Source organism: Enhydra lutris, unplaced genomic scaffold (assembly GCF_002288905.1).
Source record: "Enhydra lutris kenyoni isolate GAN:26980312 unplaced genomic scaffold, ASM228890v2 scaffoldscaffold9, whole genome shotgun sequence".
In the NCBI taxonomy this organism is placed as follows: domain Eukaryota; kingdom Metazoa; phylum Chordata; class Mammalia; order Carnivora; family Mustelidae; genus Enhydra; species Enhydra lutris.
Genome location: NW_019154093.1, coordinates 30,224,338 through 30,285,572, shown reverse-complemented (window position 1 = coordinate 30,285,572; position 61,235 = coordinate 30,224,338). Strand labels below are relative to the sequence as shown.

Below are 61,235 nucleotides of genomic sequence, written 5' to 3'. Positions count from 1 at the left end.
AGAAAGAAAGAAAGAAAGAAAGAAAGAAAGAAAGAAAGAAAGAAAGAAAGAAAGAGAAAGAAATTCATGTATTGCATATACCTGACACACAGAAAGTACTCAATAAATGAAGCAACGCATCGATGGGAATGACCTTGACAGATACTGGTGACAACCAGGAGACAGCCAAGAGTAGCAAATAAAGTGAGGCCAGGGCAGATGGAGGAGGACCAGAAAATATTTCTGGAAACTTTAGGTTACGAAATTTTATCCTTTATCTATAAAAAATTAAAGAACCACTGAAAAACTTTTGAATAGAATGTATCTATCATAACATTTAATTTCTGATGTTTATTCTTTTAAAAACTTTTTTTCTTTTTAGAACTTTTAGGGTCATAGCAAAACTGAAAGGAAGGTATCAAGATTTCCCTTATACCTCTCACTCCCACACATGCATGGCCTTCTGTATCAACATCCCCCACAGAATGGTACATCTGTTACAACTGATGAAACTCCATTGACCAATTATAATCGCCCAAAGTGCACTGCTTACATTAAGGCTCCGCTCTTGGTGTTGTACATTCTAGAGGCTTAAACAAACGTATAGTGACATGTATCCACAGTTACAGTATCATGCAAAATATTTTCACTGCCTCGAAAATCCTCATTGTCCTCTGCCTATTCATCCCCCACTCCACCCCTAACTCCTGGCAGCCATGCATCTTTTTTTTTTCTTTTTCTTTTCTTTTTCTTTTTATTTATTTATTTTTATTTTTATTTATTTATTAGACACAGAGAGAGAGATCACAAGTAGGCAGAGAGGCAGGCAGGGGGTCGGTGGGGGGGGAAGCAGACCCCCTGCTGAGCAGAGCACCCCATCCCAGGAGCTGAGATCATAAACTGAGCCAGCCAGGATCCCCAAATCTTTTTATTCTTTCTGTAGTTTTGCCTTTTCCAAAATGTCAGATAGTTGGAATAATACAGTATATAGAATTTTTACACTGGCTTCTTTTACTTAGAGATATGCTTTCAAGGGGTACCTGGGTGGCATAGTCAGTTGGGCAGCTGGATGGTGCAGTCAGTTGGGCTCCTGACTCTTGGTTTTAGCCGGTGTTACGGTCTCAGGGTCCTGGGATCAAGCCCTGTGTCAGGCTCCACTAGGTGCAGGGTCTACTTGGGATTCTCCCCGTTCCATTAGCCCTTCCCACCTATGCTAGCACTCTATCTGAAAATGAATAAATACATCGTTAAAAAAAACTATTTTAGAAATATGCATATAAGATTCCTCTATGTTTCCTCATGGCTTTATAGCTCTCTTTTTTTAAACACTGCATAAAATGCCATTGTCTGGATATACCACAGTTTATACATTCACCTACTGAAGGATATCTTAATTGCTTCCAAGTTTTGGCAATTATGAATAAAGCTGCTATAACATCTATGTGCAGGTTTCTGTGTGGACGTAAGTTTTCAACTCCTTTGGCTAAATGAGTTGTAGCTGAATAATGAAGACCCCCAAAAGAAGCCTAGTTTACTACCCCAGCAAGGGGGAGGAAGATTTTCTCCTTGCCTGGCAATAGCCCAGCCAACGAGAAACTGCCATAAGTCAGCTAATGAGAAACCTTCACGACCCTGAACTCTCACTTGCCTCCAATGGACCTTTGTTCAAAGCATCCCCTCCCAGGTTCCTCCTTTTTCTCTATAAAGTAGCATTCATCTCTTTTATTCTCCTGATTTGATGATGGTTTGCCATAGCTTGCATGCCTCATATTGCAATTCCTCTGCTATTTCTGAAAAACCAAAAACAAAAACAAAAAAACACCCATTTTGCTAGTGAAGTAACTGACTGTTTTGTTTTCAAGGTCAACAACACCAAGGAGATTAAGTAGGATTTTGAATGAGATTTTGAATATGATATAATGGGTTTTTCTTTTTTTTGATGAAAGATTAATCAGAAGCAGTATTTAAAAAATGGATTGACAAACTTAGAGGGCCTAGAATCAAAAAGAAGGAAGAGGGGCGTCTGGGTGACTCAGTCATTAAGAGTCTGCCTTTGGCTCAGGTCATGATCCTGGGGTCCTGGGAACAAGCCCCATTTCGGGCTCCCTGCTCAGTAGGAAGGCTGCTTCCCCTCTTCCACTCCCCTTGGTTGTGTTCCCTCTCTCACTGCCTCTTTGTCAAGTGAATAAATAAAATCTTTAAAAAAGAAAAAGAAGGAAGAGGAGGAGAAAGGAGCCAGTAAAGCAAGGTAAATGGAAAATGATAAATACCTGAGATAGGGTAAGAATTTAGGATTGAAAAAATGAACAATTAAAAATATCAGTTGCTTACTAATTAGATAAAGGGATTCCTGAAGAATAAGGAGAAAACTAAAGTGTAGAGATGATTCTAAATTTTGAGCCTGTTAGAAGGGATATTGGTGGTGAAACTGAGAAAAGCCAACTTATCTTATGTTGTTTTTTTGAGAAGCAGACCCTCGTAGAGTCTGTTTTAGGTCCTAAACATAACATTCAAGATGAAATGTACTTGGCATAGAATAGGTTTTATTGAATGATAAGTCAAAGTTAATTGGATAGTAGGGTGTTAGACTGGTGAACCAAAGAGAGGACACAAGCAGAAGTACTTGAGAGACAAAAGCATGGACTTGGCAGTATTCCAGATATGCTAAATATCTACCAGGGACCCTGGCTGGCTCTGTGGGAGGGGCATATAACTCAATCTGGGGGTTGTAAATTCAAGCCCTACATTGGGTGTAGAGATTACTAAAAATAAATAAATAAACCTTAAAATAAAAATCTACCAGGGGGCGCCTGGGTGGCTCAGTGGGTTAAGCCTCCCTCTGCCTTTGGCTCCCGTCATGATCCCAGGGTCCTGGGATCAAGCCCCGCATCAGGCTCTCTGCTCAGCAGGGAGCCTGCTTCCCCCTCTCTCTCTTTGCCTGCTGCTCTGCCTACTTGTGATCTCTGTCTGTCGAATAAATAAAATCTTAAAAAAAAAATCTAACAGAGCTTTGATATTATGAACTTACCATGAGAGGAAAAAATTGCCCATCACAGTCAAATGAAAAAGAAAATATTTTGGAGGGTAACAGTCTTTAACCTCCTAATGTTTCTGTTCTAACCATGGAAAGGGGAGTCAGGTTCGTTTTTTTCTTTTTTGATTCCAAAATTTTATTTATTTATTTTTTTAAGTAATCTCTACACTCAATGTGAGGCTCAAATTCACACCCCCAAGACCAAGCATTGCATGCTCTACCCACTGAGCCAGGCAGGCACCCCCAGGATGGTTTCCTCTGGAAGTTTTGTGATGGGTGAAACGATCTGTTAACATAATAAGGTCTATGCTAGAAACAGGAATGGAAAGAGCCAATGTGCAGAGCCCTTAAATCCCAGAGGAATTTTGCTTTAGTCTTCACTGGTAATCTTTCCTAATGTTTCTATATAGCAATTTCCATATCAGATTGTGCTATTCATGTCCTTTGCTTCCTATAGAATTCCATATAATTTTTATGTGACAAAGAAATTTGTCACTGAAAACATACTTAGGATTGAGATTTAAGAATTTACTAAAACAAGACTATATAGTAATCATGTGATCAGAGACTATGTGTGCAAAGAAATAATGTATTTTACTGAGCCATAAGAAAATAGATTAAGAGGCAGTAGTAAGAAGGAAAAGTCATGGGGGGGTATTTGTTTGTATTTTTGGTAGAGAATGTGGGCAGTGACCTGAGAAAGTGAATTTTTAAGTGTACCATCAGTTCAAGAGTTAAAAATTCTCTATTGTTTTTTTACTTTTGTGGGAGACTCTTTTGTTCTTTTCAGTTTACACATCCTAAGAGAAAATGAAGGTAATCATTAGAATCATAAAAATAGATTTTGTAATGGGATTAATCAGCAAAGCATAAGCATTTTCAGACAGTTAATTGTTCAAATCTAGACGAAAAATGATACAAAGATCAGCAATATTCCTGCAGTCATCAGGAAAATAGCTAATTTAGTTGTAATTTCAATAAACTCAGTCTAGAAAGTCTTCCTTTCACATTCTGATTAGCTTTAGATTGTATTTTGAAAATCAAACTAGAACATTTTGAAAGTGAATCAAAATGGTAGTCAAAATGCAAAGCCAATGTCTTATTACCAGATAATATAGTAGCAGATATTCTGAAACTTATCCCAGGATTTTAGCCAATCCTTGACCCCAACCCCTTTGCTAAATTTCATCTCAGGATGAGGCTGAGAGATGGTGGTTGAGTTGTATATTATATATATCATCGGTATTATTTTAACTTAATTTTCTAAGCTCTATGTTTTTAGAGTTTTTAGATGGTCATGTATCCTATGAAGATACAACTCTGTTCCTCCAGTTTGGCTTGGATTTTTAATTTATTATTTTATTTTATTTTTAAAAAGATTTTATTTGTTCATTTGAGAGAGAGAGAGAGAGCACAAGAGGCAGAGGGAGAGGGAGAAACAGATTCCCTGCTGAGCTGGAGATCATGACCTGAGCGGACAGACATTTAACCATCTGAGCCACCCAGGTGCCCCACTGGCCTGGATTTTTAATTGTTCTTATACTAGTTACAAAACATTCGGGGCGCCTCGCTGGCTCAGTGGGTTAAAGCCTCTGCCTTCCGCTCCGGGTCCTGGGATCCAGCCCCACATCGGGCTCTCTGCTCAGCAGGGAGCCTGCTTCCTCTCTCCCTGCCTGCCTCTCTGACTACTTGTAATCTCTATCAAATAAATAAAATCTTAAAAACAAAAACAAAAACATTGTGTACCAAGTACTGTTTTGGGGGGAATATCTTTTTTTTTTTTTTTTAAGATTTTATTTATTTTACAGAGAGAGAGAGAGATGACAAGTAGGCAGCGAGGCAGGCAGAGAGAGAGGAAGAAGCAGGCTCCTCACTGAGCAGAGAGCCCGATGCGGGGTTCGATCCCAGGACCCTGAGATCAGGACCTGAGCCGAAGGCAGAGGATTTAACCCACTGAGCCACCCAGGCGCCGTTTTGGGGGGAATATCTTAATCAAAACCCTTGTCCTAATACAGTAACTAGTACAAGCTTCTATTTTAACAATTATCAAACAGTACTTTAACTGTTTATCTTTTCCCCTAGTAAACATAAAATGTTTAATTACTGGGTTCTCATCTCTTCATTTTTTGAGTCTGTCGGGTCTCACCTGATGTTGGTTACACAATAAATGCTTGATAAATATTTCTATGGAGGGAAAGAGAGAGAAAAGAAAAAAGGGAAGGATAAAGGGAGGAAAGAGAGAAAAGAGAGAAGTCAACTTAAAAGAGGAAGTTTAAAAATTGAACTAGTAAAATTCAAATTTCCTATCATTTAAATCTTTAATTAAGCACAAACATTTTTTTTTAAAACATAAATATTTTAATTTGCAAGAACCATAGTAGGGGTGCCAGTGACTCTTGATCTCCTGGCTGTAGGTTCAAACCCCACCTTGGGTATAGAGATTACTTTAAATAAAATCTTAAAAAAAAAAAAGTAAAAATAGCACAGTAATGCCAAAAAATTGGCTTAAGAAAAATTTTAACTGTAGTTACACTACCAAAATATTATTGTAAAAAATTTCATGTCTTCCCATTCCAAAATGATACTTCACATAATACCTTATCCTGTGCTTCTCAAAGTGTGGGGTCTGGACTAGCAATCTCAGCATCATTTGGAAGCTCGTAACATATGTAAATTTTCCTGCCCCACCCTAAATTTTCATAATCAGAAATGAGGGTGGGTCCCATTCTTGGTGTCTGAAAAAAGCTTCCAGATAACTCTGATGGTCCCTAAAATTTGAGAAACACTGCATAACGCAATTCTTCAAAATTAGTGCTACAGTGAATGAGGCCGCACCAAATCCGAATGTTTTTACGTTAGAGAAAATGGCTTAAACTTTCACTAAAGAAAGTAAATGTGCTGCCCAGGATAAAAGATATCCCCACTACAGAATTTTTAGAATATACAGAAATTCAAAAAGAAAAATCCAACTTCTCCCTTGTGTAGTCGTAAATTCTTTCATCTCCTTTTCTTATAGGCCCTCTCGCTCATATAAATGTCCGGTATTAAAATTAAAAGTGTAATGCCTATCTTTGTGATAGACTTCTTAAGTTCTGTATAAGAGCCTTCCATAAGTTCTTCTCTAAGCGAACAGATAGGTCATTCTATCATAATAGTAAGAGCACGGATTCTGAAATCGGGCAAATTATCAATCTGATTCCAATTCACTAAGGTCGGTCTGTTTTTTAGCGACGTTGAGCCGGGCTCATTATCTGTAAACTCAAATCCTAACAAGACTCTCCGAGATAATGTTTGTAAATCGCTTAACAAATCGCCGGGTGCCCCTGGAACATTTGTAGGAGGAAAAGTCACAGCAGGGTTAGCTCGGGAGGAAGCAGTGGGTGCAGGGCCAATGATTCTCAAAGCGAGTCCTCTTGAGGAAGACAAATCACAGCACTTGCAGGTAAACCCGAGGCCCCGTAGGGGAAGAAACCCGCCTCCAAACGAGGCACGGTCCCTTTAAGAGGTTCGATCCCTCCGCCCTTCTCCCTTCCCCGCCTACGCAAAGGCGGAACCGGAAGTTGTGGAGGTCGCGCGGGTTCCCAGCATGGCGGCCACCTGGCCGTCTGGGCCAGCTACTCCGGAGGCCGTGGCCGCCCAGGTCCTGGGTGTCCTGTGGTTCGTGTCAGTCACCACGGGACCTTGGGGAGCTGCTGCGATCGCCGCCGCCGGTGGCGAGGAGACGCTTAAGTGCGAGGACCTCAAATTGGGACAATATCCTCTGTGAGGAGCCCCCCCCCCCCCCGCCTTGGGGGCGAGGTAGATTAGGGGTCGCAAGTGGGTCGCGGCCCTCAGCGCGGGCCAGGGTTGGTTTAAGGGATCGGTGACTTGTGGCTTTTAATGACGGACAGACTCGGGGGGTGAAAAGAGATGTGAGGGTGGGAAGAACAGCGGTCACCCTGTGTGATTTTCCTTGGAATTTTACTGATGGTTAGTGCCTCGTCTTCTAATTCACTTATTTTTATTATTAATTAATTAACTACTGGTGGGCTTATTCAACAAACACCCAGATCCTGAAGTATGCCAGGCCCTCTAGGCCCTAGTAATAGGAAAATTGATAGGCTCCACTGTAGAAGTTTGCTGACTTGGGGGCGGAGACAAATAAGCAGTTAATAACGATATATCCCTTGTATATTGGCCAGTTATCATTAACTCTGTGCGTATTACCTTACATCATCCTCAAACTCCATAAGGTGCCAAACTGTCAGGGGGCAAACTCCTTCTCCCTATTGTAACTGTGGGCCAATTATCTGAACTCTCTTTTCTCTTGAGTAAGAATGAAGAGAACAGTGTTACCAACTGAAAGGTTTGTTGTGAGAAATTAGTGCAAGTGAATCATATAGAACAATGCCTGGCACATAATAAGGACTATCTATGTTATTTATTCACAGATGAGGAAACTGAGGCTGAAGGGGTTAAGTGGAACAGTTCATTGTAATAGCTCTGCTGAAGGGAGGAGCCCTTATGAAATGGGAGTTACAGTCAAATTAGAATAGCTACTTTTGTACAAAATTAGATCATTTTATACAAATTACAGAGCAGAAAAATTAGTAACAGAAGCCAGAGATAGGAGAAAGACTAGGAGACAGAATTTTAAAATTAAGAAAATTCTCTCCTATAGTATTTTTATGTGAGTTAGGGAGAGGCAGCCATTATTAGATGGCTTACACCATAGCTCCAATTTGCTGAATACCATTATGCTTGGAATTTGAGAATCACTGACCTAGTAAGTTGAGTCTTTTTTGGTAAAAATGTCAGAGCGATTCTAAGAAATAATTGGATTGTATGAAGAATTGTACAGTTTGAACCCCAGAGAGATGTGGCTGAGCATTTGGTGATGAAGACTGGAGAATGTCTGCTACTCCTGGCCTGAAGATGAGGTTTCTAGTAGTGCTTAAAAAACCTTAAACAGGTATCAGATAAATAAGGCGAACACCTTATTTATCCCATTTTAGTGTCAATAAAATATTTAGGAAACAAAAGCCAACTGCAAGTGTTTTGAAATTAGAGGACAATTATACCTGTTTTTCAAAACTTAAGATCCTGTTGGGGAGACTGAAGATTCACCTAAAAGGGCTATCTTCTCTGCAGTCTAATGGAAAGCACTCTAGGCTTGGAATCAGGAAACCTGATTTTACTCCCTATCACTTGTTACATGACTTTGGATAGGTCTCTCAAACTTTGAGCCTCAGTTTGTGCTTCTGTAATATGGGAATAGTATTTACTTCACAGGGTTATTTGTACTATATGAAGTTAGGTATGTGACGATACTATGGGACCCCATAAATTAGTTCAATCATATGCTTAGAAATTGATTTTTTTTTAACCTGAAGCTTTCTTAAAATAATTTGGTAAAGATTTTAATTTCCAATTTTCCTTTATGCTCTATGCTTAAACCCTGACTGATGTTCTTTAAGGATGGCATCCTTGGCTAGAGCTTTTAATATATATTAAGTTAATACACTTTTCCTGTAATAAATTACTGTTCAAGTAGTATTTAGTGATGCTGAAAGTATATTTGTGGTTATGCTTGTTGCTTTGGGCCAACCAACAGCTTTTTTTTTTAACATGTGAATGTAAACATGAGTATGTAATACAAGATATTAAAGACAAGATGATAATGTTTTGTGTTGGAATGTGGTTCATATTTCCTTAACTTTTCTCAGATATATTTGTAAAGATCCAAAAATAAATGATGCTACACAAGAACCAGTTAACTGTACAAACTACACAGCTCATGGTAAGATTTCCAGAAACATGTTTTTAAAAACAATTTTTGAAACATTACTTCATAAATCAGTGTATGATCACTAAAAATAATAAATGTGTGCTTTTTCTTGAGTTAAAACATTACTCAGTTTCTAGAACGACTTAAATTGGACAACTTGCTAAGGGTTGTTAATATTTAAGAAGAGTGTTATTCTTAGTTTTGTGAATTGGGGAGTTTTGTATTTTCATTTCTTTTAAACCTTTGAAATCAGTTTATGTAGCTTATGCAGAGATGCTTCTTAACTTAATTTTTAATTACTCAAAAAGAATTTAAAATGGGACTGTTAGCACCGTCAGGTCCGATGTAAAGTTATATCACCCATATTATACAGTCGTAAAATAAACTTAGGTACATTCTAAGTATGAAAACAATACAGTTAGGATTTTAAATATGCATCAGTATTTTCTTTTTCTTTCTTCTTCTTCTTCTTCTTTTTTTTTTTTTACTATTATAGAGATGTTTTGATAATAGATACCACTCTCAGTCTAATGATTTTGGGGCGCTTCTGTTATTCTAAATTATGTAGAAAGCCAGATAAAAACTAATGAATTGTTCTGATGGGTCTTTTCTATAGGGGTATGTGTTGGAAGGGAGGCAGACAGATGTATGTTGGAACTATTTAGCCTTCTTATTTGGCATGGTACATAATGATGGCAGTTACATGGTATTATTTTGAGAAAAGAGCACCTATTTTTTTTTTTTTGAAGATTTTATTTATTTATTTGACAGAGATCACAAGTAGGCAGAGAGGCAGGCATAGAGAGAGGGGGAAGCAGGCTCCCCGCTGAGTAGAGAGCCGATGCAGGGCTCAATCCCAGGACCCTGGGATCATGACCCGAGCCAAGGCAGAGGCTTAACCCACTGAGCCACCCAGGCGCCCCAGAAAAGAGCACCTATTGAATATATACTGATTGTTTTATGTATTAGGCAGAAAATAAAACAGTAACTGATATTTTCTTTTTAAATAAAGTCTCTCAAACAGATTCATTATATAAATGAGATTGAAGTAATTGTTTTTTTATAGCAAAAAACTTTAATGTTTTTCAACATATTCAAATAATTGACTGCTTGATTATGAATTCGTATATATTTTAAAAAGCAAATCTTTTATCTGTTTATACCTTTATATTTTGGCACACTACTAACCCAATTATAGTCAACAAAGATAATTGAAAATAAGTTGTGTTAAACTTTTATAATTGGCATTTAGCTACTATTCAGAAGTAGTAAGGTTTTACCATATAAACAGTAATAGGTTTTGCATATATGTATATATATATATGATTTGTATAGCAGATATTGCTTAATATGTATACATTTGCTTAATTTAGATGTATTAAAGGAACTTTGTTTTTTGAGTTAATTTATAAGTATACTCTGATTTGTCTGTTTTATAGTTCAGTCTTTTATGTTGTGCTTTTGGGACACAGATTACAGTTAACATATTTAATGAAGACTCAATTCTCAGATACTCAACCATTTATATGAAAGATATTAGAAATCTGTGAATACTGTTTGTCTCAGGTATTTAACTAAATTAAGAAGCAGGCAGCTACCTATCTCAAAAAGCATTTTCTAGTCTGTAGGGTTCTTTGTAGGTATTTGTAGGTAATTTGTAGGTAATTCTTTGAAGAGAATTATGTAATAAAAAGAATAGTTTTCTGCCCCAAAGAGCTTTGCCCTTCATTTAGGAGTCTTTTGTGTAAAATAAGTTTGAATCCACTCGTGCAGTTATTAATAAGTAAGTTTATAAACATACAAAATCAAGTGATCAGACTAGTAGGAAGTAAAAGGACTTGGAGGTATTACGGTACTATCATGGCTTATCAGGTAAATACTCATAGTTGATGTAAGTGAAGAGCTACAGGACAATAAAAGGAAGGTTTCCTATAAAAGGAAATGATACGATTATTCATTTGGAGAGAAGATATCAAGTGCCGTATTGAATGTGGGAATATATGTAAAATGTAGATTAATAAATAAGTTACTTTAAATCATTATCATGATTTTAAGAAGAAAATAAAGTTTCTGAGACAAAGATGAGTCACAGGGTGGCTGCATATGGATGTACAATTTGTACTTGACACTGGTATCTAGCTGAGAGCTGGGATAGATTCTGCCATCCCAGCCCAATGCTCATGAGACTGTGTCTGGCTATGGGAAGTTTTTCTTTTTTGCCTTTTTAAAACATACAAGGGCTAGTAGACTAGTCATGGTGAATCACTTCTAAGTCCTGATCAGAGAGGATATCTAAGTGACCTGTAAAACATGTTTTTTGTGTCCTAACATGGAACTGATTAAGAGGAGAAAAATATTAAGAGTTGTGAAAAGTGGGGCTCCTGGGTGGCTCAGTGGGTTAAGCCTCTGCCTTCAGCTCAGGTCATGATCTCAGGGTCCTGGGATCAAGCCCTACATTGGGCTCTCTGCTTGGCAGGGAGCCTGCTTCCTCCTCTCTCTCTGCCTGCCTCTCTGCCTACTTGTGATCTCTGTCTGTTAAATAAATAAATAAAATCTTTAAAAAAAAAAAAAAGTTGTGAAAAGTGTGAGTTAAATGATCTTTCTCAGCCTCCAGCCAAGATTGTTCTTCCTCTATTTTCTCACTGTGTATACGAAGGACTATTACAGAATCCTCAAACTCAGTTTAATTTTCTTTAACAGTACTTTTTGGTAGGGATGAATAAGAACAATGTTTTACAATAGGGTAATTTCAGAATAGAAGAATTGGGACCAAAGGCTAAGTAATTCAACTGTAACATTAAATTAATGTGATCTTAAAATGGTTCCCAATTAGAGATATAGACTTCCAGTTATAGAATGAGTTAAGTCACAGGGATGTCAGGTATAGCATAGGGAAATCACTGGTATTGTAACAGAACAGATGGTATCTACATTTGTAAGCATAGCACAATGTATAGACTTGTCTAATCAGTATGTTGTACACCTGAAATTAATGTAACATTGTGTCAACTATATACTTCAATATAAAACATAAAAACTTGGGGCGCCTGGGTGGCTCAGTGGGTTGAAGCCTCTGCCTTCGGCTTGGGTCATGATCACGGGCCTGGGATCGAGACCCACATGGTGCTCTCTGCTCAGTGGGGAGCCTGCTTCCTCCTCTCTCTCTGTCTGCTTCTCTGCTTATTTGTGATCTCTGTCTGTCAAATAAATAAATAAATAAATCTTTAAAATAAATAAAAAATAAAAACTTAAGGACAGCCCATCACAAGTAGTCAGTGAGACCTTCCCAAATAAGGCAAATTCTTAAGGTATAACCAATCAAAAATAACTTCCTTGCTTTGCTTCCACTTCTCTATAGAAGTCTTCTAACTCCTACAGGTGGGGCAGAGTACTCTAACCACTTCCAGTTTGGCACAGCCCAATTCAAATTGATTTTTGCTCAAATAAACTCATAATTAAAAAGAAAAATAGATTCCATTTAGCCCCGTGCCAACTAACAAGCATATTTATTTACTGAGATATGATTTATAATGAATAATTTGGTAATTAAATTGAGTAAAATAACTGGATCAAGACTAATACCTTGGGGCACCTGGGTGGCTCAGTGGGTTAAAGCCTCTGCCTTTGGCTCAGGTCATGATCCCAGGGTCCTGGGATTGAGCCCCACATCGGACTCTCTGCTCAGCGGGGAGCATGCTTCCTCCTCTCTCTCTGCCTACTTGTGATCTCTGTCAAATAAATAAAATCTTAAAAAAAAAAAGACTAATACCTTAATGAAAAGTATAAGGTATTTATTATTTATTAAGAAATTATTTACTTACTGTATTTATTGAGAAATTACATGGTAAGCTTCTACTAGGTGGTATAGATGATAAATGAAAGAAGACACAATCTCTACCCTCGAAGAGTCTTCTGTCTAGATTGTACAGACATGCATAGGCAAGTGTTTTCCATTTTTTAATCAGTGAAATACAAAACTATTTAGACTACATCTCTAGAAAATTTTGCTCTGGTCCTTTGGCAGGTCTTTTTTATTTTGTCAAGTTTTTATTGAAATACATATATCTATATTTTTTAAAGTTTTATTTATTTGACAGAGATCACAGGTAGGCAGAGAGGCAGGCAGAGAGAGATGGGGGAAGCAGGCTCCCCGCTGAGCAGAGAGCCTGATGCGGGGCCAGATCCCAGGACTCTGAGATCACGACCTGAGCCGAAGGCAGAGGCTCAACCCACTGAGCCACCCAGGTACCCCGAAATATATTTATAGGAAAGTACACATAAGTGTACTCAAATGATTTTTCTCAAGCTGAACACATTTGTGAATGTTTCCAAATCAAGAAATAACTTTATTAACATACTGAAAGCCCCATCATGCTCTCTTATACTCAGTATTCTGCCATAATGGATAACCATTAACCTAACTTCTAACAACATAAGTTAGTTATGCAAAGAGTGTGTTATTTTTAGATTTTTAATTTGGAAATAATGTCTTTTTTCTTTTTAAAATATTTTTATTTACTTTAAGAGAGAGTGTGAACACATGCACAAGCCCAGGGTGAGGGAGAAATGTGTGCAAAGGGAGAAAGAGAATCTCTGGCAGACTCCATGCCTAGCCTGCATCCTGACAGTGAGACTCCATCTCACGACCCTGAGATCATAACCTGAGCTGAAATCAAGAGTCAGATGTTTAACCTACTGAGCCACCTAGGCGCCCCTGTTTGGAGATATTTTCAAGCTTACAAAAAAGTTGGAAGAATAAGAGTAGTACAAAGGGGAATGCCTGGATGACTCAGTTGGTTAAGCGTCGACCTTTGGCTCAGGTCATGATCCCAGAGTCCTGGGATTGAGTCCAGCATCAGGCTCCTTGCTTAGCAGGGAGCCTGCTTCTCTGTCTGCCTGCTGCTCCTGCTAATTTTGCTCTATCTCTGTCCATCTGTCTTTTCCTGGCAAGTAAATAAAGTCTTTAAAAAAAAAAAAAAAAGTACAGAGAACACCCATACATCTTTTGCCCAGATTGACCAGTTGTAAACACATTATTCTTGCTTTATCATTATGTGCTCACACATCCTCTCTCTCTCAATTTATATGTATTTTGCCCATGTTTGTGTGTTTTCCCTAACAACAGAGATACTGTGGTTGCTGTAAACTTTAGTAAATTTAATACTAATATATGTACTTTACCATCCATATTCTAATTTTATCAAATGACTAAGTAATGCTTTTATAGAATTTTTTTGCAATATGGGATCCTAAGATCAGGTTTTGACCCTTAAATCTGACAGATCAAGACTATAGTCCAGAGCCATGATGTTAACTGGAATAGGATCCCAAATGACTTACTCCTTAGGTCAGTCCTTTGATCGTTATGAAACGTCATTATTTCTGATAGCTTTTTTCCGTTTAAAAAATAATGCTACTTTTTATAATCGAGAAATACTATGTACTTATTGATTTAAACAGATGCCATCTAAATCAAAGACATTGGCCAGAGCAAAATTTTTTTATTTTTAAGGTTTTATTTATTTATTAGAGAGACAGCGAGAGAAGGAACACAAGCAGGGAAGTAGAAGAGGGAGAAGCAGGCTTCCCGCCAAGCAGGGAGCCTGATGCGGGGCTTGATCCCAGGACCCTGAGACCATCACCTGAGCTAAAGGCAGATGCTTAATGACTGAACCACCCAGGTGCCCCCAGGGCAAAACTTTTTTTTTGTAGGAAATCTGAGAATTGAGTAGTTTTCAGGTTGTAGCATGTTGCTTAATTTTGTCTACTAGTTAACATTTATTGGTAACTGGCTTTTTAGTATTATCATATTGATTTATTTTTGCTTGTTCCTGAAATCAGTGTAAGCATGGAATTATGGTATAATGGGAAGAGTATTGATTAAGAAATAATGAGTGTTAGCTTAGGATTTCCAGATCCTTACCTACTTGTAAGGCTTTTGTCAAGTCATCCTTTCTTAGACTCTAGAAAAAAAGGAGCGTATTACTAGTTTTGTTTACTTAATAGGATTTTTAAAAAATAAGGGTCAGTAAGACACCTGGCTGGCCCAGTCAGTAGAAAACACAGCTCTTAATCTTGGGATCATGAGTTCAAGCCCCATGTTGGGCATAGAGACTACTTTAAAAAAAAAAAGCAGGGGTCAAAAGAAATGATAAAGGATGTAAAAACAAACTCTAGAATTGTGGGCTTCTTTTGATTGATTAATTTCATTACCCAAAATCTTCCCTTAGTGTTACAGCCACTCCCAGTGTTATAATTCATTTCTCATGTCAGGTTCATTCTTAGTTTTCTCAGTATTGAAGTTCTCTAATTTGCTAGAGTAGAGAACCTAATACTTGTTGAATACTTTGTCTAGCCAAATATTATGCTTTACATACCTTATGCTTTTACTACATACCCATACCATTGCAAGAGTAATATCCACCTTTCACAGATGATAAAAACAAGATTCAGAGAGGTTTTGTAACTTGCCCAATGGAACAGACTTGTTAAGTTGACAGAGTTTAGATTTAAATTCAGATTTGTCCAGTTCTGAAGTCCTACTCTTTGGAGTTCACTGTCAATTCAAAGAAGTCTGATTAAATCAGTATTGATGTTTCTCTTATTATTTTCTCACGTAATCTCTGTGTGTCCTTGGAGCAGCAGCTTCTCCTTCCTCACTAAAGTACATCATTTTCATGCCTTGAAATAATTAGCTCATGCTTCTCTCAAACTTTAGAATCCTTATAGCAATATGGTTTCCTCTTCATTCTGGCACCTCTTTCCACTGTTTGTAGCTTTCCTGAGGTTCTGAGCCTGGAGCATTGAGCATTTTGCTCTCATATGTCTCATGTCAAATATAAATAATTTCCTATTAAGAAATGATAAAATATCATTGAAAACTGTAATTTTCAAAATTTATGGTTCAAAGAATAGTGTCTAATTAAAAATAGAAAGGTATGATTTCTTAATATTTAATATTTTTATAAGGCCTTTTTACAACTCACCTATCAATGTTTGATTTTTTTAATGTACAAGAAACTCATTTCAAAAAACAATGCATTTTTATTAGCAAGATGTATTGGACAATAACCCCAACTAGAATCATAATTATAGCATTTTGCATTGCAACTGTCTCTTTAAGATCTGATTTTAGATAGTCTGCAGGAAGATCTCACAGGGCTATAAGACAAGAAAGAGACAGCTTCAAACTGAGCAAGTAAGTGCAAGGTAGTACCTTTAGAGGAAGATTATCTAAAATTTTGCAATAAAGTTCTTTTTTATGGTACAATTTGCCAATCCAGAACTTACTACTTTGAGGATTTAAAAAAATTAAAGATCTATGTTGAGAAAAAACTCGTGTTTATATTTCCTACCAGTCACTTCTTTGTGGAGGTGGAATGGTCCTCAGCAAGGCAAAAAACTAACTTTTTAAACCAGACACCTCTTTGGTTTATGTGCCTGATGCCTAAACTCTTGTATACATACTCCTGGAGTACGTATAGAGCTTTTCAGGAGGTAAACAGGTATCATTATTGAAGTAGTTCCCTAGGGCCATTATAAGTGTGTCACAACAGACATTGATGGTCTCAGTTCTGGAGGCCAGAAATCTGAAATCAAGGTGTTGGCAGGGCCATCCTCTCTCTCAGACTCTGGGTGGAATATATCCTCCCCTCTTTTGACCTGCTGCTGGTGGGCCACAATCCTTGGCATCCCTGCCTTTTAGCTGCATCAGTCTGGTCTCTGCCTCTGTCCTCACATAGCATTCTGTCTTCAAGTCATCTTCTCCCTGCTATATATGCATGTGATTTCCCCTATTCATAAGGACAACAGTCTTATTGGAATAGGGCCCACCCTAATGATCTCATTTTAACTTGGTTAAACCTGCAAAGACCTTACTTCCAAATATGGTTATACTCTGAGGTATTGAAGATTAGCATTTAAACGTATCTTTTGGAGGGAACATAATACAGCCCATAACAGGTGTCTTTAAAGGAACTGATTTCCAGATCCTCAGATATTATGTTTACTTATCCTAAAATTGATGTAAATTTTCTGAATTTTGCTTTTTTTATTTTTTAAAAATTTTTATAAGATTTCATTTATTTATTTGTCAGAGACAGAGAGAGCATAAGCAGAGAGAACAGCAGGCAGAGGGAGAAGCAAGCTCCCCACTGAGCAAGGAGCTGGATGTGATCTCAGGACCCTGGGATCATGACCCGAGCCTAATGAAAGCAGACACTTTGGCAGACGCTTAACCGACTGAGCCACCCAGGCGTCCCCCACTCCCCACTTTTTTTTTTTTTTAAAACGTTTATTTATTTATTTGTCAGAGAGAGAGAGAGAAAACAAGAGAGTGAGCACAAGCTGGGAGAAAAGCAGGCAGAGGCAGAAGCAGATGCCCTGCTGGGTAAGGAGCCCACAGTGGGACTCCATCCTAGGACCCTGGGATCATGACCGAACCAAAGGCAGATGCTTAACTGACTGAGCCATCCAGGCGTCCCTGAATTTTACTTTTTTTTTTTTTTTTTTTTTTTTTTTTAATTAGGGAGGGAGCTAATGGGACAGGAGGGGTCAGAGGTAGAGGGAGTAAAGCTGACTCCCCAGTGAGCACAGAGCCCAATGCAGAGCTTGATCTCAAGATCCTAAAATCATGACCTGAGCCAAAATCAAAAGTGCTTAACTGACCGAGCCACCTAGGTGCCCCCAAATTTCTCCGTTTTCAAGAGGAGCTCTTTCATATCTATTCTCTGTTGGATAATGGTGGCTATTGAGTTGCTGTGGTGTTTAGATTCCATTGTAAAGCATGCTATAACATTTAAATTTAATAGCAATATTTATAATATGCTGGAAATTATATTTTTTCCAACCATTTAAATCCACGATGAAAAACTTTAGGTATCAACTTCAGTGTGTAAGGGAGTTCAGAGTTGTAAAAGATTACTTTAGGGAGTGTGCGAGCAAAACTTTTTGAAGACCGCTGGTCTAGAGTGAGGTTTCTCGACTTTGGGATGATTGATGTTTGGACTAAGTAATTCTTAGTTGTGAGGAGGCTGTTGTATACATGGTAGGGTATTTAGGAGCGTTCCTGGCCTCTACCCTAGGTGGCAGTAGCAACTCCCCAGTAGTAACAACCAAAAATGTCTCCAAATACTGCCAAATGTCCACTGTGGGGCAAAATTGTCCTTGGCCATTGGAATGGAGCATATTGATCTTCTTTCAGTCAAATACAAGGAATATGAGCATTTCAGATATTGGCTAATCTCGATTTTGAGTTATATACTATATAGTGCTAGACATGACCTAAGATGGCAGAATTTCAAGAGATATCACCTAATGGTTGTGATAATAATTTATTCACAAAAATCAGTACATTTTTTTCCCAGTATGAAGGCAGGTGTCCAAACAGCTACATATAAATTGTCTGTTAACTTTGCGCTATCTCGGTAGACTGTAAATTCTTGCTTACTTCTGGAGTCAAGAAATGATTGTGGAAAACCTCTGTGTTTTGCAAACATTCTTATTGAGGATTTTCTCGTGTTTCCCTTGGGTCATGAACCAAACCAAGTTCCCAAAGTAGCTCAGAGGTGAATTGGAATGCTGTCTTTCAATTATACCACAAAAGTTCTGTAAAGCTTTCTGTCTTAGTAGGAAGTTCTGGTCTAGGTTTGTGGCTCAATTACAATGTCTTCTTACTTGTTTCCTAGTACAGTTGACCCTAATGACCCTGGGGCAATAGAAGGTCTGTGTGTAACTTGTGTTTTCCCTAAAACTTAACTGCTGATAGCCTTGTTGGCCAGAAGCTTTATCGAAGACAGTCGATGAGTATACATTTTGTATGTTGTATGTATTATATACTGTATTCTTACATAAAGTAAGCTAGAGCAAAGAATGTTATTAAGAAAATTATAAGGAAAATATAGTTACAGTACTATGTTGTATTCGTTGAGGAAAATCCACATGTAAGTATACATATGCAGTTCAAACCAGTGCTGTTCAAGAGTCAACTATATTATTTCCTCACTTTTTGTCCACCCTTCATTTTATTACTTTTTTGCTTGTTTAAGTGGTTCTCAGTTATACTGAATCTGTGTCTTTTAGTGTAAGCACCTGGTTTTGGACATGTAAGTATATTAAATAAATTAAGTTTATAGGTAACGTAGTTTGAACTTTTTTAACCCAACAAAAGTATGTAAAGTAATTTTACATTTTTTTCAAACATTGTTTTCTCTGTGTACTACCCTGGCCTATAAAAGGACAATGATTGGGGCACCTGGGTGGCTCAGTGGATTAAGCCGCTGCCTTCGGCTCGGGTCGTGATCTCAGGGTCCTGGGATCAAGTCCCGCATCGGGCTCTCTGCTCAGCAGGGTGCCTGCTTCCCTCTCTCTTTCTGCCTGCCTCTCCGTCTACTTGTGATCTCTCTCTGTCAAATAAATAAATAGAATCTTTAAAAAAAAAAAAAAGGACAATGATTTGTTGGAAATCATAAGATAATTACAAAGAAGACAGAAAATGAATGCCATTTTCCTTTCATGATAAAACTCTAGGGCTTCTGTGGTTTTTTAAGACTATGATACAAGGTTGTGTTTTCATTTTCTCAAATTAAAAAAAAAATCCTGTAATTATTGATACTAAACATAGAGATAAGCAGTCTGAAACTAGCCTAAAAGCATTAGTACCTTTTAGTCAGAAATAGTGAAGGAGGAAAAGGCAATCACATTTACTGAATAACTGCTGTATGCTGTGCCTTGTACTAGGTACTTTGTATCATATTTAATCTCCACAATGGTACTAGGAAGTAGAAGATCTTAGTGCTGTTTTTATCTACAAGGAATCCAAGGTCCTGAAAGAGGCAATGCACATACGTCATTCTCATTCCAAAGTTCTTGCTCTTTATACAGTGAAGCTATAAAGGCTTCAGGATAGCTCCTGCCTAGCACACAGTAAGCTCTGTATTCCTCTTATTATGTCATCTGGAGTAGGAGTAAAGATCGAAAATGCTAAATGCTAAAATGGTATGCTACATCAATTCCGATAGGGAATAGAGAAATAAATACATTTAGAATAAGTAATCTGGGTGTGTGTGTGGGGGGGGTGCGCCTTGCTGGCTCAGTCAGTAGAGCATGTGACTCTTAATCTTGGGGTGGTGTATTCAAGCCCCATGTTGGGCATAGAGATTACTTAATAAACAAAATGAACAAACAATTTTTTAAAGAAGATTTTATCTATTTATTTAACAGAGAGAGACAAAGTGAGAGAGGGAACACAGGCAGGGGGAGGGGGAGGAGTAGGCTTCCTGCTGAGCAGGGTGTCTGATGCGGGGCTTGATTCCAGAACCCTGGGATCATGACCTGAGCAGAAGGCAGACGCTTGATGACTGAGCCACCCAGGCACCCCAAAAAACAAATAATTAAAGAAAATATTTAGGGTAGATGAAAAGAATCTTAGTTTATAGTAACTGTCTTCTGCAAGAATTAATATAAACTGAAAATACAAAATCAGGGATCATGTTAAATTTAATAAATTACCCTATGAGTTAGCAACAAAAATTGAGAAGTTGTCTTTACCCTAGAGATGAAGTAAAGGGCAGTAATACTGGGCAGTTCTTCCCTTGTCACCATAGTCAGAGGCGGGAGATTGAACTAGAAGGGTCATGCATCAAACCCAATGTGACAATTCTTACATTTTTGTGTTGAGACCACTATATCGTATTATCCTTTATTTAGATATTCTTATCTAAAGTCTCATGTCAGATGTTATATTGGGAGGTGGTGTGTTAAAATTTTGTATTTTATTCTGCTTTCTGCTAGTCTTAAACATGATTACATACCTTTTCTGTGGAAAAAAACAGTAGTTTCTTGCCCCCCCCCCCAACCCCGTCTTTAGTTCCTTGTTTTCCAGCACCCAACATAACTTGTAAGGATTTTGGTGGCAATGAAACACATTTTACTGGAAATGAAGTTGGTTTTCTGAAGCCTGTATCTTGCCGAAATGTGTAAGTCCATTACTGAAGCTAAATTTTAAGGTTACTTGCCTATGTTGTATCTTGACTGCATGGAGTAAAGAGATAAAAAGTTAATTTATAGGGAAAATCCTGCACTGATATAATTTATCTTTTTTGCCTTTCTTAGAAGACCTCTATTTTAAGTGTGCATATTGTTAATATAATTGCAGTTTACCACCAAGTAAAGCATAGTAGTTCACTCTGTGGGATAAATAAAGACTGTGAGTAGCCTTATGCCATGTTAATTCAGTCAGTTTATGCCATTAAATGAGTTATGAAAACTTCTGTTTAAAAATTTGGGGGATTTCTACAGTGCAAAAAAGGGATCATGTACTTCTAGTATTAAAAGAATGTTGAGGGGGCACCTGGGTGGCTCAGTGGGTTAAAGCCTCTGCCTTTGGCTCAGGTCATGATCTCAGCGTCCTGGGATCGAGCTCCGTATCGGGCTTTCTGCTCAGTGGGGAGCCTGCTTCCTCTTCTCTCTCTGCCTGCCTCTCTACCTACTTGTGATCTCTCTCTCTGTCAAATTAATAAATAAAATCTTAAAAAAAAAAAAAAAGAATGTTGGGGTAGCTATGTGGCTCAATTGGTTAAGCCTCTGACTCCTGGTTTTGGCTCAGGTTATGATCTTAGGGTGGTGAGGTCCATCTCTGTGCTCAGTGCAGAGTCTGCTTGAGATTCTCTGTCTCCCTCTCTCTCTCTCTCAAATAAATAAATCTTTAAAAAAATAAAAGAATGTTAATTATTAATCATTTGCATATTAAGGGCATTTTGAAATTTGGTTTCATTCTTTGTAATAGATATGGATGATGAATGGTTAAACAGAATTCAAAAATTTCTTTGGGACATTAAGACAAGTGGCTTTATTTTGTTAAGAGTGTTCTTTGTTTAAAGGACTTTTAAGTTTGAGTTTTATTTTTGCTGTAGTAAAGCTAACATCTTATTCTTATTATTTCTGCCTTGTATTAAAAACATGATTTAGTTTTATGCATTCTTATTAATTGGTGGCACTATACTTTTATCTTTTAACTGACATTGTTACATTTTATTTGATTGCACCTGTTTGCAGTTGTATTAAGAAATAACCACTATTAGGCCTTCCTTACTATTTGGCTATTTCTTCCAGTTCTATTAGAATTCCTAGAAATTACTAGTGGAGTCTTATTTTTCTTTTGACCCTCCTTCACTGAGTTAATGAGGAGCTTTAGATTTTATCTTGCTGTGTAATCCTAACCCAATCACTTAAGCTTTTTGGGTTCCAAGATTTCTCATTAGTAAAGTAAAAATTGCTAAAAGGAGTTACCTCCCTATTACTTATATATGGTTTAGCCAAGTTTTGAATTTATCAATTCATATTTTTTTTTAAGATTTTATTTATTTATTTGTCAGAGAGAGAGAGAGAGAGACTTTGCACAAGCAGGCAGAGCAGCAGGCTGAGGGAGAAGCAGGCTCCCCACTGAGCCAGGAACCCAATGTGGGACTCCATCTCAGGACCCTGGGATCATGACCTGAGCCGAAGGCAGATGCTTAATTGACCGAGCCACTTAGGCATCCCTGGATTACTATTTCTATCATAAAAATTCCAAATGATAACCAATTTATTAAGTGCTGATCTAGGACATCATAGGTTACAATACAACAACTTAGAAAATCAATCATCTGTTGAGAATAGCTAACCACTCAGGTTGGACTTACAGGTTTATATTACGTGTAATGGTAACACCATAATGGTCTGTTACTCAATTTCTAAGTTAATTCTGATTTTTCTTTTAGTGTCTCTGGGTAGATTAGGCTCAGTGCGACTGAGCTATACTAATCATGCTCACAAGACACTGATGTCAGTTACGAGAAGAAACATAATTATCAGGGAAACCTGATACTTGCAAGTATACTGGCCAATTTATACCCCTCCTATAGTAAAACGTACAGTTCCAAAATAGAATTTGCTTAATGACCATTGAATCAGAACAAGGGGAGCTAAATTAGTGGGTAATTTTAATGATGAGTCACAAAATTAAGATCACCCCATAAATCATTTTCTTATATCAGAATATTCAGTACATGCCTACCAAAGAGCCAGCTGCTGGTCGGCTACTGAATAGTCACTGACAAATTCTTATTCACTGAATGTTCCTTTCCCAGGTCACATATTTTCCTTCTCCTATTAGCATATTCTTTTTCAAACTGTATATAATATTGATACTTGATGAAAACTCCCGTCTTAATATTGCAGGTACAGTCATTCTATAATGTATTCTCCAGTAACTGAAGTCTGGTAACCATGTCTGATTGATCACCAAGCCACACACCTATTTATACTGGCCAACTGTTTTAGTTGGAGCAGACTAACTGCTGTAACAGATGTCTTTAGAATGTCAGTGGCTTAACACAGTAAAAGTTATTTCCTCCTCACATCATAGTCCGGTTGGTGTTGGCGTGGAGGTCTGGGTGAGGTAAGGGGAGTGATTGTTGCTTCATGCAGTCATGCAGGAGCCTTGCTCCTTTCATCCTGTGGCTTTGCTTCCTCTCATCCTCAGAGTCCTTTCCATTCAGCCAGCAGATGGGAAAGAGGAAAAGGAACCCCGGGTAGGTGTGTTTTATGGACCAGATCTAGAAATGGCATGCATCGCTTCTGTCCTTATTACGTTGGGCAAAACTCAGTTATGGCTACACATAACTGCAAGATGGGCTAGAGTATGTAACTTCACAGTACATCTGTGAGAAAAAGAGCAGTGGTTCAGTGAGCAATTAGACAGTCTCTGCTACGCCACCCGTTTTCAGGTTATTCTTTAGGGTGATCTAATATATAGATAATTGTGTTTCTAATTTCATTCCCCTTTCCAGCCACGCTTTTTGAAAGGCTTGTTCCTATAATACTTACCTTTTATGAATTTTTCTGTCTGATAGAGTCCAGCTTTTGGCTATGCTGAAATTTACTAGCAATCTTTGTTCTCTGTCAAATGGAACTTTATAGTCCACATCTTAATTTTTCTTCTACAGCATTTGGCATTTCCTTCTCTTAAAATTCTTTCCTTGACTTCAAGTATAAAACACTCTTCTATTTTTTTTTTTGATTCCTCTTTTGTTTTTTCCTTAAATCTTGATATCCCCAAGATTATATTCTTGCCCTATTCCCTTTTTTATTCATTCACTCCTTAAGCTTTTCTCACCATCTTAATGTATATTAAGGTCCCAAAGTCAGTCTTTCATCTCCTTTAAACCATCTCCTCCTTTGTCTTAATGAATGGCACCTGTCCTTATCTGTTTCTTTCTTTCTTTCTTTCTTTTTTTTTTTAAAGATTTTATTTATTTATTTATTTGACAGACAGAGATCACAAGTAGGTAGAGAGGCAGGCAGAGAGAGAGGAGGAAGCAGGCTCCCCGCTGAGCAGAGAGCCTGATGCAGGGCTCGATCCCAGGACCCTGGGATCATGACCCGAGCTGAAGGCAGAGGATTTAACCCACTGAGCCAACCAGGCACCCCTGTCCTAGTCAATTTCTTAAGCTGAAACTTTGGAGCCTTCTCGACTTCTTTTCCCTCATCCCCCACATTTAATGTGGTTACCTCTGCCTTCTTAGTATTTCCCAATTTTGTTTACATTTCTCTCCTACTGCTACTGCCCAGTAGGTTATAGCTTGAGTTTCTACAAAGCCTACTAATTTATTTCTCTATTTCTAGTCTGGTACCCCATTCCAGGGTAGATGGGACACCACTGCCCTCAGCATAAAATGACATCCTTTCAGTATTAGATGCATAAACAGGATCTCTGGTCCATCTGCCGTCTCCCACCAAGCCCCCCAAATGTCCTAATTGTGAGTGAAATGCAAAAAAACAGGATTGTAAGACCAACATAATCAGATTTGATTTTAAAGTGGTAACTCCAGCTACCTCTCTGTTTCTTTACTTCCTTTTGCAGTAAAACTTCAGAGAGTTGTCTAATACTCCTGTTTTTCAGGTTTTTTTTTTTTTTTTTTCATTCTAGGCTTTCTTAAGCCTGCTTTGTTTGGTCATTTTCCTATACCACATCATCAAAATTGCCCTCGCTGAGGTCACTACTGAACTCTTTTTGATTAAATGTAGTGGAAAATTCTCAGCCATTACTTATGTGATCTGTCAGTCGCATTTGGCACAACTGATCACTCTGTTCTCCTTAATACACTGTACTGTCTTCCCTTGACTTCTAGTATACCACACTCTTCTAGTTATACTTCTTCCTCACTGTTAACTCTTGCTTAGTCTCCTTTCTAGTTTATTCTCTTCTTGATCTCTCAAGTATCAAAGTATCTCAAGGCTCAGTGAATTTCTCTCTCTCTCTCTTTTTTTTTTTTTTTTGGTCTATACTCACATAGAAATGTCATGGTTTAAAATACTTCCTATATGCTTGTAACTCCCTAATATATATCTCCAGCCCAGACTTCTCTCCCTAACTCTAGGCTTATAAATCCAGCTGTCTTTTGTTGAACAACTCCACTTGGATATCTGATAAATATCTCAAACTCACATGTCCAACAATGAAATCCTGAACATCTTTTCCAGGTCTAGTCTACCTTCAGCCTTCCCCAACTCGGTTAATGCTAGCTTCATCCCTTTAGTTACATGGGACAAAAATCTTAGCTTTATTCTCATTCCTTTTTTCATTCCCTAAATTGGATACATCAGGAAATCCAGTTGTTATACTTTGGAACATATCCGGAATCTGATCACTTCTCAGTGGTATTTTTTTTTTGCTAGGACTCCAGGTCAAGCCACTATTAATTTTCATCTGGATTACAGCAAGAGCCTTCAGACTCCTTTGTCCTTGTGGTAGCTCACATTTGTTCAACAAATTCATCCCTCTCAATCACTGTTAACGGGGTGGTGTGTACTTTCTACTCTGTTGGTTTGGGGCTTGGCCATGTGATTGGATTTGGCTTATGTAATGCTAGCAGATATGAAACAAGTAGGGGCTTAAATGTGCTTGCGAGGTTTATCTTTCCTCTTGAATCATGGTGATAAGTTCTGAAAAGAACTTGTCCTGGGTAAAAGCTACACCTGCAGCCTGGGCCCTAGGAAAACGTAAGAGGAACTGATTTTAAGGAAATAAGTAGCCTGGATCCAAACTGACCCAAACTTCAGCCTGAAGCAGCATTTCCTGGCTGAACCCACCCTAGATAAGCTGAACCACAGCTAATGGCAGTGTGAGGATGACTGCTTATTGTTTTAAGCCACTGAGGTTTAGAGTGGTTTGTTATACAATATTATTGCGACAGTAGCTCACACGTACTCCCCTACAGTCTGTTTTCAGTCTAGCAGCTAGTTACTTTAAAATCTGAATCAGATCATATCACACGTCTGTTTAAAATCCTACAGTAGTTTCCCATATCCTTTAGAGTACAAACCAGTCGTTACAGCGATGTTCAGGGCCATCCATGATTTGCCCCCTTTGCCCCTTGTCCTCTCTCTGACCTCAGCTCCTACTATTCTTCTATTCTCTAATTCCACTCCTGCTATACTGGCCTCCTTTATAGACCTCAGACATGTCAGTCAGGTATGCTCTGCTCCCCTCAGCAGGTACTTTTGCCTAGGATGCTCCTCCCTTAGAGGTGTGGCATGCTAACTAAGTCACCTCCCTCAGGTCTTTGCTTATCTATCGCCTTCTCAATGATGCCTACTCTTATTACCCTATTTATATCTTATATCCCCCTCGTCTGTACCCCTGACATTCTGAATCCCCTAAATGACCTGCTCCACTTCTTTTTTTAATAGTGTTTGTGACTTTTCTTTTGTGTGTGTGTGTGTATGTTTGAGATTTTATTTATTTGAGAAAGAGAGAGAGCACAAGGGGGGGTGTGGAGGGAGGGGCGAGGGGCATAGGGAGAGGGAGAAGCAAATGCCCTGCTAAGTATGGAGCCAGGGCAGGGCTCAATCCTAGGAACTTGATCCCAGGACTCTGAGATCATGACCTAAGCCGAAGGCAGCTGCTTAACTGACTGAGCCACCCAGGCACCCCCTTTAACGACTTTTTAACATAATATATGATTTACTTTTAAAATGTTTATTTTTATTGCTTGTTGCCTATTGATTGAAGGCTCTTTAGGGACAGGGATCCTTATTTCTTCTTTTCATATATATATATCCCAAAAACCTAGAATAGTGCCTGGCATGAAAATTAATGAATGGATCAGTGAACAAATGAATAAATAAGTGATAATTAACAGTTTTGTTTCCTAAAATGTTTGCATGTTGGAAATACATATATGTAACACTCAGGTTCTAATTTTGTACAGAAATGGCTATTCATACAAGGTGGCAGTTGCGCTGTCTCTTTTCCTTGGATGGTTGGGAGCAGATCGATTTTACCTTGGATACCCTGCCTTGGGTGAGTATGTTTCATCAAGAAAAAATCCTTGTGAAACTTGTATTTCAGGTAAATATACCTGTTCTTTCCATTTTATTATTTTTTTTAAGATTTTATTTATTTATTAAGGAGAGAGGGAGAGAGCACAAGCAGGGGGAGGACCAGAGTGAGAGGGAAAAGCAGACTCCGTGCCGAGCAGAGAGCCTGACATGGGGCTCACCAGGACCCTGACATCATGACCTAAGCCAAAATCAAGAGTTGGATGCCCAACTGATTGAACCACCCAGGCACCCTTAAATATACTGATTCTTATAGATTAAATCTTTGCATACTATTAATAGTTACAAGTTCGACATTAACTGGAGGTGAATAGTTAATCTTCTGTGAATATAGAGCTAGCTGTTAGTTCTACAGTTCAGCTTGGATAATAAATATTGACTTTTCCTGTATTTTCATCTTTATGAAAATACGTACAAACTAGTATAGGCCCTTCCTTGAGGATAGTAGGCTTGAGTTGTCATTGTTAGTACTGGGCAACATGGTGGACATTTAATAAATATTTTATGAATAAATGTACATCTCTTCTTTCTAAAAATATTTGCCCTTCTATCTGAACCCCTGCCATATTCCCTTGGGAAGAGAAGCTTTCTTTCAGGAGAAGCGTGGGTTGGAACTATGGCGACCCACAAGAGCTGGTGTGGAGCCTGACTTTTTTTAGCCTTAGCTTCCTCCCCTCCGCCGCGCCCCCCTCCGCTGACCTGTCACACACATTCCTTCTAGTGTAATCTTCCCATTTACCATAGTTACTAATGCTTGTGAATTTTTACATTTGATGATTTTTACATTTGATTTGGATTTGATGATAGCTTTTGTTTAAACAATACTTTTATATGCCTGCCCTTAGTTAAGCCTTACAGCTCTCTGACTTTATCATCCACTTTAAATCTTTTTTACCAGCTAGGGAAATTGTCACCAGAGAGGTTAAGGGATTTACTCACTCCAGAGGCCTTGTTTTATTCTGTGACATATTTGTTGTTATCATCTTTGTTTTATGGATGGGGAAATTGTCATGAGATTAAGAGATTTACCCAAGGACACTCTGCTAGTGACCTGAATTTGAACCCAAATTTTCTGGCTCAGGAGATCATGCTTTATTTACTACAGTACTCTGCTCCTACATTAGCCCTTTACTGAGCAAAATTTCAAGTTTCTGATGCTTTTTTTCCAGTTAGTAAGGCTAATCTTAATTCTTTCCATGTTGCTACCCACCAGAGATCAAAGAAGAATCTTTATTGTGGTATTAGTAGGAAGTATGTTTCTGACAGCCTTACCTGGAACTCACAAATTTGTTCAGTTAATAGACATTTATTCTACATTTACTACCTGTTAAGTAAGTGCGTGCTATGGGAATAATGATGAAGATCATATTTCATATTGGTTAAAAAGGAAATAAATAGGTTGGTGGGTCCATTTATGATACAGCTCTTATAGAACCATGACAAAGTGCTATGAGAGCAGAGAAGAGGGACTGATTTAGTCAGCCTTGGGGTGTGAAAGAGGACTTCTTTGATGAGGTGACATTTGGACTAGGTATTGAAGGATGAGCAGATTATAGAGATTGAGGGCATTACACAGAACAGTATGTGCAAAGGCACTGGGTGTGAGAGTATGTGTGCCTGCTGAGAGAATGGTAGATAGTTTAGCTTTTGGCATAGGAAGAATAATGGCAAGAGATGAAAAGTGACTGCAGAGGTAGTCTGTGGTCAGATTATAAAGGGCTTTGAGTGTCTTTTTATGGAGTTTGGACTTTACCATTTAAACATCAGAAGCCATTAACATTTTTAAGCAGAGAAGAGTCATAGACTCATTTTTCAGGAAGATTCTACTGGAGGAATTGAGGGAAATAGCTTAGAACAGAGACGTACTGGTGACAGAGAAAGGAGGAAGGAGATTGATGCCATAGTCCTGGCCTGAGTGACAGTCCAACTCATTTTCCTGCCATGTGTTAGAGTAGCTGTACCTTTCCCTATGGCGGAAAGCCATGTGATCTGCACAGAAGGCCTCAGAGTTGGTAAAATGGCAGTCCTTCAGTCTAACTCTCTTTTTAGATGATGGCTGGCTGGCTGGTTAGACAGAGAAATCAGATTCATAATGAGAAAGTAAAATAATATGGTGATGGTGAGAATATACCTGAAGCCTTTTGCCTTTATTCTTATATTTTCTTCTGTGTTCTCTTTATGAAGACAGACATGTGTGTGTGTGTGTGTGTGTGTGTGTGTGTGTGTGTGTGTGTATGTATGTGTGTGTGTGTGTATATATATATACATATATATATATGTATATATGAAAGATTTCTAACTTTTAGAAAGTTTTGAAGAGGTTAGGAAGGAAGGGGAAACACTGTTCTTTAGAACAGTTTATTCTGTGATGATTTTAAATAATAAATCTATTTTATATATTTGGCTTAATGAGTGAGTTTTTGGTTTCCTGGGATGTGTGTCAGATGAGCTGTCACGTCGTATATGTAAGATAATGTGTTTGTCTTACTGCAGCACATCATAATATGTCGGCATGTATATTGTGAATTTTTCTTCCTGCAAAGTAAAACTCTCAGTAATAAAGTTCTGTATAAAGCTCTGTGTAGTGGATCTGGTTAGTGAATGTTAGTTTCCTGCCAGGAGCGGTTTTTCTCTGGCCACTGCTATTCCAATCTATTATGAGCCTCAGTCAAAGAGAACCTTTCCATGGGAGGCTGAGTGAGATTCCATAAACTTGCAAGTGCAGTTTTTAACATTCAACATTATGGTACAGCATAAAGGATTTTTGTTTGTTTTTTTTTAATCATTAAATAATTTCCTGTATTTAAAAAAAAAAGATTTAAATAACTTACTGCATTTTTTTTAAAGATTTTATTTGTTTGTCAGAGAGAGAGAGAGAGCACAAGCAGGGGGAGTGGGAGAGGGAGAAGCAGACTTTCTGCTGAGCGGGGAGCCCAAAGCGGGACTTGATCCCAGGACCCTGGAATCATGACCTGAGCTGAAGGCAGATGCTTAATGATGAGTCACCCAGGCATCCCAATAACTTACTGTATTATCATAACCACCTTTGGGTATTCATTAGTTCAACACATATTTTGACTGCTGGCCTAAGATAAAACTTTCTCAAGATCATTAAGTCTGTCACTTCTCATTTGTCTGCTTTCCGGCTTCTGAATTTTTGTTGCTACTGTCTTATCTTTTATTCTCTTTGTTCTTTTGGGTTTGTGGGCCTTAAAAATTCCTTACCATCTTTTAGTGGGGTCTTGGAGTGAGAGTAGCTAAGTAGGCATGTCAAAGTCATTATCTTTAACTAAAAATCCTCATTTCTTTTAAGCATTCAAATATTTTGATTGTATCTTACTTGCATTTAAGTAGTAATGTTAAGAATTTTGATATATCTTATTAACTAATCTAATATATAAAGTTACAATTTTTTTTAAAGTTATGATTTTTAAAAATTTTAAAATATTAAATGTTTTTAAATGAAATTTTAATTTTTAGTAAGAATTCAAGGTTAAAGATTTTGGTATTTTTTGATTAAAGTGATTACTATCATTGTAGTACTAACCTTACTATAATGTTGACTGGCATGAAAATAGTTACAGATGGACCCTAACATTCTATATTTTTAAAAAAATATTTTATTTATTTGAGAGGAAGCAAGAGAGAGCATGAGCAGAGTGGGGAGGCAGAGGGAGAAGCAGACTCCCTGCTGAGCAGGGAGCCCATTGTGGAGCTCGATCCCAGGACCCTGGGCTTATGACCCCAGTTGAAGGTAAATGCTTGACTGGCGGAGCTACCCAGACACTCCTATTTTTCTTATAATCTTATTTAATCTTCATGGTTATGAAAAGCAATGGTGGCTTGTTAAAATACTTCCTTAAGAGGCGCCTGGGTAGCGTCTGCCTTTGGCTCAGGTCATGGTCCTAGGGTCCTGGGATCGAGCCCCACATCGGGCTCCCTCCTAAGTGGGAAGCCTGCTTCTCTCTTTCCCACTCCTCCTGCTTGTGTTCCCTCTCTCTCTGTGTCTCTGTCAAATAAGTAAATAAAATCTTTAAAAAAAGATACCTCCTTAAAACTATTTATGATCATTGGAATTTTATAAGAACAGAATAAATAATATCAGTCATGCAATATGAAACTTGCTTTTTCTAAGTAGTTCAGTGTTGAATGTGATATTTCATTATATAAATTTTACTTCAGGATTAAATAAAGGAAATGTGTTGGGGGTGAGAATGAATAAAACTTGATAAGATCTAAAAATTCCTTTAAGAAAGTTTTTTTTTTAATTTTTAAAACATTTAAAAAAATTTTTATTTTATTTTATTTTATTTTATTTTATTTATCTATTTGACAGAGATCACAAGTAGGCAGAAAGGTAGGCAGAGAGAGAGGAGGAAGCAGGCTCCCTGCCAAGCAGAGAGCCCAATGCGGGGCTTGATCCCAGGACCCTGGAATCAGGACCTGAGCCGAAGGCAGAGGCTTTAACCCACTGAGCCACCCAGGCGCCCCAAAACATTTAAAAATTTTTAATTAGGGGTTTGAACGCATGACCCTGAGATGAAGACCTAAGCTGGAATCAAGAGTCGGATGCTTAACCAAGTGAACTGCCCAGGCTCCCCCAGAATTTTCTTTTCAGTTATTTCAAATTTCTTTTTAGCCCCTGACTGTAACTTTATATATAACTTTATTTCCTTTAATTGATTTATTCCTCAGTATGCAAGTGCTACATGAACTAGAAACTTTTTTACAATGAAACCTTATTTTTCTAATAGTATTCTCTCTTTGTATTCTTAACTGTGTTAACATCTGTGATTTTTTTTTATATGCAATAGTTAGCATATTTTGCTTTGTCCATCTGTAGCATTAAAAGATTATGGATTCCCAAAGCTAATAGCTCTTTTGGATCAGGAGAGAGATACTCTTTTCATGGTGGTATTCCTTTTAAAATGTAAATACTTTCTTATTATGAGAATAACAAAGTGTTTTTAAGCCCAAATCTTAAAAATCTTTGGTTATATTCTTCTTCTTCTTATTATTTTTTTTTTAGTTTGAATTTACCAGTTTAGACTGGTATATAATATCCACAGATCATGGGACAAATAAAGGGATTTATAGGTTAAACTGTTCTAAGATTTGAAAGCTCTCTTTTATAGGTACAGACACAAAAAGAATAGTGATAGCCAATTACCAAATCATTGTAGAACACCTGTGGTTTGGCAAATAGCAACTTCAATATGCGATAATCTACATTCTCTAATACAGTCATACAGACAGCAGTATTTGCAAGACTCAACCTGTAATAAAAGAAAAAACCCAGAGTTTTTTTAAATACCCCAAATTAATCTCTGTTCTTTTTGTTTTATATCCAAGTAAATCCTTTGATTGAATTCATGTTTTTAAAATGTAAAGTTTAGGTTACTAAAGTATAAAGTACACTCAAAACATGAACTTTATTAATGTCATCTGGCAGCATAATCTTTTTGAAAGAATATATCTATAATAGTAATGGTTCAGGATAAAAATGGATTCTTCTTTATTAGAAGCACTTTTATTTGGAATTTTAAAACAGTTTTTAAAATCGAAAACCGATACTCCTTTTCATAGTAAGATGTTAGTAAATCATGTCTGTACAAAGAGACACTTTTTGATTTGAAAAAAAAAGTGAGTCTACTTTTGGTAGTTCACAAATAACCTCACTTTAAAAAAAAAACTGGTATTATGCTCAAAATAATGAAATCTATAAGAATAATGGTTTGTATTGGTTTTAATAAATGCTGTTTAGAATGTATGCTACTTTGTGTTGTTCAAGTTGATCATTTTTTGCAGATAAGATAATTTACTCTTGATATAGTTTGTTTCTTCAGTAGTCAGAATGACTAGTTAGGGGAATGACACAGCACTGACTTCCAGTTGCTCACAGAAGAGAAGGGGAAGACAAATAAATAAAAATGCATAGTAAGTCATACCATGATACATGTGCAGTACTGAAAGTTAAGGGCAGGGCTGGGGAGCATCTAGAAATATTTTTAAATTCATCCTGGGGAGGGGCGCCTGGGTGGCTCAGTGGTTAAAGCCTCTGCCTTCAGCTCAGGTCATGATCCCAGGGTCCTGGGATCGAGCCTCACATCGGGCTCTCTGCTCAGCAGGGAGCCTGCCTCCTTCTCCTCTCTCTCTCTCTGCCTGCCTCTCTGCCTACTTGTGATCTGTCTGTCAAATAAATAAAATCTTTAAAAAAAAAATCATCCTGGGGATATTAGAGAAGGCTTTTTAGAATTTTTAAATGACTCTTAGGGGTTAGCTAGATGATTGGAAAAAGGTGGGTGGAGGTGGTCAGAGGAGGAGTCAAGGCAGAGACTAGCGTAGCACATGTAAATGTAGAGATGGCCGAGGAGAATAGGAGAACACAGTGCATTAGAAGGGATCTTCGAGTAGTTTGGGAATAACCCAGCCAGAAGGAATTGGTAAGGTATGAGACTAGGTTAGATGATTCTACTATAAAGATTCTACTATAAAAAATGTGAATTTATAAGCACCTGGGTGGCTCAGTGGGTTAAGCCTCTGCCTTCTGCTCAGGTCATGATCCCAGGATCCTGGGATCAAGCCCCATATCAGGCTCTCTGCTCGGTGGGGGCCTGCTTCCCCCTCTCTCTCTGCCTGCCTCTATGCCTACTTGTGATCTCTCTCTCTCTCTCTGTGTTAAATAGATAAACAAAATCTTTAAAAAAAAAAAAGAATGTGAATTTATGTTGTCTGCATTTCTCAGTGAATAGTAATTGTAGGAATAGTAGAAACAGTGGTAGGAGATGTAAAGACTGGGCTAACATTTTAAGTATTTAAATTAAATTAAGTATTTAAGTATTTGCCATGTGCCATGTACTATTCTGAGTTTTTACTTTTTCTCTATCTCCTTTAACCCTTAGTGTCCTTCCTATTTTATTTTCATAAAATATTTTTATATTTGGAAAGCTAAAACAAGTTTAAATAGCAGCATTTTATTGAGGTACAAATGATATACATTATGCATATTTTAAATGTAATTTAAAATTATTTTAAATGTGGGACGCCTGGGTGGCTCAGTTGGTTAAGCAGCTGCCTTCGGCTCAGGTCATGATCCCAGCGTCCTGGGATCGAGTCCCACATCGGGCTCCTTGCTCATCAGGGAGCCTGCTTCTCCCTCTGCCTCTGCCTGCCATTCTGTCTGCCTGTGCTTGCTCTCTCTCCCTCTCTCTCTCTCTGACAAATAAATAAATAAAATCTTTTAAAAAATTATTTTAAATGTAATTAAAAATTGTATATTTTAAATATACAAATGCATATTTTATTTTATTTTATTTTTTTTAAGATTTTATTTATTTATTTGACAGAGAGAGATCACAAGCAGGCAGAGAGGCAGGCAGAGAGAGAGGAGGAAGCAGGCTCCCTGCTGAGCAGAGAGCCCAATGCGGGGCTCGATCCCGGGACCCTGAGATCATGACCTGAGCCGAAGGCAGCGGCTCAACCCACTGAGCCACCCAGGCGCCCCATTAAATATACAAATGCATATTTTAAATGTACAGTTTGATAAGTTAGACATATGTATACACTTATGAAACAGTCCCCATAATCAAGATAATGACCATATCTATCACTCCCCAAAGCTTCCTCCTGCTCTTTGTAATCCCTACTTCTTGGCCCTCCTATCCTTCTCTTTCCCAAGCAAATACTCATCTGCTATCTGTCACTGTAGTTCAGTTTGCAGATTGCTAAAATATCATCTTGGATCTGTTCTATAGTTTCTTTAAATGTGTGACTTCAGGAGTAGGTGACACTCACCAAAGTTCCAAACACACATGTCATGCCCTTATCTAATATTTTATCTGAACAGGAACCTCTCCTATTCATTTTTCTGAAGCACCCTTAAGAAGGGGTTCAGCAGGGGCACCTGGGTGGCTCAGTGGGTTAAGCCTCTGCCTTCGGCTCGGGTCATTGTCTCAGGGTCCTGGAATCGAGTCCTGCCTGGGCTCTCTGCTCAGGAGGGAGTCTGCTTCCCCCTCTTTCTCTCTGCCTGCCTCTCTGCCTACTTGTGATCTCTCTCTCTGTCAAATAAATACATAAAATCTTATAAAAAAGAAGGGGTTCAGCAGCAGAATATCCAGATTTTAATGACTCATTATCATTTTCTTTTTGAGTGTTATTACATTACTTTGCCAATAAATATACTTCTATGTCATTCTTTTAAACAGCTGTATAATATTCTCTCTTATTAGGTATACCTTGATTTTTCTGAGATAATTCCTCTCTGTTAAACATTTAAATTGTTGCTAGTTTTTTGATAGTCATACAAGAAATATTTATCTAACTCTTACCGTCTGTCAGGTACTGTTCATGGAATTGGCTTGAGTATGATAAGGACCCTGTCTTGAGGAATTTACATGGCAGACGAAAACAGAGAATGAATGAACAAAGCAGCAAATGAGGCTGTTACAGATTTTTAATCAGCACCAAAAAGGCAATAAATAGGGGTGATGTGATAGGGCAAGGGGCTTTGGGGGAAGCGGCGTGCTGCTTTAGATAGGCAGGTTAGACTTCTCTGAAGAAGTAGCCCGAGAAATGAGAAGATCTACAGAATATTGTTGGAAAGGTTCATGACAAGAGCAAAGGCTCTGACATGGTTATGTTTTCTTAATAGGGTAGCAAGTAATTAAAAAAAAAAACTCTTTTTGAAAAACTTTTTTTTTTTTTTTTAATAGGGAGGGGGCATTGAGGAAGGAGCAGAGGGAGAGAGAGAATCTTAAGCAGGCTTAGTGCCCAGCACTTAGCTGGATGGGGCTGAGATCATGACCTGAGCTTAACCGACTGAGCCACCCATGTGCTGCAGAACCATTCTTAAAATTAATATTGTTATAAGAAAATTGAAAAAGGCAATCTTTGTGACATTTCCAAATTTACATTAAATTGCTGTGTGAAGAGGGATACATTTCAGAAATTGAATGAATGAGTGAAGGATAGAATATACCAGTTGAGTTCATCAGGTTCCCTGGGCTACTATAATAAAATGCAACTATTGAAAAAAATAATTAAAGGAGTTGTTATATAAGATAATGGCTAAAAAGTTAGAGGTCTTTAGGAAACAAAAGCTGAGACAACTTATCCATTCATTTTACAAATATCAAGCATCTACTTTGTGGCACGTGGTGTTGTAGGTACTAAGGACACAGGAGTAAATGAACCAGATGAAAGATCCTCCCCTAGTGGGACTTCCATGAGACAGGTAGAACAAATATAAAATATTAGGTAACATAACAAGTGTTTTGAAGAAAAGTGAAAGCAAAATTTTATATAATCTCTATATTATAGTTTTAAAGTAATTTCGATCATGTGTTATCTTTGTACTTACAACATTATTCTGCGATATGTCTAATGATAAAAAGTCTAAGGTACTTATATATTTCAGTCTTATTTGTATACTTCCAAATTGTGTGCGGGAGGTGATCTCATCCACTCTTGTGATTTCAGCTGGCATCTGTTTGTAGTTGATACTTAGAACTACCCTTTCACGAAGAGTCTTGTTTCCTACCATTTTTATATGTCTGGAAAGCAATTAAGTTTAAATATAGAAGAGGGATTACTCATCCCACCCCCACCCCCAACCTGTCTCTTTATTCCATCATCATGGTTTTGTGTTATATCGTTGTGTATGTCCTAGATTCTATGTTCTGTAATGATCTGTTCAGTACCCTTGTTCCAGGGTTGTGATAGAAGGCAGAGGTATATACAGTGCATAGAATTGTTGATTTTGATTATAGAATTAATGAACATGAGATGCTTTTTTCCTAAAAAATATAGGATAAATTTAAGATAATTAAGTATAGGATAACGATAATTGGGTTGCTAATAAAATTTTGCAGTTTAACTATAAGATCAAAGTTTTATCTTGGTTATTTTTTCTGCGACTTGACCATCTTTATTTGTTTGAACTTTCTAATGTAAATGTGTATTAAAATTTCAATCACATAATATGTTAAGCCTAAATAAATAAATAAGGACTAAGATATATTCTATGGCTCTGGAGTAATGCAATTTAAAGATTTATTTCTTTAGGACTTGTAAGAAATTTTGTAAGATTATATTGAGTTTTTATTTCAGTTCATAATACTTATTTGTTAAGTGAATTAATTTTTTGTGGCTTTCTATATAGGGGTTTGTTGTTTTTTTTTTAAAGATTTTATTTATTTATTTGACAGAGAGAGATCACAAGTAGGCAGAGAGGCAGGCAGAGAGAGGAGGAAGCAGGCTCCCTGCTGAGCAGACAGCCTGATGCAGGGCTCGATCCCAGGACCCTGAGATCATGACCTGAGCCGAAGGCAGAGGCTTTAACCCACTGAACTACCCAGGCACCCCTACAGAGGGGTTTTTTTAAAACCTTTCTCATTTTCAGGTGAAGATTTGAGTTTTTAAAGTGTTAATTTTATATTCTTGATATATAAAGAGTTTGTGGTATAGTATACCTAATGGTTTACTAGGAAATAGAAAAGTTAATATTTATAAGACTTCCAAATTTTAAGTGACTTTATCTTTTTTTTCAGGTTTGTTAAAGTTTTGCACAGTAGGGTTTTGTGGAATCGGGAGCCTAATTGATTTCATTCTTATTTCAATGCAGGTAAGTTAGTTTCAGTCTAGAAGATGAACTACTTTTCTATTTAAATATGAGTTCTCTGATCTTTTCCTGGTATATTTTAAATATATTAGAAAGCACATTTTATCTTTTAATCACACAAAAGACCCTGTGGGCGGAGTATCCCCCATGGGAACTGAAACTACCCCCTCAAGCAATAAGGACTGCCCGCAGCCAGCAAGACCCCGTGTGATTGACCCTCAAGACAGTGATCAACCTGACCTTTGCTGCCCTTGCTGCACGTGTCCACCAAACTTTGGCCCACATTTTCCTGATAAAAACCTAGAAGGGTTTTCAACACTTTGAAGACAGTGTTTGAGACACTAGTCCACTGTCTGCCCAGTGTTTTGGCCTCACTGAAAAAAATTCTCTTTTTGATTAAAAAAAAAAAAATGAAAGTAAAAAAAATTAAAAAATAAATATTTTAGAAAGCAGTTAGGAAAACTTTTCCAGTTTTTCTTTAGATTCTGCATCTAGGGGATCATAGCTGTGTTTCTTTTCTTTTTTTTTTTTTAAAGATCTTTTTTTTTTTTTTTTTAAAGATTTTATTTATTTATTTGACAGAGAGAGATCACAAGCAGGCAGAGAGGCAGGCAGAGAGAGAGGAGGAAGCAGGCTCCCTGCTGAGCAGAGAGCCCGATGCGGGGCTCTGAGATCATGACCTGAGCCGAAGGCAGCGGCTCAACCCACTGAGCCACCCAGGCGCACCATAGCTGTGTTTCTAAGTAACATTTCCCAACCTGTGTTCTACTGGTTAGTAGTTCTAAAAGACTACTGTCTTTTCATTTAAAAAAAAAGGATTCTGTGCTGAAATACGATTTGTAAATGTGAATTCAACTGAGATTTCTTTACTGGATAACTTCTGAGAATCTTTATAATTTGTATTATGAATCTTTAATATGGATTAAGATTATTTCTCAATATATTATTTCTTTTCCTGATAGTCACAGCCACATTTGTCAATTACTATAATAGGCTATTGATGGGGATCTGATATTTACATATGAATATGTGGAGGCAGAAACAATATTTTCTTTCTTTCTTTTTTTTTTTTTTTTAATGGACAGGCAATCTATATCAGTGTTTCTTTGTTGTAAATTATAGAAACTGAAATCCAGCTAGCTTAAGACAGAAAGAAAAAAGGACTGTCTGGGCATTCTGTAGAAAATCTAGGAGTGGGGCTGGCCTTGGGTATGACCAAATCCATATAACCAAATGATGTATTCAGGAACTCTCCTGATACCTCTCTCTGCTTCTCTGTGGTAACCTCATCTTTTCCTGCTGCAGTGGTACGGAGGCAGGCATAGCGTGTTGAAGTGCTGTCCTTTAGCAATTAAAAGTGCCACCAGATGTTTGACACACTGAACTGATGGTGGTTAATTTATGAAGATTCTTAAATTAGAGAGGGGGATGAATTTACCACAACAAATGTCACAAAGCAGCATTTCAGTAAGCATTTATGAAGCACCTCATGTCTCCAGCAAGAGTGTCAGTATGTATATAGATCATCATCAGTTTTGGTCTTCTTTCTCATACAATATTTCCACTCCTCAATTCTGTCTGCTTGATGTTAATCCTTATGTTTTAAAAGAAAGTCAAAATCCAGGAGATTCGGGTAGCATACTGTGAGGAGGGTACCATACTGTGAGGAGGAGGCAGCATATGGACCAATAAGATACCAGAATTAAACAAGGAAAATATTTGGTTTTAAAGTTGGAATTTTCCTGTCTTTATTCATAAACATATGCCTAACCAAATATCCTGCCTTCTCTGACTGGGGGACAGGCAAGCAGGCATGAAGAGGCTAAGGTACTTGTGCACATATGCTTGGAAATGGATTTCTCACTATAAATGAGGATCTGAGGAATTTCATGTATTATTGGGATTCTTTAAGATATCCAGAATTTAATGTCTTTGAAACCCATTTACCTAATATTTTCACAGTAGGTTCTTTCTTCCATGATGTCATCACTTTATTTTTTTTTAATTTTTTATTTTTTAAAGATTTTATTTATTTATTTGACAGAGATCACAAGTAGGCAGAGAGGCAGGCAGAGAGAGAGGAGGAAGCAGGCTCCCCGCTGAGCAGAGAGCCCGATATGGGGCTTGATCCCAGGACCCTGAGATCATGACCTGAGCCGAAGGCAGAGGCTTTAAACCACTGAGCCACCCAGGCGCCCCATGTCATCACTTTATATAAAGGTTTACTTCTATCAAATTATAGTGCTTATTTGATTCAACGATTGCTTTCTGGTACAGGAATGCCTGAACTTTTGAGAACAAATCATTCTTTTTTTAAAGATCTCGAACTGAACCTATTGCATTAAGAAATACTGAGGCAGAATTAGAGTATTTGAATTTCTGCAGTTAATTTCCCTAATTAAGACATTTCAACAGGTATGGCCATGTTAGGTTTAGACTGCTTTTAGATTAGGGAAAAAATAAATTTTTCAAATGTAGTCAAATAAGAGGTGTAATCTTGCTTTATACATCATTTAATCTACTTTAACTTGTGATGTTGACTACTTTAGTTTTTAAGAATTATTTTTTCAGCAAATAAAATGTTTTTAATATAAGTATCATAAACTGTGTCAATGTTTTTGTCCCAAGTATATTTTTTCCAACTTACCATAAACCTTTTACATTTGTCCATCTTTTTGTTTATTCTTCTTTCTCATTCTCTCCATCCTGTTTTTTCTTTTTCTTTTTGCTATTAAATATTGTTCCCCAGTGAATAGCAATGTTTTTCTATTGGGCTCTGATCCCAGAAACATATCGTGCATGAACTCAAGACCTATAAAAACATACTTTGCTTCACAGTATTTATAATAAAAATCCAGGAAAATCCTCTTTAAAAATTAGGTCTAGTTATTTCATCTTTGAACCAAAGTAATATAAAACATAATGCACATATTACTAAAGTAACCTTTATATGTCACTATATTTACTGAAAATACTTTAATGAGTATCTATTTGTTAATAAACTTTTGAAGTTTCATCTTTTTTTTATGTTCTTAAAAAGTATAGAAATGGCAGTGTGAATTAATAGTATAAAATAATACATAGAATTAGTTCAGCCCGTTTGTGCATTCAGCAAAAATCTAAATCAGTGATATGTATGTAGCATACAGTCTTTCAGTTATAGGTAACTGTTGTGCATAATCACTGTATTTGTAGTTACTCATAAGGCAGTTCTGAAGATTTTAAAACAAACATTCATTCTTTGTGCTTATATATGTGTGTGTGTGTGTGTTATGATGGATTGATTAGACATTTAATTTTTTTATCAGAAAAATAGGAGAATATTTTTATTTCATTTAAACTTCTCACTCACAATCTGGACTTTTTTTTTTTTTTTTTTAAGATTTTATTTATTTGACAGAGAGAGAGGGAACACAAGCAGGGGGAGTGGGAAAGGGAGAAGCAGGCTTCCTGCCGAGCAGGGAGCCCGATGTGGGGCTCGATGTTGGCCTCGATCCCAGCACCCTGAAAGCATGACCGGAGCCAAAGGCAGATGCTTAATGACTGAGCCATCCAGATGCACTGGATGTTTTTAACTATACCAAAACCACTAATACGGTATCTGCCAAACAAAAAGAAAGTTTCCTCCGTTGTGTGGGGATAAGATGGCCACAAATCAAAAAGATGAAGATGGGTGGAGGGAGAATGGAAATATGAATTGGAATGTAGAAAGTTGTTGGAAGTATGTCAGGGTACTTTGCGACAATTTAAAAACATTCTATGCATCATGGAAGAAATTGCTTTCATTTTTATTCCTATTAACGTTACAGAGTAAATCTCCTTAAGGGACTAATAACAGTATAAGCAGTAGAAATTCATAGAAGCAGCATAATTCCAAGACATTAATGAATTTTATAAATTTGTAAAATTTATAAAATATCTCATTAGTTTGATATTTAATATAGATAATTTTTTTAGCACTGAATTATATAGTGCTTCTGTGTTTTTTTTTTTAACTTTAGACACCAGGTCTGACTTTTCACACATAAATTTCTGTAGAAAAAAAATTTCTTACTATAGCACTGGTAGTATGCTAAACATAGTGTATACCATCGAAAATTTGGGCTGATTTGAACTGAATGCAATATATCTTGTGAAAAGTGTAGCCTTGTACCCATAACAGGGAAGATGAGAAGCTAAAAAAAAAGGTAGTTTTTAAAAGTGCTTGCTTTTTCTTTAGGACCTTGAAGTTCTACATTTCCTAGTGTCACTTGAGAAGTAATGAATAAAATAAAAGATATGATAAACTATAAATAGTAGGTTTTAGGGGCATCTGGATAGCTCAGTTGGTTAAGCCTCTGCATTTAGCTCAGGTCATGATCTTAGGGTCCTGGGATCTAGCCCCGAGTCGGGCTCTCTGCTCAGCAGGGAGCCTGCTTCCCCCTCTCTCTCCGCCTATCTCTCTGCCTACTTGTGTTCTCTCTCACTGTCAAATAAATAAAATTAAAAAAAAATAGTAGGTTTTATGTCATCAATGAAAATGGGTTTAGGGAGACTTATCAGGTATAATAAGTTGAGGTTCTGCCCTAGAAGAACTTATAATCTATCCCCAAAGTGTTGTGATAATAAGATTCCATTTATTATCAGAAATAAAATGTTTCCTTGGGAACTGCTGGCTTAAAATAAAAATAAAAATGGGTTATCTTGATTTTTATCTTGTTTAAATTCTTTGAATTTTACTAAAAATTTTAGAAGCCTAGGCTTTTCGGTCTAGAGCATGAGCAAGGCTCAAGTTGTAGGTTCACTTCTGTGTAAGCTAGTTTGTTTTTTCCAAAACATAGCGTATTCCCTTGTTCTGTGACATACATATGCTATTGATCAAAGGAAGGACTAAATCTGTATTCACCCTCAATCAGTTACCAGTATTAGAAGAATTGATCTAAGTCCTTGATAGTTCACAAGATGTACGATAGCAATATATAAAAACCAGTAGACATTTTAGATATCAAATCTTTCAAATAGCCCTCTGTATTACTTATTTAATCCTGGTGTGATTAGTTGGGGAAATAAACTGGATAACTAAAGAGACTGATAATTTGTATAGCCTTTGCTCTGTTATGTGATCTTAATTAGGTAGATTTCACTTAGTTCACTTTTCTTTTCCTTTTTTTTTTTTTTAAGATTTTATTTATTTATTTGAGAGGGAGACAGTGAAAGAGCATGAGAGAGGAGAAGCAGACTCCCCGTGGAGCTGGGAGCCCGCAGCAGGACTCGATCTTGGTACTCCGGGATCATGAGCTGAGCCGAAGGTAGTTGCTTAACCAACTCAGCCACCCAGGCACCCCTCGCTTAGTTCACTTTTCTTGTGGGCAGATATTTATTCAGTGAATTAAAGGAATGTTCAAAAAACAGAGTATCTTAAACTGTTTTTGTTTTTTTTTTTTTCTTAAACTGGTTTTGAAACTAATCCTAAAGCTGGATTTTCTTCAGGAGATACCATGTATGAATCTTATTCATTTCTTTTTTTCTTATTTTTTTTTATTTTTTAATTAACATATAATGTATTATTAGCCCTGGTGGTACAGGTCTGTGAATCGCCAGGTTTACACACTTCATAGCACATACCTACCCCAATGTCCATAACCCCACCCCCCTCCCTGTACCCCCCCCCCCCCCAGCAGCCCTCAGTTTGTTTTGTGAGATTAAGAGTCTCACAGTTATGGTTTGTCTCCCTCCTGATCCCACCTTGTTTCATTTATTCTTTTCCTACCCCCAAAACCTCCCACGTTGCCTCTCAACTTCCTCATATCAGGGAGATTATGTGATAATTGTCTTTCTCTGATTGACTTACTTGGCTAAGCATAATACCCTCTAGTTCCATCCACATCCTCGCAAGTGGCAGATTTCATTTCTTTTGATGGCTGCAAATCTTATTTGTTTATTAAGGAATGATGTTTATATTGGTTATTTAGGTTTAATACTAACCAGGTTTTGAATCAAATGAAGTCAGGGGTCTGCATATATAACTTCTGCCACTTTGTAGGAATTTTGGTGTTTAATTTAAATGTGACTAATAAGAGGGTTTTAATGACCTCAAATTAAAATTAACCACACAGAGAAGTCAACTATGAACACAAAAATGTAGTTTGACTTTTAAAAGAATATATATTTTTGGGAGAACTGGGATGGACACAGGTTGCATCATTGTCCTCTAATTGCAGACAGTTGAGTCACTTTACTTTTTTCACCAGGTTAATAGGTCTTTAGGAGACGATTTAATCTTGCCAGTGTTAGTATTTGGATTCTTCATAAGGAGAAACTCATAAATAGATTAGATTGCATAAAAGGGTGCATTGATAGAGATATATAAAATATTCTTATTTTTTCTTTTCCTCAATTCATTCATAACATTTTAAATTTGTAAGATAATATGAGTTACCTAAGCCTGTATGACTTCAGTGACAATGCAAAGATGTTAATGAAGGAGCATAAATAGCTATTGTTAAAGGTTAGGTATTAAAGTACTTACTAGGGGTGCCTGGGTGGCTCAGTGGGTTAAAGCCTCTGCCTTCGGCTCAGGTCATGATCCCAGGGTCCTCGGATCCAGCCCCCGCATTGGGCTCTCTGCTCAGCAGGGAGCCTGCTTCCTCCTTTCTCTGCCTGCCTCTCTGCCTATTTGTGATCTCTGTCAAATAAAGAAATTTTTAAAAAATCTTAAAAAAATAAAATAAAAATAAAGTACTTACTAGTAACCACATTTTTTCTTTAATTAATTTATTAAATGTTACTGAAATATGTTCAAGCAAAAATACATTATCCACTAACAAAATCAAAGGTTTATAAAATTGCAAAAAAAAAGAACTACAATATTAATAAAGTTTACATAAAGTAAGCTCTCTTCTAGTGTGGTAAAAAAAAAAATATATATATATATAATTTGTTATTTTATCCTTTTTTAAATATACAGTTCAGTAGCATTAATGACATTCAAAATGTTACACAACTGTCACCACGATCTATTTCCAAAATTTTTTCATCACCGCAAACAAACTCTGTACCCACTAAGCAATAACTCCCCATTTCCCACACCTCCCAGTCCCTGGTATCCTCTGATCTATTTTCTGTCTCTGAATTTGCCTATTCTAGATATTTCATATAAATAGAATTATATATTTGTCCTTTTATGTTAGACTTATTTCATTTTAAATAATGTGTTCAAGGTTCATTGATACTGTGGCATGTATTAGAACTTCATTCCTTTTATGGCTAAAGAGTATTCCGTTGCATGTATATACCACATTTTGTTTATCTGTCCATCTGTTGATGGACACTTGGATTGTTTCCATGTTCGGGCTATTGTGAATCATTCTGCTATGAATATTTGTGTATACGTATCTATTTAAAACCCCTGCTAAGTTCTTTTGGGTATATACTTAGGAGAACAGAAACCTTTTTTTTTAAATATTTTATTTACTTATTTGAGCGAGAGAGTGACAGAGGGAGAAGCAGGCTCCCCACTGAGCAGGGAGACCCATGTGGGGCTCGATCCTAGGAACCTGGGATCATGACCTGAGCTGAAAGCAGCTGCTTAATTGACTGAGCCACCGAGGCCTGCAAGATAAACTTTCATATACAGCTAATTGAAGAGAATATCATCATGATCTTAGATTAGTTAAGTCTTTTTAAACAGACTTAAAATGGGGGCGCCTGGGTGGCTCAGTGGTTAAAGCCTCTGCCTTCAGCTCAGGTCATGATCTCAGGGTCCCGGGATCAAGTCCTGCATCGGGCTCTCTGCTCAGCAGGGAGCCTGCCTCCTCCTCTCTCTGCCTGCCTCTCTGCCTACTCGTGATCTGTCTGTCAAATAAATAAATCTTTAAAAAAAAATAAAAAATAAAAAAAATAAACAGACTTAAAATGTAAATCATAAAGAAAAAAAAATTAGTGAATTTGATTACCTTAAAATTAAGAAATTCTATTTTTAAAAAGATACTATAAGCATAGACCAACTTATCACTGAACAGACTGAATAAAAGTTTACTAGTAACAAGAATTGATATGTGGAATATACAAATAATTTCTGCTAATCAACCAGAAACGATAGATCCTAATAGTTAAATGAGTATAGTAAACTAATAGGTATTTCATAGAATCACCCAAATAACTAATATGTAAATAAATACTTCTGGGCATTTACTCTGAAAAAAATTATACTGCTGTCTACAAGGGGTTATGTGCAAAGATTTTGTCCGTTACAGCCTGTTTGTGTAGCAGGAAGTTGGAATCAACCTAGATTTATACACTAATAGGAGAATGGATGCATCCTCTAACACTTGGCTGCAATTAGAAGCACTTGCCTAGATGAACATATACTACATGGAAATGTCTTAAAATTATAGCATGCTGTGAGAGTAGTTTAAAACCGAACAAGGTCCACAACAATAATATTTGGATAAATTAAAAATATATATTCAGGAGCTCCTGGGTGGCTCAGTGAGGTAAGCCTCTGCCTTCGGCTCAGGTCATGATCTCAGGGTCCTGGGATCCTGGGATCCCTGGGATCCTGGGATTCCGCATTAGGCTCTCTGCTCAGCGGGGAGTCTGCTTCCTCCTCTCTCTCTCTGCCTGTCTCTCTGCCTGCTTGTGATCTCTCTCTCTCTGTCAAAAAAAGAAAAAGTTTATCTATCTATCTACATATAAATAGATAGATATTCAAAGAACATGTTTTTTAAAAAATAAATAAGTATCCAGCTCATATACCAAATTAAGTGTATGGTCATTATTTGTGTGGGTAGGTGGTGAGTGGGGATTGTAGAAAATTAGAATGGGACATCAGAGGTAATAAAAAAAGGGAATTTGGTGATCATTTCTTAACATTCTTAACTTTAATGTGTATTCCTAAATTTGCTGGTTTATTCTTTTTGCTATAGACTTTGCAGCCATAGAGGAACTTACCTCCTAAAGTAAACAATTCAAGGGCACCTGGGTGGCTCAGTGGGTTAAGCCACTGCCTTCGGCTCAGGTCATGATCTCAGAGTCCTGGGATCACATCCCGCATCGGGCTCTCTGCTCAGCAGGGAGCCTGCTTCCCTCTCTCTCTCTCTGCCTGCCTCTCTGCCTACTTGTGATCTCTGTCAAATAAATAAATAAATAAATCTAAAAAAAAAAAAGAGCATTGCTACATTTACTAAGAATTAAGAGAGTGGGCTCTAGAAAGATAATGGGGGAGCACCTGACAGGCTCAGTTGATAAAGCAACCAACTCTTGATCTCAAGGTTGAGTTTGAGTCCACAACTGGATACAGAGATTACTTTAAAAAGAGAGAGAGAATGGCACCTGGGTGGCTCAGCTGGTTAAGTGTCCAACTCTTGATTTCAGCTCAGGTCATGATCTTGGGGTTGTGGGATCGAGCCCCGCATCGAGCTCTGTGCTCAGCACGGAGTCTGCCTGGGATTCTTTTTCCCTCTGCCCCTCCCCCTTCTCACGCATTCTCTCTCAAATAATAAACCTTTTAAAAAGGAGGGGGGTAGGATAATAGGAATAAGTGTTACCAGGCTCATCAACTCTACAAATGAATGAATCCAGGACTCATTTGGGTATCCTGTGCTGTTCAGTATTCTTTTTTTTTTATTGCTAATCATCCTAATTAGTAACTTTTCTCATTTTCTGAATCTACCTATCTTTCTTTTCCTCTCAGTAGGGAGAATAAAGACCACTGAGATTGAGCTCCTACTTACTTAAAAAAATAGTAACGTCAAAAAGTGAGTGTCCACACTCAGCTTGTAACAGAGCAAATGGATAAATGGAGTAATCATGCTACAGCCTATTATTATATGAATGTGCACCAGGAAAAGTTGGTTAAGTAAGGCAGAGGAACTTAAGAATTAGGACCTAGGGCCTCCATGATCATCTGGCATCCGCTCGATGTTGTACCTATGGTTAGAAATGTACATGACTGGAACACCAGGGATTTTCCAGATTCTTCACTTAAGGTCCCAGTCAACTGTGGCCACAATGTTTGTGAGTTACTCTCTGTACTAAGCAGTCACCTGCATAGGTTCCTTTTTGTGTGGATGGTAACCATGCAAATCTTGGATCCCTGGCGATATTTAGAGTCACATGATAGTGTGGCCCCAATTTCTCAGTTTCGGCCATTATGCAGTTATTCAAGGGATACAACACTGAGTATACTAAGTCGAGCTTGGCTTTAATGGGAAAGTTGATAAAGTTAGTATCAACCAGTATGTGGTCTGGTGCGCCCAGCTACCTGTTATATTGGAAGAATAAGCAGGAAGGATGTTGGGAGACCTCTCTTTCCTTGTGCACTAGGATCTTTCTTTTCTTTTTTAATCTATTCCTCTCTTTAAGTCTCTCCTCTCTGAGACTAAGTATTCACTTCATGGTCACAACCTTTGCCGTCTGTTTCCCCATGTTCACATTGCACCTGTTTCTTCCGGGATCACCTACTTACTCCTTCTTAAAAAGCCTGTATCTTGAAGCTTTCTGGAGGCCATTAGATAATTCAACTATTCAGCATCCTGTGCCAAGCTAATCGATTTACCATCATTCCCCAATACTTCTCCATTACCTTGGCTAACTAGGACTGTGTATAGGTGTCAAGAACTTTAATATATGATTATTTTTTTTACTAAGAATGGAAATTCTAGAGAAAAAGAATCATAAACGTGTGTTGCTGCCTGTCAAATAAATAAATAAAAAATCTAAAAAAAAGTCATAGTCATACAAGATACAGAACTTTTAAAAGTGCCGTATAGATCAGATTATTATATATATATATATATATATATAGATTACATATATATAGATAGATTATATATATAATTATATATATCAGATTATTTTATATATATATATCAGATATAGATTATTTTATTCCTCTTTATATGGGATACAAAAACCTGAGATCCAGAGAGGCTCCCTCCAGCTAGTTATTGACAGCTTTCTCTTCCAGTTCTCCTTTCCTCTAGAGCTTTCCCACAGTGACTGAATTTGGTTGTCTTGGAGGCAGCTGTTCAAATTGTTTTAGCAGAGAATAGCAACAAGAGCTGTGCTTTGGTGATCTGGCAGTAGTGTAGAGGAGACACTGAAAACTAGTGCATTATCAGGTGTTTTTGGCCATAGATAACAGAAACCTCAATTTAAATTTGCTTTTTTTCTTTTTTAAGATTTTTGTATATTTATTTGACAGAGAGAAAGACAGTGAGAGAGGGAACACAAGCAGGGAGAGTGGGAGAGGAAGAAGCAGGCTTCCCACTGAGCAGGGAACCCGATGTAGGGCTCAATCCCAGGACCCTGGGATCATGACCCTAGCCAAAGACAGTACTTAACGACTGAGCCACCCAGGTGCTCCTAAATTTGCTTTAATAATACGGTAGTGGGGCGCCTGGGTGGCTCAGTGGGTTGGGCCTCTGCCTTCGGCTCGGGTCATGGTCTCAGGTTCCTGGGATCGAGCCCCGTGTCAGGCTCTCTGCTCGGCAGGGAGCCTGTTTCCCCTCTCTCTCTGCCTGCCTCTCTGCCTACTTGTGATCTCTGTCTGTCAGATAAATAAATAAAATCTTAAAAAAAAAATACGGTAGTTGACTATATCATACCAAGAATCTAGAGATAAGGTAGTTTTAAGATTTGTTAATTTAGAGCTAAAAGACATTATGGACCCTCCCTCCCATTCTCTTCCCTTGCTTCCCTCCTATTTCTCCCTCTCTCCTTCCTTCTTTCTCTTTGCCATCTTCAGATCCTTTGGTTTGGATCACTTCATTATATAGTGACTTCCAGAGGCAGAAAAAATCCATTCCCTGCCCCTCCCCCCCACCCGACGTACACATACCTTCTTAAGGGCAAATATGCCAACAGTGAACTTGCATCATTGGTCGTTGGCCAGAATTAGATTCCGTGCCCAGGCAGAACCAGTCTCTGGAAGGAGGAGTGGAATTCCTTTGCTAGAATTGGTGGTGTTGAGGAGCCACAATCACAGAGTTTGAGGGGAGGGAATGGTATGAAAATGGCTAAGTTAGATACAGAGTTGGATCATGTATTCCCAGGTAATAAAACTGTATCCTTTGGGGCTATCTTCTCTACAGAACAGAGGGAACAAAACAAAAACACAAAACAACACCTTGTTATTTTTCTACATGTTAACTACTAACTTTACAAGATTGTAAAACATATGGGTCCTAATTGGTTTTTAGTTAGTTTTACATTTCCCAAGAGAGGCAAGTGAGCCTCAGGTAGGTTTATTAGAATTGCATGACATGAAAAGGTCACCTAATTTATTTTCCTTATTTCCAACCTTGAATGTTTTTTTTTTTCAACAAGAGTAAGTGTGGTTGTAGGGGAGATGGCAAAGGAAGAAAAAGAGAATGGGACAAAAAGCCTGGTTCCAAACTATGCACATATTCCTAATTAGGCAGTGTTTTTTTTGCCATATGATTTGATTTGTTTCTACAGGCTGGCTTTACTTTTTGTTTTTTTTCTTTTTTGTTTTTTGAAGATTTATTTATTTCAGAGAAAGAATGAGAGAGAGAGCATGAGCTGGGGAAGGAACAGAGAGAGAGAGAGAGAGAAGCAGACTCCCTGCTGAGCAGGGAGCCTAATGCGGGATGCGTCCTAGGATCATGACCTGAGCCAAAGGCAGACGCTTAACCGACTGAGCCACCCAGGCGCCCCATGGGCTTTACTTTTTCTTTGTTCCCCTCGTACAGTCTCAAAACATGGTGTGACTCGTAGTTACTCATTGTTCTCCTTTTCATCTTAATGCTGAGAGTAGTTTCCTTTGAGACCTTGACCATTGAAAAGGTTTTAATAAATTTCTTTTTTTTTTTTCTTCACTTTTTAAAAAAAGATTTATTTATTTGAGAGTGAAAGAGCGGGGAGCGGAGAGCAGAGGGAGAGGGAGGGAAAGAATTTCAAGCCAATTCCAGCTGAGCATGGACCCTGACGTGGGGATTGATCCCATGACCCTGAGATCAGGACCAGAGCCACAATCAAGAGTTGGATATTTAACCCACTGACCTGCCCAGGTGCCCCAAGGTTTTATTAAATTCTTAAATAACATTCATAAATGTCAAACCAAATTAGTTTCATCTTTGGCAAATAAGTCAAAGTGCATAACAGTACCCAGCATGGTATTTAGCACAAAAGTGCTTTGTGTTATTTGAATATTAATATTTATAGTTCACTAGTATAACCTCTTTGCGGGGGGGCGCCTGGGTGGCTTAGTAGGTTAAGCCTCTGCCTTCGGCTCGGGTCATGATCTCAGGGTCCTGGCATCAAGCCTCGCATTGGGCTCTCTGCTCAGTGGGGAGCCTGCTTCTCCCTCTCCCTCTGCCTGCCTCTCTGCCTACTTGTGATCTCTCTCTCTCTCTCTCTCTCTGTCAAATAAATAAATAAATCTTTAAAAAAAAAAAGCTCTTTGCGGGCAGAGATTGTATCTCATTCACTGTTACATGTGTAATGCCTAGCACAGTGCCTGGAGTGTTGTAGTCAGTATTTGTCAAATAGTTTTAAATACCAAGCTTATTTTTATTTAATTAATTTATTTTTAAGAATTTTATTTATTCATTTGACAGGGAGACAGCAAGAGGGGGAACACAAGCAGGGGGAGAAGGAGAGGGAGAGGGAGAAGCAGTCTTCCTGCTGAGCAGGGAACCTGCTGTGGGGCTTGATCCAAGAACCCTGAGATCGTGACCTGAGCTGAAGACAGATGCTTAAGGACTGAGCCACCCAGGCACCCCCCAAACTTATTTTTTAAGCAAAGCATGCGCTACAACAGTGTTCTTCAAACTCTGGTTGTATAGCCCCTGAAAGAATTTTTTTAAAAATCCCTACCCTCCACACGTTTTTAAGTTGACATTTAAGTTTTCCATCATAAGTTTAAATAGTTGCAAAGGATATAATTTCTGGTTTGCAAATATTGACATATTTAAATAAAACTGTTACATCAATTTAAAAATGTATCCAACAGGATATAAATACCATAGAAATTTAAATATCATTCATTTAAAAAAGACATGAATGAAGCCTTCACTAACCATTGTGATTTTTACAGTTTCTTTTTCTCCTTGAATTTGTATTTCTAGTTCCATTCTCCCACAGAATTTTATTCTAATGTAATATATTTTTATGCTTAAAAAATCTTTTACAGATCCGTTTCATTATCATGATTTTCATGATTCACTAACATTAAAAGTTTATAAAATTTTCTGTGATTACTGGATTGTCATTATAATTGTTGATACACAATTGATCAAAACAGCATAAGCATATTACATATTAAAAAAATTATTTAGCAAATTATTTTTAAGCAAAAAAAGTAAAATGTAACTGGGAATGCATCTTTTGAACAAGACAAGGCAGAGCAGGGGCACCCGGGTGGCTCAGTGGGTTAAAGCCTCTGCCTTCGGCTCAGGTCATGATCCCAGGGTCCTGGGATCGAACCCCACATCGGGCTCTCTGCTCAGTGGGGAGCCTTGCTTCCTCCTTTCTCTCTTTGCCTGCCTCTCTGCCTACTTGTGATCTGTCTGTCAAATAAATAAATAAATAAATCTTAAAAAAAAAAAAAAAAAGACAAAGCAGAGCGAGCATATTTTTGGAGTCTTGATTAAAGGAGATTTCCTGAGGTGCCTGGGTGGTTCAGTCCATTAAACTGCTGCCTTCGGCTCAGGTCATGATCCTAGGGTCCTGGGATCAAGTCCCGTGTTGGGCTCCCTGCTCAGCGGGGAGCCTGCTTCTTCTCCCTACCCTCTGCCACGCCCCCTGCTTATGCTTTCTCTCACTCTCAAATGAATAAATTAAATCTTAAAAAATGATTGAAGGGAGATTTCCTGATTATCTCTTGGTTTGGCACATCAGAGGTGATGTGCCATCATAATACCTGGTTTGATGGCAGGTGTGGTTTACTGTCATCAAGGTTCTCCTGGAGAAAGGACCACAGGGAGAGGGAAGTGGGAAGAGGAACTAGCATGATGCCTCCACCATAACTTGGTATCAGGGGGATCACTTTTACAAAGAGTATTGATGGGAATTAAGGATCTCAAAGTTGATTTCCTTAAAACCATCTGGGTTCACATACACCTTAGTAAATCTTTGTGTGCCTCTTAGGCTACAGTTTGAAGATTGCTACCTTAATTTGTGGAGATCATGTTAACTGGATTTTCAGAAGTGTGATTAAGGGGACACGATGGCTGTAATGAGCCTGTATTGTTTTTTTCTATCTCTTCCATTCCTTGTGATTCTGGAAGGATGGTCAGTCACACTGTCTCACCTCCCACAGGGACTGGCATAGCCAATCACATTAATCCTATTCCCTTGGCTGTAGTAATTTGTCCAACAGTAGGCATAAAACCCAAAATCATTCCTTCCCTGGAATTAGTATACAAACACTGAGGAAGAAGATTATACTTTCTTTCTACAGTGAGCTGCTGAGCTTTGCAGATGTGACTCTGGAGCTGTTGGCAAGCAAGTGGGAGTGCCTCTCTGCAGAATGAAGGCAGAAGAGCTAAAAGGCCCAGAGGCCAGACCAAGGGCCTCAGGGGGCATGGAATTTCAGTCCTTGAGGCTTTGGTTCCTGTGGCTCTTTTAATCCAGGGATCCTCCCCAATATCCTTCTCAGCTGCATGAGCCCCTAAGTTGCTTTTTTTACTTGAGTTCCTTTAACTTGTATTTTGGTGCTGTTGAAGTAACTTAGTAGCAACCTAGCAGAGTAAACACACAGTATTGTGAAAATGTCTTTTGTAAAATGGTAATTTTGAAAATTTTCTCTTCTAGATCGTTGGACCTTCAGATGGAAGTAGCTACATTATAGATTATTATGGAACCAGACTTATAAGACTGAGTATTACTAATGAGACATTTAGAAAAACACAGCTGTACCCCTAAATATTTTAAAAAAGAAACAGTAAGTCATATGCATGAATAATCTTTATTATGGTATATTATCTGTATAAAATTATGAAAATGTGAGAGCCACAGGAAATTTAAGGAAGTTATCTAATGTTATAAACCTCTCATTTTGCTTATCTAGAAACACAGGTCTCCATTTGCCTGAAACATCTCTAGTCTTCTGTGAAGCATTTTTAGGTACCCTCATTGCTCCTGATTCAGTCTTTCTTTGCAGAGATTGTGGTTGGAAGACAGAGTTCACAACAAAAAGTTAGCACCCAATGCAAAAAGATATTTCATAGTATTACATGATGGTTATGAGGAAGGTATGTGTTGTAGAGAGAGTTCAGTACAACATGTCTTTGCTGCTCTCCTGTTTTTCTGGGGTCAGTATGATCCTTAAACCTCTTCCTTCTCTTTTTCCCTAAACCTGAAGGTTGATTGAGTCTTAACCTTGAACTAATCTTTTTTTTTTTTTTTTCCTTTTCTTTTTTTGGTCAGAGAGAGCAGCAGGCAGAGCAGGCAGAGGGAGAAACAGGCCCCCCCACTGAGTAGGGAGCCCAATTCAGAACTCGATCCCAGGACTCTGGGATCATGACCTGAGCCAAAGGCAAACACTTAACCAACTGAGCAACCCAGGTGTCCCAGCCCTAAACTGCTCTTGAGTATTTACTCTAACCTAAAGTTTGGCCCTGCCTATGAGAATTATTAACTGGTCACAGCTTTAAATAGGTAATACACTTGGGTAAGTCAGAGATATCATCAGTCTACGTGGTTCAACTCTCTGGTTCTCTAGGACTCTGCTACTATAAGGTTTTTATTTCCAGGGCTGTGCATTAGTCTATTCTAATAATCTTCCAATAATGCTAGATTTTTCTCAGGATTTTGATAGACTTATTAGGAAAATGATTCCCTAGCACAATCTCCTCTGCAGTCGAGAATTCCTGTATGACATGTAGGGTACAGGGTACTTGTTAGGTGATATTTCACTTTGAACCATCTAGCAGCTCTCAGAGAAGGCAGAGAGAAAGACAGTTAGGCTTTTTTTTTTTTTTTAAGATTTATTTAGAGAGAGAGAGAGAGGAGACCAGTGCAAGCGGGGTGAGTAGCAGAGGGACAGAATCCTCAGGTAGACTCCCCACCAAGTATGAAGCCTGCCAAAGGGCTAAATCCCATGACTCATGAGATAATGATCTGAGCTGAGACCAAGAGCCGGACCCCCAACTGACTGAGCCATTCAGGCACCCTAAGACAGGCTAGATGTTTTGGCCATAGTCATAGTCCTAAGGGTTTTCAGGTGATTCTGTCTCAGGAAGTGCTTCGAGAGACCAGGAAAGGAACAGACATTTATTTTCTATGTTGTAGTGTATCAATAGGGTATGAAGTATAGTTTTGCCACAAAGGTAGATTGTTTTTCTTTTCTCACAGTAAAATTATGGTATCTACTTTATAGTTATTTTTGTGAGAGTTGAACAGTGACAGACCCTGTCAGAATCTGAGGAATTTATCCAACTGATTGTCCAAAAAGTTTTTCAGATCTTTTCTTATAAACTCTCAGAGTCTTTGGATTTAAATGAAGCTTGGAGATCCATCTGCCTCTTCTTACCAGGGAATAAATTGAGACCTGCGTAAGTTGAGATTAAGATATAACTACTCAGTACAAAGCTGAGTTTTCGGTGCCTTCCACTGGTGGTTTCCAGGTTTTTTGGTGCCTTCCCCTCGTGGTTTTGCACCACCCACCCCACCTCATTTTCCCACCAACTCTGTCATAAGCATCTTCATTTTGGAAGTTGTTAGTCCAACTTTATGAGAAAGTATGTACAGTTTCACATAGCCCTATTTTCATACTGTAAATTGTTGTGTCTCTTTCAAAAGTATACAGATTGTTTTTAAACCATAATGTGGAAAAATTAAGCAAATGCAATTTGGAAAGCAGTTTCATTCTCTGTAGTCTATTATATAAACTTTTAATTGGGATTCCAGACTCAGATTTGATATTTAAAACTTGAGAGGCTCATTGAGAAGGCAGATCTCTGCACTGTCATTCACATGATCTCCTATAGTATATATAGAAGTGCCCAAAGAGAAAGAAAAAAGTGTCCTATGAGTAAATGAAGCGTTAAAATGTTCATCTACAATAACCTCATTTGACTCTTAAAATACTGTGTTTTAACGTATTTCTTTTTTCTGTTTTAGGGATTTGGGCTTCTTTGATTTCAGTAGAGCACCCTCAGTATGTGGATTTCCAGATTTTCCTTTTTCTTCTTCGTATACCACTTTATGGATTCTATATAAATTTTTGTTGTTGATTTTTTTTTTTTGGTTGTTTTACTTAGAAGCATTTTATTTAATTGGACTTTCTTTGAGAGCTGTGTGATAATTGAGTCTTAGGCTACTGTCTCTATGAGATAGATAGCTTATTACCCCGATACTCTTTAATGCCTTTTCCAAAGGCAAGTTGCCCCTTGTCATTTTTGCTTCTGAAAAATAAAAGTATGACTTATTCACATTTTTTTTAGTGCTTTATTATCAAGAAAACCTTAAATGTTGAATGTAGCTGTCTTCTGCATTTTGACTCTTCAAAGCAGTTAATCCACAGTGTGGACAAACACCATTTACTATGTTGCGTGGGGCCGCCATGGGTGTGAGAACCCACCTATTTTTCTGCAGCTTTTAGATCCATCTCTGCCTTGGTATCTGTGGTGCGAAAGATCACTGGGGAGTCTGAAACCCTGAGGCAACATGGATACTCTGGCACTGATGCAGGCCTCCGAAGTGTGAACTGGCTCCTTTTTGCTCTGGGAGTGATGCACTAGCTCTTGGAAGGGCAGCTACTGACTCTTCTAGCTCAGCACCGTTGTATTGGAAGCTGGATGGACAAGGTGGGGACACCAAACAGGGGATGAATGTCTTCCATCTGTGAGCGCTGCCAGGCAGATGCTGGCACGAGTGCCTTACATGATGCCCCAGTGTCAGAAGGAAGCAGTCCCGGTACCTTGGGGAGGGCTGTAAGAAGACGGAAATACCGGAAACATTATGTCTTCATAATGATGTCATGTTTTCTTCAGTAACAGGCATAACAATTTCACAAATACTTGGGTCCTGGCTCCTCAGGAGTAAAAACCATCATTTTTTATCACTCATTTTACTCAGACTTATACGGTTATAGTACAGTTAGCTTCCTAACATGTCATTCAGTAGCAGCTTCCGCAGTTGGTGGGAGATTATGTGGTATTGATACATGAAATGAATTTGGATTGACTCCTGATGTACACCAGGAGTGGTCTCTTTGATTCATTCGTTGCTTAAAATGCTGAGTGTCTACTATGTGGGAGACACTGTTCTGGATGCTGGGGCACAGCAGTGATCGAAACACAAATACACAGACCTGCCCGTCAGGAGCTAATGGTCCCTGGGGACTGACTTTTCATGGTGATAGTATTTCTGGCTGCAGTTAAGCTAGCTGGTCGATGCCCATTTTTCAAGTATTTCCTAGTTCCTTTTGGTTGCAAACAGTGCTTTGGATTTTAACTTCAGGATCCCCGAAGCCCAGATTTCAAAGTCGGTACATTTCTACAGCCATGGAAGTTGAATTATGTAAGAAATACCTGCAGTCAAGTCTTAAAAAGTCATCTTGACCCCTGCGTGATTGTTCATTATTAACGTGGCCAGTGGGAAAGTCTTGTTTCAAAGCAGGTGCTTCTCAAAGTATTTATTCATCTAAGCTGTTCTCTGAAAGGGTTGTAGAGAAAATCTAGAAATAAAGGCTCTTCACAATACATTCTTAAACCCATGGATTCTATTTTCTCTATAATTTCCTTAATTTACATGACAAGAACACATCAGATTTTCCAGTTTGCCTAATTCTCTGTTGCCTGATACATGTCATTCTTTAACAAATGGTATATCTGTATCTTACTCTTATTTATTTTTTATGTAAGTGCATTTAGTGTATGTAAATGCAGTTTTTATTTTTATTTTGTTTCATTTTACTTTCATGGAGACCTATTTTATTTTGGCTGTTTGTTAGTTTCTGTGAGTATGAGTCATATTTTGAGGCTGCTGTATGTTTTATACGATAACTCTGCTTTTAGAGCAGGAGCCAAAATTGTGAGATGGATTAGCTCGATCATTCCTTGGGTTACTCCAAAACTCTCTACAATGGGATGGAATGGGTTCTTTCAATGCTACAGAAACAGTGTTTCTATAGAAATATTTACAAATGATACTACTTTAACCTGAAAGAATTAATACAATTTCCAGAAGTACCTCTCTACCCAGGAGGATTTCTTACCTACACTGTATTAAAATAAAAAACCTCTTTAGGACTTCAGAGATTGTGTTATGTGTATGCCCAGCATCTGTTCATGGGATTCCTAGAACTAAAAGAAATACTAGTTTGGGGGCGCCTGGGTGGCTCAGTGGGTTAAACCTCTGCCTTCGGCTCGGGTCATGATCTCAGAGTCCTGGGATCGAGCCCTGCATGGGGCTCTCTGCTCAGCGGGGAGCCTGCTTCCCCCCTCTCTCTCTCCCTGCCTCTCTGCCTACTTGTGATCTCTCTCTCTGTCAAATAAATAAATAAAAATTAAAAAAAAAAGAAAAAAATACTAATTTGTGGGTATGTTTTGTTTTACAAAAAAAAAAAAATGTGTGAATTTTCCCATTATTTTAAGCTAGATGCTTAAGGGTAGGTTAAGTATATAATACTAACAGGCAGCTAGCAAGAACTAGCAGAAAGAAAACCCAGTTCTTAAAATGTACAAGTCTAAGATGTCAGTTCCTCTTCCTCATTCAAACACCTTAAATGTAGATACTCCCCGGGGTTCTGGCACCTTCCCTTTTCCTTTCTCTCATTAAGTCAGCATCCATTTTGCTTTCTTCTATTTGCAAAATTAATACAAGTATAACACAGAAATTTTGGGAAAACACCAAAGGAGTACAAAGAAAAAAACTCATTTGACAGTCAAAGATAACTATGATGATCGTGTTTTTATATATGTCCTAGTAGTTTTTCCATGCATTAGTTTCTTCACGAAAATGATATATTATCCATGCTGTTTTGTAGCCCACTTCTTCACGTAAAGATTTTTATATTTCAGTAAATATTCTTTTACAACATTATTTTTAATAGCTTATAGCATTATTTTTAAAGGCTGCAGAATAGTCCATGTCTGTATCATTATTTATGTAATTATGTATTCTTTGGTATTTAAGTTATTTCAATAAATCAGCAACACACGTTTATGATTCTTTTTCTCTAGAATTTCCATTCTTAGTAAAAAAAATAATCATATATTAAAGTTCTTGACACCTATACACAGTCCTAGTTAGCCAAGGTAATGGAGAAGTATTGGGGAATGATGGTAAATCGATTAGCTTGGCACAGGATGCTGAATAGTTGAATTATCTAATGGCCTCCAGAAAGCTTCAAGATACAGGCTTTTTAAGAAGGAGTAAGTAGGTGATCCCGGAAGAAACAGGTGCAATGTGAACATGGGGAAACAGACGGCAAAGGTTGTGACCATGAAGTGAATACTTAGTCTCAGAGAGGAGAGACTTAAAGAGAGGAATAGATTAAAAAAGAAAAGAAAGATCCTAGTGCACAAGGAAAGAGAGGTCTCCCAACATCCTTCCTGCTTATTCTTCCAATATAACAGGTAGCTGGGCGCACCAGACCACATACTGGTTGATACTAACTTTATCAACTTTCCCATTAAAGCCAAGCTCGACTTAGTATACTCAGTGTTGTATCCCTTGAATAACTGCATAATGGCCGAAACTGAGAAATTGGGGCCACACTATCATGTGACTCTAAATATCGCCAGGGATCCAAGATTTGCATGGTTACCATCCACACAAAAAGGAACCTATGCAGGTGACTGCTTAGTACAGAGAGTAACTCACAAACATTGTGGCCACAGTTGACTGGGACCTTAAGTGAAGAATCTGGAAAATCCCTGGTGTTCCAGTCATGTACATTTCTAACCATAGGTACAACATCGAGCGGATGCCAGATGATCATGGAGGCCCTAGGTCCTAATTCTTAAGTTCCTCTGCCTTACTTAACCAACTTTTCCTGGTGCACATTCATATAATAATAGGCTGTAGCATGATTACTCCATTTATCCATTTGCTCTGTTACAAGCTGAGTGTGGACACTCACTTTTTGACGTTACTATTTTTTTAAGTAAGTAGGAAGCTCAATCTCAGTGGTCTTTATTCTCCCTACTGAGAGGAAAAGAAAGGTAGATTCAGAAAATGAGAAAAGTTACTAATTAGGATGATTAGCAATAAAAAAAAAAGAATACTGAACAGCACAGGATACCCAAATGAGTCCTGGATTCATTCATTTGTAGAGTTGATGAGCCTGGTAACACTTATTCCTATTATCCTACCCCCCTCCTTTTTAAAAGGTTTATTATTTGAGAGAGAATGCGTGAGAAGGGGGAGGGGCAGAGGGAAAAAGAATCCCAGGCAGACTCCGTGCTGAGCACAGAGCTCGATGCGGGGCTCGATCCCACAACCCCAAGATCATGACCTGAGCTGAAATCAAGAGTTGGACACTTAACCAGCTGAGCCACCCAGGTGCCATTCTCTCTCTCTTTTTGAAGTAATCTCTGTATCCAGTGTGGACTCAAACTCAACCTTGAGATCAAGAGTTGGTTGCTTTATCAACTGAGCCTGTCAGGTGCTCCCCCATTATCTTTCTAGAGCCCACTATCTTAATTCTTAGTAAATGTAGCAATGCTCTTTTTTTTTTTTTTTAGATTTATTTATTTATTTATTTGACAGACAGAGATCACAAGTAGGCAGAGAGGCAGGCAGAGAGAGAGAGGGGGAAGCAGGCTCCCCGCTGAGCAGAGAGCCCGATGCGGGGCTTGATCCCAGGACCCCGGGATCATGACCCGAGCCGAAGGCAGAGGCCTCAACCCACTGAGCCACCCAGGCGCCCCTGTAGCAATGCTCTTAAGGCTAGTCATTGTCTGATGGAGACCAAATATCATTTACCTTCTTAGAAAATAGATATTTTTATGAAAGATATAAAAATATTAAAGCTTAAAATCTTAAAATTTCAAGAAGATTTTAGCTTGATAAAAGGTCCTTTTACCACTCTCCATGTGCAAGATGTTATGCTAAGCTCATTTTATATTTTAAATGTTTCAGTTCTCACAACATTTCTGTTGGGTTTTTCTAAAGAGTTAATATCATCATCCCCACTTTCCAGATAAGTAAATTGAGTCCCATAAAAACAGAATGACTTGCTCAAGGTCATGAAATAAATTTTGAACCCAGGATTGAAACCCAGGTCTATACCTGCTATCCTGCCTGCGATGTGATAGTTACAACTGTCCAAGTCTCTGAGACACTAATGACATTTCTTAATATGTTGTTTAATGTTTTCAGTATGGAAACCATCAGCCTACACTGAGCCTTTTTACTTAAATGATAGTTTGCCATTTAAAAAAAAAATTTAGTTAAACTTCTCAACTTCGCATCATGCAGATGCCAACATGCTATATGAATATCTAAATGAGACTATGATGAAGCAATAATTTTCCAAAACCCAAAGATTTTCCTGCTGC

General features: G+C 37.9%; 1 protein-coding gene and 2 pseudogenes across 2 annotated transcripts; 2 read left to right on the top strand and 1 right to left on the bottom strand.

Annotated features, from left to right (window-relative positions):
- Window positions 1–6,586: 6,586 nt before the first annotated feature.
- LOC111143128 (TM2 domain containing 1) lies at window positions 6,587–55,948 on the top strand. Of its 2 annotated transcripts, none has more exons than XM_022496620.1 (7): window positions 6,587–6,766; window positions 8,719–8,792; window positions 20,647–20,755; window positions 27,032–27,123; window positions 37,709–37,782; window positions 53,539–53,668; window positions 55,849–55,948. In XM_022496620.1, the coding sequence occupies exons 1-6, from the start codon at window positions 6,600–6,602 to the stop codon at window positions 53,647–53,649; spliced, it is 627 nt and encodes a 208-aa protein (XP_022352328.1). In that variant the 5' UTR covers window positions 6,587–6,599; the 3' UTR covers window positions 53,650–53,668; window positions 55,849–55,948. The 2 variants fall into 2 exon arrangements, with proteins under 2 accessions (XP_022352328.1, XP_022352329.1); XM_022496621.1 differs by having other exon boundaries at window positions 6,587–6,775.
- LOC111143129 lies at window positions 47,640–48,186 on the bottom strand (annotated as a pseudogene).
- Window positions 55,949–59,145: 3,197 nt separating the features above from the next.
- LOC111142888 lies at window positions 59,146–59,692 on the top strand (annotated as a pseudogene).
- Window positions 59,693–61,235: the final 1,543 nt, after the last annotated feature.

Bases quoted from the DNA above. Each gene is read 5' to 3' on its own strand.
- LOC111143128 (XM_022496621.1), top strand. From the start codon at position 6,600: ATGGCGGCCACCTGGCCGTCTGGGCCAGCTACTCCGGAGGCCGTGGCC. The intron at 8,793-20,646 runs GTAAGATTTCCA...CCCCGTCTTTAG, and splicing joins TACAAACTACACAGCTCATG to TTCCTTGTTTTCCAGCACCC. The intron at 37,783-53,538 runs GTAAGTTAGTTT...TTTCTCTTCTAG, and splicing joins TCATTCTTATTTCAATGCAG to ATCGTTGGACCTTCAGATGG.